General features: G+C 36.1%; 5 protein-coding genes, 1 non-coding gene and 3 pseudogenes across 8 annotated transcripts; 3 read left to right on the top strand and 6 right to left on the bottom strand.

The window, feature by feature from the left end:
- Positions 1-26,628: 26,628 nt before the first annotated feature.
- Positions 26,629-26,701, top strand: TRNAA-AGC (transfer RNA alanine (anticodon AGC)). Its single transcript has one exon. It is a non-coding gene; the product is annotated as a tRNA-Ala (tRNA).
- A 5,506-nt stretch (positions 26,702-32,207) lies between these two features.
- On the bottom strand, positions 32,208-33,549 carry LOC143554090 (mavicyanin-like). Its single transcript, XM_077043946.1, has 2 exons — positions 33,352-33,549; positions 32,208-32,672 (listed from the first exon to the last, which is right to left on the bottom strand). Exons 1-2 carry the CDS (start codon positions 33,524-33,526, stop codon positions 32,254-32,256), a joined length of 594 nt encoding a protein of 197 aa, XP_076900061.1. The 5' UTR covers positions 33,527-33,549; the 3' UTR covers positions 32,208-32,253.
- Positions 33,550-34,436: 887 nt separating this feature from the next.
- LOC143554112 (uncharacterized) lies at positions 34,437-36,878 on the bottom strand. The gene is made up of 4 exons (XM_077043966.1): positions 36,640-36,878; positions 36,141-36,456; positions 35,156-35,677; positions 34,437-34,541 (listed from the first exon to the last, which is right to left on the bottom strand). Exons 1-4 carry the CDS (start codon positions 36,876-36,878, stop codon positions 34,437-34,439), a joined length of 1,182 nt encoding a protein of 393 aa, XP_076900081.1.
- Positions 36,879-39,386: 2,508 nt separating this feature from the next.
- LOC143554089 (peroxisome biogenesis protein 22-like) lies at positions 39,387-41,933 on the bottom strand. The gene is made up of 8 exons (XM_077043945.1): positions 41,838-41,933; positions 41,451-41,633; positions 41,319-41,366; positions 40,449-40,505; positions 40,267-40,368; positions 40,121-40,186; positions 39,876-39,977; positions 39,387-39,640 (listed from the first exon to the last, which is right to left on the bottom strand). Exons 1-8 carry the CDS (start codon positions 41,931-41,933, stop codon positions 39,542-39,544), a joined length of 753 nt encoding a protein of 250 aa, XP_076900060.1. The 3' UTR covers positions 39,387-39,541.
- A 2,471-nt stretch (positions 41,934-44,404) lies between these two features.
- LOC143554098 (APO protein 1, chloroplastic-like) lies at positions 44,405-47,796 on the top strand. 2 transcript variants are annotated; one of them, XM_077043954.1, is made up of 3 exons: positions 44,405-44,524; positions 45,111-45,472; positions 46,879-47,796. In XM_077043954.1, exons 1-3 carry the CDS (start codon positions 44,417-44,419, stop codon positions 47,702-47,704), a joined length of 1,296 nt encoding a protein of 431 aa, XP_076900069.1. In that variant the 5' UTR covers positions 44,405-44,416; the 3' UTR covers positions 47,705-47,796. The 2 variants fall into 2 exon arrangements, with proteins under 2 accessions (XP_076900069.1, XP_076900068.1); XM_077043953.1 differs by having other exon boundaries at positions 45,105-45,472.
- Positions 47,795-48,729, bottom strand: LOC143554099 (cyclin-U1-1-like). The gene is made up of 2 exons (XM_077043955.1): positions 48,316-48,729; positions 47,795-48,104 (listed from the first exon to the last, which is right to left on the bottom strand). Exons 1-2 carry the CDS (start codon positions 48,699-48,701, stop codon positions 47,819-47,821), a joined length of 672 nt encoding a protein of 223 aa, XP_076900070.1. The 5' UTR covers positions 48,702-48,729; the 3' UTR covers positions 47,795-47,818.
- A 17,975-nt stretch (positions 48,730-66,704) lies between these two features.
- On the top strand, positions 66,705-68,208 carry LOC143554088 (pentatricopeptide repeat-containing protein At1g77170, mitochondrial-like; annotated as a pseudogene).
- Positions 68,209-68,734: 526 nt separating this feature from the next.
- Positions 68,735-69,082, bottom strand: LOC143554111 (WD-40 repeat-containing protein MSI2 pseudogene; annotated as a pseudogene).
- Positions 69,083-69,775: 693 nt separating this feature from the next.
- LOC143554087 (peroxidase 3-like) lies at positions 69,776-71,805 on the bottom strand (annotated as a pseudogene). Its single transcript, XR_013138935.1, has 4 exons — positions 71,564-71,805; positions 70,618-70,816; positions 70,379-70,541; positions 69,776-70,222 (listed from the first exon to the last, which is right to left on the bottom strand). The product of XR_013138935.1 is annotated as a peroxidase 3-like (transcript).
- Between the last annotated feature and the right edge of the window lie 284 nt (positions 71,806-72,089).

Here is a 72,089-nt window from a genome sequence, read left to right as displayed (position 1 = left end):
TTCCAATAAGAGGCCAACACCCGTGCTTGCACCACCTTCATCTTGGTTGCATTGCCCGGGACAAACTTGTGGATGCCTAGCCCGATATTACACACTTACTTAAATCTTGCCAAATCATTAACACGACGTAACAACATGTAAACAAATCATCCATCGTCTCGGCTTCATACCAACAAAAGCATCATACATTTGGCCCATTCAAGATTTTACGAGTAATTAGTGCATCTGTTTACCATTTGATAATAGCCGATATTTATAATAAAAACTAAAATTAATTAAAACAAAGTTAAAAAAGTTAAATGTTTATATTAATAGTTTATAGCCAATTAAATTATCTTTTGTGACCATTTTGGTAAATTAATTTATTAGCACTCCTATTTATATCCGGGAGGCATGCACTTCTCACCCTCTATATACTCATGGAACCAAATTTCCATCTCACCGGAAAATATGAAGCCGGTGACGCCAATTCTCCACTTCCTCAAGCTTCCGACGACACTTATCGCTTACCGGCGCCCCGATCAATCGAACAAGCGTCCACGAGGCGTCTAAAACAAAAGCATTCACCAACACCACCACTACTACCTCTGTTCCCATCACCGGCGGATACGATCAGCGACAAGACGCAGTCCTTAAAAAGCTGCTTCCAATGGATAATAATAATAATAACATTAAAAGAATGAACATAGCAACCATCTACGAAGAAGCTTACAACTACATCCAGTTTCTGAAAGCACAAGTCACTGTTCTGCAATCCATGCCTGTTTCATGCTCTTCTGGCTCCAATTTTGGATATGAAAACCATGGGTTTGGTGGGTTGAACAGAGACCAGCTGTTGGCGGTTCTGGTTAACTCTCCGGTGGCTCACGCGGTTCTGTATTCCAAAGGATGTTGTGTTTACTCGGTCGAACAGTTTGAGGAAATTGCAAAGAAGCGGAGTTTGTTCTTCTCCGATATGTGTAACAGTTTTCCGGCACCGGTGGCACGGCGTTATTAATAGAGGGTAAGAAATAGATTAGATAGGGGTATTTTGGTCCTTCTTAGTATGCAGTGCACAAAGAAGAAGATGATGCAGCTTTAATTTTCTAATAATTGCTACTGTTAATTAGACTTTTGTGTAATTCCGATTATATCAATATTACAATTGCAACTTGTGATGCAATGATGGATATATTTTTACATAGAGAAAATTACACTGTTTTAAAAACGTAATTACGTACATTTCGTAATTAGTTATTATTAATTAATATACAAGACGGGTATCCACGCGAAGTAGCGGGAAATACATACATTGGTAATCATATAAAAAGTGTATGGGTGTTCGTTGTTCGATTTGAAACCGTAAATCCGGTCATTGGTTTGATTTAACGGTTGATTTTTTTTATTAACTTTTGGCCGGCCGTTTTCAATTTTCAAAGGTTCGGTTTCGGTTTTTGACAACAAAAAATCGTTACTAACGGCTTGGCTGACGGTTTAATTTAAAAATCATCCAAACTAGACCGCGAACGCCCCTATGTAAAATGTTATTTTTTAACTGAATAAAACTATTACAATACTACTCAAATTAAAGAGAAATATATGCTCGTTTTTATGGTGTAATTTTTTAAAAAAATATATTAGCATATGAAAAGGTTATTAATGTTTAAAAATCACGAGGAAAGTTCGATTAAAAATGAAAATAAATATCACATGTTAGTGAAAGACAAAGGATGATAGTTATAACTATTTTTGAAATTCTAACATACCTTTCACTCCATCCATGAACAAAGCAATCAGACATTCACATTATCTACTTGTGAATGCCAGCATAATCAATTCTACAAGAAAAGTCATATTTAAATCAACGAACCTTAGACATATGTATGACAAAATCATATAAAATACACACGCATACAGAGTAACATACATGGATTAGTATTTGTTATTTTGGTGTTTGAAAGATATGTGCACGAATAGTTGTACACTTTTAGGTCTTAATGACATTGCCATGTGTTAAAGTGACTTGATGTTAATGACCTATATTAGATGATAAGCCAATGTACAAATTAGGAAATGTTGCATTTTTGGATCTTATGAATAAACCCTACATTACATATCCATATTTTACAGATAAATTAATTACATTATATTTTATGAAACTTATATGAAAATTTAATATCAATTCAACGAATCAGCAACTAAATTCTAATTTACACTAGAATCATATCCAGATATTAACCTCAAGTTAGTGACCAGGGCATATGTCAGCAAACAGTTCCGCCATTAAAGAAAAAAAAAACGACTAGAGTTGGGCTTACTCGAGCCAGAATCATGAACCCAGTAACCGTTGGTGAAACTATTGTTTTCATGGGTTATGGTGTACATTGGTATTCAGTTGAGGATTAACGATGATTTTCTTAATTATTTTTATTTTTTGGATTTTCATTTAATTTCATCAATGATTTGTCTGTAATTACCGGCAGGGCGTCCTGCCCGTAAGTGATCAGCTGCTGCTGAAACTATTTTTCTTACGGTAGATGATAGCGGGGTGGTCATGGTGGTGGAGGTTGCGACAATAGTAAAAGAGACAGTGATGGAGACGGTGAATTTGAGAGACTTGATGGGGACGGGAAGCTCCTAAACACGAAACGTCCATCTATATATAGAGAGATCAAAACAAACTAATGTCTAATGACTAGTAGTTGATAACAAAATAAATAATATATCAATCATAACTACATACTTTGTTAAGAGAGAAAAACAAATAAGATAATCTTGGTGCAAAATACCATAAAAATTAGAACATTTGATCATTACAATAACATTTGTAAGGTTTGTATCACAAAAGCATTAAATAAAGGGAGCACGTCTACTGTCTCGATGAGCCAAAACAGTAAGCGGACAACCTGCTTGTACGTTTGTAAGTTTGTGACTACCACAAAATGTTAACGTAGCTGTCTGTACGTTGTACCAAGCCGACAATCTCCCGCCGCCTGTGCTAACTATACTCAGTGATCTCCAACCGTCCGATCTCAATCCGACGGATAATATTATTAAAGAAAGTTGCCAATATGTTAAAGGTCTGTTCTTGTTAACCTGAGAGGGTAAAAAGACAAAGAAGATCAAAGTGGCAGTTGCCCGTTGTCGGTTCTTCCACGTGTACATCCCCTGTCGTGTCGTGACGGACAAGTTTTGTAATTGGGTATCCATTTAAGCGTAAATACAAACTAGTCCTCACCTCTTATTTATATTTTTGGAAAAGAGTAATGTATATAAGCGATAGAAAATGGAGCAATATGGATGGCTGATCATCGTTAAATACGTACCTACATTAATAATTTGCATCTGTTATTTATGCCTATAATCGTACATAGTGTATTAGTGTTTATGATAAATCGCTAGCTTTAATCAAACTCTTTAAAGTGAAGCAAGTCAACTAGTTTGATTGGCTTAAGATCCAAAAGGTTTTTTTTAATGGTTTGACGGTAAAGCGGTTTGTTCTGGTCGAAAACTTAAAACCAAACGTTTACCTTGTATTACTTTTACTTTTTCTTATATTTTAATATTTAGATGTATATGTATTAGAGCATTCTCGTCCCATCCTCTATCTCCAAACAAAAAATTATACTAAAACTCACTTTATTTTCTCTTTCCATTTCAATTAAATAATACTTTTTATACCTTTTATCATTACCTTTTCTCTTTCCTTCACTCACAACCACTTTCAAAATATATTAAAAAATTATAAGGGATAAACAGTAACTTTTCAAATATACAGAAAAATCACTACTTTTTCTAAAATATAAAAACTCTTCACTCACAACACCCTGAATCACTCTTTAAATTATAAAAACACTCATCACATAATTTAAGGGGTTGGATGAGAATGCTCTTATAATCATAAGCTATCTTTAGAATTACTTATAATCATAAGCTATCTTTAGAATTACTGTTTTTCAATAGTAGATTGTTGTTAGTCCCTATCATAGTTTACCATGCAAAGGATGGGATGTTTGAAAGTGGGCGCAACATTGGATAGAAAATTTTAGTTTTAGAAGTGGGAATATGATATGAAAGGAAATGTATAGGAGATGCTAAAATAGGAAGAATTTGAAAAGAGGTTCCATGTCACAAATGGTAGGTGGAAAACATAAATTAGTTTTCCATTTTTTTCTGTTATTGATTATAAAAGTTCTACCTAGTAGTGTTTGATAAAAAAAATAAGTATGGATATTATTAGCTGGTTATAATTTATACTAAATAGTTTAAAACATAAGAGATTCTATTTTAGCTGAGATCACAATCATGAATAATGGGGTATTTTCAAATTGGAACTGTGAAATAATGGTGCTAACGATCCCCTATATTTTAACTAAACGCATTCGCTCCTTCAAGTTTCACGTTAATATGATTTTAGCATTTTTTTTTTTACTCTTTGTCATATTATTAGTTTAAAAATGTTTTTTTTCCTTCCTTTTTAAAGAAAGTTTTTTTATAAATATTACAAAAATGTTTCTTAATTATTTTAAAACAACCAAAAACGTTTTTTTTTCTTCTTTAAATTGCTTTTTTCTTTTAATTTCTTTATAAATGTTTTTTTAATAATTAACTATAGAGATAGTTATCATTAAAAAAATCGGATTAGTTTTTAATAAATAAAAAAAAGATTAAATTGACTTGATCAACAGGTTTGGTTTTTATTTTTAGGTGTCATTAATCTCATGGATATGAATCTAACGAAAAAAATCAAACTGTTTTGATTTTTGTGTGTGGGGAAGAGGCATATGATAAGAAAAAATATACAATATTTTTTATCATTTTTTAAAGGCATTACACCATTATTCCTTAATTGTATTTTATAAAAAATATTGAAGAAACTAACTAGAGAAATATAATTAAATGATTTTTCAAGTTTTTAGAGAAAGTATTTTAAAATTTTTATATTAGCTGTTTGTATTTAGTTCTAAAAGCATTTTTATTATTTTGAATAAAAATAAAACTTTAGTTTTTTATTTACTATTTTAAAAGAATCTATAAAATGAAAAAAAAAATGTTAGATGAGATTAATATGTAAAATAAAATTGTTAAAAGAATTGAAAGTATTTAGGGGGGGGGTTGATAATAGAGCAGGACGATACGTTTAACCTAACTCTTATTGTAAACATGTATGAATTATACTGAGTTCGAGTGACTAAAGTTTATTTTGCTGTTTGGTCAAGCTAGTTTTTAATTAATTTTACTGTTTGGTTAAATAATCAAGTTGGGTTATGCTCTAGTCTCTAGGTAATTTTCGAATAATATTTTTACCGTTTGGTTAAATTAGTTTTTAATATTCCTACTTGTTTTGTTGCATATTTAAGTTTTGGTGGATTATTTATCTATCATTTTGTTTCAAATAAAAAAACAGATTAAAAATTAATCAATAAGCTTAAGTCGAGTCTATTCGTTTTTGAAAAGAGAAGTAGTATTAAAATTGGTTCACCTGCTATATTAACTTTTTAGATTAGATACGATCGGTGGTGGCGGGTAATGGCGGTAGTGGAGGGACGACAATGTTGTCGACGTTGGACATAGCAATTTTCAACGATAGTGGCAGCGAGGGTAATTGTGAAGCAAGTAGTGTTGTTGGAGTTTTGTTGGCAATGATACAATGGCGGTGGAGATGTCGGTGATCGATATTGTCAAAATTACATTAGAAAAAGTGATTCGTGAGCGACCTAGACAACAAAAATAGCTTTAATCAAATTAAGTTTTACTTAGTTTGCGCCCAAACTTTACATCTTAAACTTGAGTTCGATTGTGCTCTTAAGCCTAGAGCATATTGTTTATATATATACAATAAATATTGTTTAGTAGTTTAGTAATATAAATAAATATTTTATGTATTAGTATATAATACAGGATTGAAAAAATTTCTGAGAAATAAATTTTGTAATGCTTAATTTTCCTTAATGGCTTAATTTTTTTTAATCAGTTAAGGTACATTCTTTTGTGTGTTTTTTTCTTCTTTTGGCTGCGTTATACTTGTTAAAGGTTAATGACTTATGAGACAAATATTAGGTGTTGAGGGGGTAACATGAAAGTTAATATTGAGGTTGAGGTATAGAAAACGTGAATCGGATTCCGTACAAAAAGTACAATGACACCTGTGCCCCTGTCATCAGTCGTTTGTTTTTGCTTTGTTAATATTTAAAACATGGATATCACCTGAGACGTTATTCTTTTAAAAGTGATCACACATCCTAGGAAAGTTTAATTTACGACACCGATTTTTAACTCCTATTTGATGTTTGATATATATATAGAACCTGGTTCTTAATAATTAACTATTTAATATATTCAAATAGTAATAAAATATTTATATCAAACAATTCATGATATCATCAAACTCTACAATCTACATTATTAAGCTACACACCTTATAAATTAAAACTCTCAGAACATACTTAATTTAATTTGAACCATATCGGTTAACAACGTGAAAGTGAAACGATGAGAGTGAAAATTAAACATACTAGACGTGTTACTTCATCATTCAAACAATGAGACACCACCTACTTCTACGTCATTCTCATATAAAGGTTCAATTATGAAAGAAAATACAACCATAGGAGAATGATCGGTGCCTTTAACCCTAAACTTTGAGTGATATGATTTGCACTATTTTGGCATTTCGCCTCCTGAGTTTAAAAAAAATGAATCTTTATTTGGTTTGGTTATATAATATTTGATGATGAACGAAGTCATTATGTTTGGGGTGTGCTTTGTAATATATATTGAACTAGAACTAAAATATTTAACGTTTTAAAAATCCATATGACAAGAATCTTGTAATATCATTTTTCTGAATTTCTAAGACTAGTTACATCTTATACAGTTATATGTCTAAAATGTATGACAATTAGTAGTGAAGCTCTTTAGAATTTCATCTAATTTTTCTTTACACCATGTTTATAAATAACGATTGAAATCCCAAAAGTATATTCTTTTTGCGACAAAAGAGTGATATAGATTTTATTGAAAAGAGTAAAAAAAAGTTAATTAGGTCAATTTCGTATGACATTTTATTATTAGTTTTATTGGCAGCGTCTGAATCATCACCCAACATCATCACCAACCATAATGAACAGGCAAATAGGCTCTGTCGAAATCATCACATGGCTCCCAAGTTTTATCCCCACTGCTACATCATTGCTAGCGTTACAACCTATTAAAAGAGCATTTTCAACTTCATGAGTGATAGGATTCAACTAGCGATTGGACCTTATACATGGCTTCCACTTAGTTTTTTTCATACCAAAGTTTTATCATATAACTAAGTAAAACTATACAACGGGATAACCTTGTTGTAACCACATATACATACATATTTTTCCGAAAGAAAAAATGTCATTCTTAAAAGGAAAACAGATACATTTGATCACTACAAACAATAAATGTACTAATGTACCATAAAGGCACCATTTAAGAGAGCGTGGCCAGCCGACAACTCCCGCCGCATGTGCTAACTACACCCAGTCATCTCCCACCGTCCGATCTCAATCCAACGGATATTACATAAACTTGGCAAGAAGACAAAAAGGATATGACTGGCAAGGGTAACAGACTCCAGCAACCTCATTCGCCGCAATACATGATTCGAAGAAGATACCGGCCCGGTTCTGCCACGTGTACGTTCTGTTGTAACATGTTTTATTTTTGGGTAGCCATTTAGGCGTAAATACATACTAGTCCCCTAACTTATAATTTTGAAAGAGTTTACTTCAACTCACTATGAAACGAACATTGAAGTAGAATTGATGGTTTAATCTAATAAGGATTAACTAATGTTGCCACACCACTGGATTTGTTTACAAGGTTTGTATTTGCACAGAGAATCAAGGATGCTACATTATAAAAAAGGTTGTGGCAATTTTTTAGATTAAAATTTACAATCTTTGAATCAACTTTTGAAGGGTTAACATTAACAAAAGAATGTGTATAAACCAGTGTTTTAAAAACCGGTTCAAACCGGCTGGTTGAACAGGTTAAACCGAATTTCGCACAATAGACTAGTATTTTGAGCGTTGTATTTTTGGCCGTTTGCTTGAACAATGCACCGGCGATTTTTTCTAAAATACCGATTTTTACCGGCAAACCGGTTTTAAGTCCGAGAAATTTTGATATTTGTAGTCCATATTTTATCAAAATTACTTTTTACCCAACAATTAACATTCAAACATGTAAACTTTATGACTAATTTTTAAAATTGAGTGTTTTTGTATTATTTTTTTAATAGGGTAAACTATTCAACCGGTTGAACCTCTCAATATAAACCGGTTCAACCGGTTGTACCATTTTTTAATCCAATTCAATACGGGTAAAAAACCGGTTTTTAATACATTGGTATAAACCTTAAATTCTTGAGAATGCGCACATGATTCGAAGAAGATACCACCTTTAAATGTAGATTTAACATATGAACTACATACCAAGAATTAACTTAATTTTCAATATCAATTACTTATTGATAAGCCTTATGACTATGTGTTGTGGTCGTTTAAGTCGGTGCCACCCATAGCCTAAGGACTTCTTTTGATTAGCCTACGTCTCTCTGATCTCAGTGCCCTTGACGCCCCCACGTAACGGTGTTTAACGCCCCCAAAAAGTGATAACATGGTCATTGATAACGTATTCTTAGGCAACTACTACATATGCTCTAAAAACGAATATAAAAGTGGGTTTAATAAAGACAAAATTACAAATTTTGTCCTTTAAAAAAAGCCAAATTACGGTTCGAGTCCTTTTTTTAGTTTCCTTGCAGACGGTATCCTTTAAACATTATTTTCCTACACATTATGTCCTTTACGCTAACTGGGTTAGAAAAACTCAGTTAAATACCCTCACGTGAGAAGCATGTGAGGGCATATTGGTCTTTTCATGTATACCTGCAAATTTATAACATCTTCCCCCACCTTTCTCTCTTCTTTCTCTCTACGCCACCACCACACCATCACCATACCACAACCACTTTGGTCACCATACCCCCACCCACCTCATTGCAGATTCCCTACCATTCCATTCAACCCACCAATCATCATCACTCCCAAATCCCCACAGCCACTATCAACCACCCATCTCCCACCACCACCCTCCACCACCTCCTCTCCGACTCACAAACCACCGCCACACTTTCCGTTCACAAACGCAAACGATCCACATCACCCGAACCCGACCCATCCTCTTCCAAAACCAGTAACAACCACTGCCTACGGCACCATCACATAATTTTTTCAACAGCCACGTAAAGCTCTAAAGTCTTTTTTTTTCTGTCCACCAAAATACCAATGTGTGCCAATTTGATTCCCTGCAGCGACCTCCACCAATTTTTTTTGCGGTTTCCAATTCACCTAACCCACCCATACCCAAAACCCCCAATCGGATCCGGCCACCACCACCATCGGAATCTTTCGCCTCTACTTCCACCACCACCGGATCCGGCCACCTCCAACCCATCCACCACCACTGATTTGTCCCAGATCCAGCAAAGAGAAAAAACGTCCCAGATCTAGCGAACAAGGATGGTTGATTGGTGCGGTTAATTAGGATTGCAGCGGCTTTATAACAATCATGTCGTCTTCCTCGCGGGAGAAGATGATCGGAGATCCATCCACCACCACTGATTTGTCCCAGATCCAGCAAAGAGAAAAAACGTCCCAGATCTAGCGAACAAGGATGGTTGTTGTTAATTAGGGTTTCGATTGGTGCGGTTAATTAGGATTGCAGCGGCTTTATAACAATCATGTCGTCTTCCTCGCGGGAGAAGATGACCGGAGATGGTGCCGGATTTAAGAAGAAAGTGAGTTGGTTTTTGGTGGCTAAGTAGTGGAGGTGTTGGTGTGGAGTCAGGTAGGGAGAGGAGTAGTGTAACACCCCGACCAAAGGCGGATTATACATCGGGGCGCCACATATTGTTTCATTACTCGTGACACTATTGGGTGTCAATATTTAATAAATACATTCATTCGCGCACGCGCAGGGTAAACACAGATAACATAAATCATCATAAATCAATATATTATAAATCATAATATTTGGACAACAATAACTTGTCTTGATACATTTTAATCTAGGTCCAAAATAAAGAAAACTTCCTATGTGTCCACAAGCTCCAAAACAGCTACTGCAAACCTGAACATGTGTTAAAATAAACGTCAAACACTTGCGTGTTGGTGAGAAATCAAGTTTAATACAATACATAGATAACAATAAATCTGCGCGCAACATGTGTATGTTTGGTTTTCAACAAGGGTGTAATCTGATCGGGACCAACTCTAAGATTCATAAGACTGCCAGTGCTCACAATTGAGCTCACAAACAAGACAAACTGTGCATGTGCAAACAAAAGAGAAAATCATAAACGATAGTTCTCCCGTGTTCATCTAATGGTACCATGAAAACTGCGGAATAGACCGACAAGACGGTTAATGATCCACACATACAAATAAACAGCCAAGTCTACGTCCTCAACACATGGGATACTGCGCGACTAAAGTTCATAAACAGTTTAAGACTCTAAGTTTGTATGAACACATGAACATCCCAAAACATTAAAAGCAAAAAGGGATTAGGTACGAGATTACTCACTTGATAAACGATGCGGTGTAAGATAAAGCAAGAACCAACTTTAAACAAGCACAAGTTAACCTATAAATAGGATTATTGTTTTAATGATTTGTTTTAAGTCTTGATTATAAGTTAGCATAATTAATAAGTAAATTATTATATATAATATATATATATTACCGGAAAAGCAGGGCAGAGCAGGGAGGAAGACGGAGGCAGAGAGGAAGACGGCAGAGAGAGCAAGGAGCAAGAGAACAGGAGAGATTAAGTGTTTTGTGTGTGTAGTGTTATGAAAATATTATTATTATTTATAGAGAAACCCTAGGGAACACAATCCCTAGAAAAGGGGAAAAGATCTTTAACAGGATCAAGCAAAAGATATCAAAAAGCATAAGAATCCAAAAGCAAAAGATATGGAAAGATATGGCAGCTGCAGAGGCAAGATAAAGCTGTCAGGGAACAGTAAAAAAGGCATGGGCGGTTCAGATAAAGGTACTGGTCAAGCATGGCAAAAGCAGATCTCAAAAGATAATGTCAGTCACTTTTTCTGCCAACCAATGGGGTTGGTGCGCATGCTGCGCCAAAAGTGGCTTTTCAGACATAAAGCAGATTAGGTCAACAGCTCAAAAGATAAGACAACACAAAAGCAAACGGCTAGATTAAACAGAAGAAAACTCAAAGGGTTTAGCGCGAGAAGGCTGACACAAAAGGTCAAGAGAGCGCGAGCGCGAAGGCAGACAGAACCAACCTTAATGCGTCGCGGAAAGAACTACCTTTCTAAGCGCGCCGCGGGAAGAATCACATTTCTTAGCGCGCCGCGGGAGGAACTAAAATTCCTAGCGCGCCGCGGGAAGAACTATAATTCTTCGCGCGTCGAGGGATGAACTACGATTCTTAGCGCGCTGCGAGAAGAACTACAAATCCTTAGCGCGTCGCGGGAAGAACTACCGTTCTTAGCGCGTTGCGAGAAGAATTACAATTCTTAGCGCGCTGCGAGAAGAGTTCGTCTCGCGAATCGCTGAAACAAGTGGTCTTCACGCAGGATTCCTTGTAAGGGATCTGGCGCGTGGAGCTGCGCAGACAACCTTAGGCGGGAAGGAACAAAGGACAAGCAAAGAGTTAGAAGAAAAAGAGGGAAACAAGGCTTAAGGGCGGGACGGCGACAAGAGGGAAAAGAAGGCGGAAAGAGAGAAGGAGAGGGACGGGACGGCGGAAGGAAAAAGAGAGAAAGAGGCGGGAAGGAAAATATATATTATTATTAAAAATAAAATACAAGTATAAATAAATATTAAATCATAAAAGAAAGTGATCGGATAAGAGAAACGGGTACCTGGGTCGGGTCGGATCAGGGCAGATGTTACAGTCTCCCCTACTTTAAGAAATTTCGTCCCGAAATTTATCTCGAAGTAGGTTGTGCAGAGAACAGGTGCGGGTACTTGATCTTCATTTGATCTTCCCTTTCCCATGTAAACTCGGCTCCGCGCTTGGACTCCCAGCGAACTTTCACGATAGGGATACGACTGCGCTTGGTTTGCTTTACCTCGCGATCCATAATCTCAACAGGCTTCTCAACGAAATGCATAGTTTCATCAACTTGAACTTCATCAAGTGGAATGTGAAGGTTCTCGTCAGCTAAACACTTCTTAAGATTGGATACATGGAACGTTGGATGCACATTACTGAGCGCGGGCGGCAGGTCAAGTCTGTAGGCAACTTTTCCCACACGCGCGAGAATCTTGAATGGACCAACATAACGAGGAGCAAGCTTACCTTTCTTCCCAAAGCGGACAACACCCTTCCAAGGCGACACTTTGAGGAGAACAAGATCACCAACTTGAAATTCGAGAGGCTTCCGCCTACGATCTGCGTAACTCTTCTGTCGGCTTCGGGCAGTCAGCAGATGATCACGGATCTTGGCGATTTTATCGGTTGTCTCTTGAACCAGTTCGGGTCCTGTGATTTGAGTTTCACCCACTTCGCTCCAACAAATCGGGGAGCGGCACTTACAACCGTAAAGTGCTTCAAATGGGGCCATACCAATACTGGAATGATAGTTGTTATTATAAGAGAACTCGATCAAAGGCAGGTGCGAATCCCAATTACCTCCAAAATCAAGAACACAAGATCGGAGCATATCCTCAAGAGTTTGAATAGTTCGCTCAGACTGACCGTCAGTCTGAGGATGATATGCCGTACTCATGTCCAAGCGAGTTCCTAGCGCAGATTGGAGAGATTTCCAAAAGCGAGATATAAAACGGCCATCGCGATCGGATATGATGCTCAAAGGAGTGCCATGGCGGCAGACAATTTCCTTGACATAAAGCTGCGCGAGTTGCTCAACACGGTAGTTTTCACGAATGGGCAGAAAGTGAGCAGACTTAGTCAAACGATCCACTATTACCCAAATGCTATCATGTTTGCTTGCTGTCAAAGGTAACTTGGTAATAAAGTCCATCGCTACACATTCCCATTTCCACGTAGGAATTTCAGGTTGTTCGAGCAAACCAGATGGGCGTTGGTGTTCAGCTTTTACTTTAGAACAAGTCAGACATTTAGCTACGAACACAGCAATATCCTTTTTCATACCGGGCCACCAATAAGTAATGCGCAAATCCTTGTACATCTTATCAGTGCCAGGATGAATAGAATACCGAGATTTGTGCGCTTCACTCAGGATATCGGCGCGAAGATTCTCATCAAAGGGAATCCAGATGCGATTAAGATAGCAGAGAATTCCACTCAGATTAGGGACAAAGTGCGCTTCCGCGCCACACGCTAACTCGGCGCGAAGGTTACCATTACTGATGGATGCGCGCTGCGCGTCACGAATACGCGATTCAAGGTTGCTTTGAATCGGCGCGAAGTGAAGCTGGGTGCGCGGCAAGATACAGTTAAGCTGGCAGGGTTTTCGGCTAAGCGCATCGGCTACCACATTAGCCTTACCAGGATGATACCGGATCTCACAATCGTAATCGCTGATGAGTTCGTTCCATCGGCGTTGCCTCATGTTAAGTTCCTTTTGATCAAAGATATGCTGAAGGCTTTTATGGTCAGTGTAGAGAATACACTTAGTACCATAAAGGTAGTGTCTCCAGATCTTCAAGGCAAAAACAACTGCACCAAGTTCGAGGTCGTGAGTTGTATAATTCTTTTCATGAACCTTAAGTTGCCTTGATGCGTAAGCGATAACCTTGCCTCGTTGCATAAGAACACAACCGAGACCTTGGTTGGATGCATCGCAATACACGACAAAATCATCATTACCCTCAGGTAGCGCAAGGACAGGAGCTTCACACAACAGACGCTTGAGCGTTAGAAAGGCTTCTTCTTGCTTCGAGCCCCAAATATACGGTTTACCTTTGTGCGTTAGAGCTGTTAAAGGCAAAGCGATCTTTGAGAAGTTCGAAATAAATCGCCGGTAGTAACCAGCTAAGCCCAGAAAGGAACGGATCTCAGAAGGAGTGGATGGCGTAATCCAGTTCTTGATTGCTTCAATCTTGGATGGGTCGACATGAATACCCATCTTGTTTACAACATGACCAAGAAACTGTACTTCATCCGACCAAAATTCACACTTGGAAAGCTTAGCATAGAGTTGCTCGGTTCGAAGCTTTTGCAACACCAACCGAAGATGTTGCTCATGCTCGGCCTTGGTCTTAGAATACACCAGAACATCATCGATAAACACAATCACGAATTTATCCAAGAAAGGCCTACACACCCGATTCATTAGATCCATGAAAACGACGGGTGCGTTGGTTAAACCGAAGGACATGACCAAGAATTCAAAATGGCCATAACGAGTTCGAAAAGCAGTCTTCGGAACATCTTCATCGCGGATGCGCAACTGGTGATAGCCAAAGCGGAGATCAATCTTCGAGAAACAAGAGGCACCTTGGAGTTGATCAAAGAGGTCGTCAATACGCGGTAAGGGATACCGGTTCTTAATGGTGAGTTTGTTCAACTCGCGGTAATCGATACACATGCGAAACGATCCATCTTTCTTTTTAACGAACAACACCGGAGCACCCCAGGGCGAAGAGCTAGGGCGAATGAATCCTTTAGCAGTCAACTCTTGAAGTTGGCTGGCCAATTCTTGCATCTCAGCGGGTGCAAGACGGTAAGGAGATTTAGCTACGGGGGAAGCACCAGGGACAAGATCAATACGGAACTCGACTTCACGAGCGGGAGGGATACCAGGAAGATCATTAGGAAAAACTTCAGGGAAATCACGCACAACAGGGATATCGCGAAGCTTCTCCTCTTCAGCAGGTTTAACCACATGGGCTAAGAATGCAATACACTTCTTCCGCATAAGCCTTTGGGCTTCGGCGCAAGACATAAGCTTAAGACCGCGGGAGGGTTTTTCGCCGTAGATATGAAGATCACCATTTTCTCGAGGTATGCGAATCATCTTCTTGGCGCAAATAACTTCGGCGCGATTATGCGTAAGCCAGTCCATACCAATGATAACATCAAAGCTTCCAAGAGGCATGGGGATGAGGTCGATTAGAAAATCGTTTTTGTTAAGGTTAAGCGTGCAATCTTTAATCACTGAGTTTAATAAAATAGTTTCACCGTTAGCCAATTCAACTGAAAAATCTTCTTTTAAATCGTTGCGCGGTCGCGCAAGCTTCTGCTCGAAGGCGCGAGAGATAAAACTTCGATCGGCGCCAGTATCAAAAAGTACAGAAGCATAAAATCCGTTAAGCAAAAATGTACCATTAACTACGTCATTATTCGCTTGCGCTTGGTGCGCGGTTATGTTAAAAGCTCGTCCACGCGTGACCTGGTTTGAAATCTGGTTCACCGGATTCGCTTGTGTGATTTGCACTTGTAGCCTTGGGCACGCGTTCCGGAAATGACTGGGATCACCGCAGTTAAAGCACGATCTGGGTCGTGGGTTTTTGTAGGTTGGTTGTGGGTTCTGCGGGTAGACTGGTGGTGTTGGCGCAATTGGATTGGCGAGAAGGACTCTACAGTTTTCAGCAGTGTGACCAGTACGACCACATCGGTTACAAAGTCGACACGAGGTTTGGGTTGGGTGGTGAAATCTACAGGTTGGGCAAAAGGGATGGTTTCCTGTGTAAGGTTTCTTAGTTGGCGGGGCAGGGAGTGCTGGATTGGTTAAGGCATAGTTGTGGGCTACAGGAGGTGTTGGGTAGGCTGACAGAGGGTTAGGCGCGTAAACTGGAGGTTGATAAATGGGTTGCTGGACAATGGGCGGGTTGGTAAGCGCATAGGCTTTGCGCCTGCGCTTGAGGTTGTTACGGTTTGAGGGTTCTGGCTTGGTTTCTGTTGGTTCAGGGGCAGTCTTGGTGAGTTTGGTCTTCTCAGTTCCCCGCAGGAACAGGGTTCCTGCTCTGACATGGTTGTCGCTGAGCACAGCGGCCAACTCGATGGCGTCAGAGAGGGTAACTGGGTTTCTGGCCCATACAGAATCTTGAATTTCCATGGGGAGACCCCCAAGGAATTTCTCGATTGCTCGGCGTGAAGGGGTAACAAGGTGAGGGACCAGTAAGCTTAGCTCGTGGAAGCGCGTCGCGTACTCGCGCGCTTCACCACTGTACTGCTTAAGGTTCCAAAATTCCTCCTCCAGGCGCTTAACTTCATTGGGAGGGCAGAATTCTCGCGTAAGAATTTCCTTGAATTCCTCCCATGTCATGCTAGAAGCAGCCTCTGCGCCATGCGCATGAGCTACTCCATTCCACCATGTAAGCGCTCTGGATTCCAGGACACTGGAAGCATATAGGGTTCGTCTGTCTGAGGGGCATTGGGTATGGAGGAAAGCGTTTTCTATTTTCTCAAGCCACTGGAGCATCACGGTGGCTCCTTCAAGACCTGTGAACTTTGGAGGGTTACCCGCATTAAAGGACTTAATGTTGTAACCAGAGGTGTTGGTATTGTTTTGGCTCAAAGCTTGGGCTATTGCGGCGGCCATTTCCTGGGAACGTTGTTGTCTACGCATGCGCGAGGCTTCTCTTCTCTGAAATCGGCGAGATAGCGGAGGCATTCTATAAAAGTTTTAATTTTAGTTAATATCTTGGTTTTAGCGCAAAGTTTTAATCTTATAAAGCTTGGTTTCGCAGAGTTAGATACTATCAAAAGTTAAAGTAAAATAAATGACCCTAAATGCAGACTTAATAAAGGTAACAAATTCGAATCAAGAATCGACAATTCATGTATCACCATGACTTTCCGAATTCCCAATTTAAAATATACGAGCAAACGAGTATTGGAGATTGACGATTCATGTATCACCATGACTTTTCAATCTTCAATATAAAATACACAAGAAAATGAGTATTGGAGGTTGACAATTCATGCATCACCATGACTTTTCAAGTCTCTAACCTCAGAACATAATCGTAAATGGAAATTGAAAATCAACTATTCATGTATCACCATGACTTTTCGGATTTTCAAACCCAACAAACGAATATGTAAGAAAATCAATAAAAATCGAAATTCAACAAAAATCGAAATATCGCGAAATAAAACATAAAATCATATACTGCGCAAGCGCGAGCATATTCATAAATAACGAGTAATTAACAATAAGCGCGCAAACATGAGATTTCTCTCATGCGCGAGAAGGGACTCTTAGGTATTCTAGGCCGTTACGTCTAACCACCTATCCTAAAGTCAACGAGCTCTGATACCAATCTGTAACACCCCGAACAAAGGCGGATTATACATCGGGGAGCCACATATTGTTTCATTACTCGTGACACTATTGGGTGTCAATATTTAATAAATACATTCATTCGCGCACGCGCAGGGTAAACACAGATAACATAAATCATCATAAATCAATATATTATAAATCATAATATTCGGACAACAATAACTTGTCTTGATACATTTTAATCTAGGTCCAAAATAAAGAAAACTTCCTATGTGTCCACAAGCTCCAAAACAGCTACTGCAAACCTGAACATGTGTTAAAATAAACGTCAAACACTTGCGTGTTGGTGAGAAATCAAGTTTAATACAATACATAGATAACAATAAATCTGCGCGCAACATGTGTATGTCTGGTTTTCAACAAGGGTGTAATCTGATCGGGACCAACTCTAAGATTCATAAGACTGCCAGTGCTCACAATTGAGCTCACAAACAAGACAAACTGTGCATGTGCAAACAAAAGAGAAAATCATAAACGATAGTTCTCCCGTGTTCATCTAATGGTACCATGAAAACTGCGGAATAGACCGACAAGACGGTTAATGATCCACACATACAAATAAACAGCCAAGTCTACGTCCTCAACACATGGGATACTGCGCGACTAAAGTTCATAAACAGTTTAAGACTCTAAGTTTGTATGAACACATGAACATCCCAAAACATTAAAAGCAAAAAGGGATTAGGTACGAGATTACTCACTTGATAAACGATGCGGTGTAAGATAAAGCAAGAACCAACTTTAAACAAGCACAAGTTAACCTATAAATAGGATTATTGTTTTAATGATTTGTTTTAAGTCTTGATTATAAGTTAGCATAATTAATAAGTAAATTATTATATATAATATATATATATTACCGGAAAAGCAGGGCAGAGCAGGGAGGAAGACGGAGGCAGAGAGGAAGACGGCAGAGAGAGCAAGGAGCAAGAGAACAGGAGAGATTAAGTGTTTTGTGTGTGTAGTGTTATGAAAATATTATTATTATTTATAGAGAAACCCTAGGGAACACAATCCCTAGAAAAGGGGAAAAGATCTTTAACAGGATCAAGCAAGAGATATCAAAAAGCATAAGAATCCAAAAGCAAAAGATATGGAAAGATATGGCAGCTGCAGAGGCAAGATAAAGCTGTCAGGGAACAGTAAAAAAGGCATGGGCGGTTCAGATAAAGGTACTGGTCAAGCATGGCAAAAGCAGATCTCAAAAGATAATGTCAGTCACTTTTTCTGCCAACCAATGGGGTTGGTGCGCATGCTGCGCCAAAAGTGGCTTTTCAGACATAAAGCAGATTAGGTCAACAGCTCAAAAGATAAGACAACACAAAAGCAAACGGCTAGATTAAACAGAAGAAAACTCAAAGGGTTTAGCGCGAGAAGGCTGACACAAAAGGTCAAGAGAGCGCGAGCGCGAAGGCAGACAGAACCAACCTTAACGCGTCGCGGAAAGAACTACCTTTCTAAGCGCGTCGCAGGAAGAATCACATTTCTTAGCGCGCCGCGGGAGGAACTAAAATTCCTAGCGCGCCGCGGGAAGAACTATAATTCTTCGCGCGTCGAGGGATGAACTACGATTCTTAGCGCGCTGCGAGATGAACTACAAATCCTTAGCGCGTCGCGGGAAGAACTACCGTTCTTAGCGCGCTGCGAGAAGAATTACAATTCTTAGCGCGCTGCGAGAAGAGTTCGTCTCGCGAATCGCTGAAACAAGTGGTCTTCACGCAGGATTCCTTGTAAGGGATCTGGCGCGTGGAGCTGCGCAGACAACCTTAGGCGGGAAGGAACAAAGGACAAGCAAAGAGTTAGAAGAAAAAGAGGGAAACAAGGCTTAAGGGCGGGACGGCGACAAGAGGGAAAAGAAGGCGGAAAGAGAGAAGGAGAGGGACGGGACGGCGGAAGGAAAAAGAGAGAAAGAGGCGGGAAGGAAAATATATATTATTATTAAAAATAAAATACAAGTATAAATAAATATTAAATCATAAAAGAAAGTGATCGGATAAGAGAAACGGGTACCTGGGTCGGGTCGGATCAGGGCAGATGTTACAAGCAGAGAGAGAGAGAGAGAATACGGGAAGAGAGAGAGAGAGTATCACTTTATATATATTATTATTATTTATTTTTACAATAATATATTTGAAAAAGACCAATATGCCCTCACATGCTTCTCACGTGAGGGTATTTAACTGAGTTTTTCTAACCCAGTTAGCGTAAAGGACATAATGTGTAGGAAAATAATGTTTAAAGGATACCGCCTGCAAGAAAACTAAAAAAAGGACACGAACCGTAATTTGGCTTTTTTTAAAGGATAAAATTTGTAATTCTGTCTTTAATAAATGATAAAATCATACCACATGTGGAGGGCAAAAAGACTATCATACCCTCTGGGTAATTCAGTAATTTACACGCGCTCCTATTAATATTCTCCCTGTCACATAACCATGCACTTCACTGTATCATCAACCATGGAGCGAGGCTTCCAGTCTCTGCTTCTCACCGGAAAATATGGCGTCGGCGACGGAGATTTCTCACCGTTTCAAACTCCCGACGACATATTTCTCAGTCCGGAAACACGTCCTTACACACCAACTTACAACCACAAATCCGTCCTTCCGTCGCTCAACTATCCGTCACACGAAAGCAGATTCCGGTCCGATGAACGGAACGATAAGCTCAAGAGGCAGAAACACGAACACTCAACGCCGTCGTTCAGCTTCAACCCGTTACCGGAGCTCCGATCACTCGAAGAACTGAAACAGAAGTTTTCGTCTCCGGCGCCACCGCAACCGCCGCCGGAGAAGCTGCCATACGCAGAGGTGGCGTACCGACGACGCCAGACGCTGAGCGAGAAGACTCGGTCGTTGCAGAAGCTGCTTCCGGTGGATAGGAAGATGGATATAGCGACGGTGTACGAAGAGAGTTATAATTACATTCAGTTTCTCAAGGCACAGATCCGTGCTCTTGAATCCATGCCGGTTGAGTGTAGTACCTCTGGCTCCAATTTCAGAACTGGAAACCCTAGGTGTAATAATAATAATGGTGGATTGGGGGAATTGAACAGGCAGCAGCTGCTGGAGGTGCTGGTTAACTCTCAGGCGACTCAGTCGGTTATGTATTCCAAAGGACTCTGTGTTTACTCAATCGAACAGTTGATGCTCCTCACCTCCGATCATTAGGTCATTTTCACTCTTTTTCATTAATTCATTTCTTCAGTTTTTTATTAGAGGAATTTATAATCTTGTTTTATTTATTTGTTACAGTCTTACAGATGGGTTTAGCAGCTTTCCGGTGATAGGATAGATGAGATTAGGGGTAGTTTGGTCCGATTGGTTATCATCCGTTAGTTCATTACTATTAAGCTTATGTGTAATTCTGAAACTCAAACTGGTGGAAGTAAATGATATACCGTTTCTATTGCATTTCTCTTGAGTAGTTTATTTATTTTCTGTTGTTCGAAAAATAAAAAATAAAAAATTATTTACTGTATATTTTACTATATCAAGATAAACATCATACTAATATTATAGTAATGTTGATTATTTAATTATTATAACCGTAACACCTGAATATCATTCTGCTTTGTAAAGGAGACTTTTGAATAGTAACTAAAATTTTGAATATTTACTACCGAGAGTTGAATTAAATAAAAATGTTGGGGCTTCATACAACAAGAGTGAAAGGTGAAAGAGGTTAGGGTGGTGAAAATGGAGCCACCATTCTCTCATTTTTATTCGGTACCTAGATGGATTGAATGGTGTTCTCATTCTACCCGTCACAAAATCCAACATCCATCACGAATATCCTTCCCGTTGCTCATAGGCCCCACTGTAGCTTCATCTTTTTTGATACCACATAAGGTGGGACATTGTTCCCACCAGTATCGGTGCGCCACCACCCTTCTCCCGCACTGCATTGCAACCACCATAAGAGGTAATGTATTGAAGGCGGTTGTCTTGGAGTTTGAATTAATTCTTGGCTAATACAAATATACTCTTTTCATGTAGCATTGGCATAAATTTGTAAATCTTAGTGCAAAAGGTCGTGGCAAATGTATATGGCTTTAAACTAAAAGGTTGTGGGTTATAATAGTCTAACTTGAGAAATGAAATAAAAAATAATATTAGGCGTTAAAAAAAGTCAAAATAGTGCCTTTATTATCGGTACATTAGTACATATCCACAGCCTAAAATCAGTACTTCTATGCATACACCCTTATATGGCTCGTATAATTTCTTACACAACTATCAAACGGTTCAAAACAACTAGTTTTTAGCAACGTTTTACTGAGTCGTATAACGTTTACAAACCTTCTTTAACAATTCATATAGCTACTCGCGTAGAACCTAATTTAATTATTGTGCGTGCTTGTATAACATTCCTCCAAAATCACACAGTTGAGTAAGACGTCAATGATATATGGATGGTACAATAATAATAGTGTGCACATAGATTGGCCCAAAATTTTTGGGTCTAAAGTTTGCATACTTTGGTTTTGCAACCACAATTAACATAGTTTCATAGAGCAAAAGGATGGTTGTTGGTAAATCCAGTCTTCATTTCATTATCGTATTTTGATTATTTGAAGTGGAGCTGGTGAAATCAAACTTTGTAGATTTTAAGACACGATTGGACTTGATCAATGTTTGTCCAATTGCATTAATGATTTTTTTTTAATTATCAAAATACGATAATGAAATGAAGAAACAACAAATCATAATGGCTGTGTGAATAGGCTATCTAGCCGGAGTTTTACCGGATATAATAAGATATCTCTCAAGTGAGGAACTCTTGACCTGTAAAACCGGCTATCATTAGTCTCGTCATAGGAAAGGGGCTTTCTCTGTGATCAACCTTCGACAGAGGCGGATCTACCGCTTAACCACAAGAGTCGGCGTACCCTGTGATAAAAAAATAATTAGTGTTAAATATACGAAATAATGTTAGCCGACCCTGTAAAATTTTGACATCGACCCCTATGAATACTGAGAAAAGAAGGAGAAAGAAGAACGATGAAGAAAATCTATTGTCGGTTGAGTTACAGAAGGAGGCGGGAAGTAGTTTTGGATTTTTGGGAAGATAAGATAATATTAATATTTTTTGGATTTTTGGGAAGATAAGATAATATTAATATTATATTAGTTATACATGACCTACCAACTCACAAGTAAATACATATTTTAGTTGGTTTTTTATTTGTTATCTTATTATTTTATCTTTGTATTATATATATATATATAATACATATATATATATATATGTATTATATATATATATATATATATAATGAAAACCCACTTGAGTTGTGAAAACTCTAGAACCCATTCTCAACCATATGTTTTTAATTAATGTTTAAATCTAGTGGTTCACAATTAAAGTGAATAAAAAATGTAAATATAAATATAATTTTTTCTATATCCTGAAAACATATATAAAAATTAGTAAAAAAATATTAAAAAATAGCAAAACATTTTTTTTTTATGTTTCGATGTTTTGTATTAAATGTTATAACATATATTACATATAACAAAAAAAAACGATGTTACATAGGGTTTTTCACAACTCAAATATGTTTTTATTTTAACCTTACCCTATATATATATAGAAGGGTTTAAATAACAATAAATAGTTTTATAAGAATAGTAAGAACTAATAAATTAATGACACATGACATAGTTCTTAATTTAAAATAAAGGGCATTTAGGTAAATCTTTATATCCATTATATTATCAAATTAACCGGTTAATTCCTACAATTACGGGATTTCAACTTGATTCTTGTTTCCAACTAATCAAAAACATCAATTGTTCAGTAACTGTTTCCTCCATTGCAACCTTTTCTTCCTTTTTAACATGATTCTGATAAATAAATAAAAAAACTATGAAAACTGAATATCAATGAATTACTATCGATTATGTTTATTATTTATTAATGTCGAGTGTTTTACAATATTCATGAATTCCCTTCACAGACCATTCAGTCATTTATTATTAATTTTTTTCATTCGTACATATCATAACTTTTTAGTTTATGCAAAATACCATACATAGTTTTATTTATTATGTCTCTAATGAATCAATTAGTTAAATCATTTAATTATAGTGTTAGTTTTAGAACTGAATATTGTTCTTAAACATTTAAAAATGACGGGTCATTTTTGTTGACAAACTGAATGTACAAAATCACCCCTAACAAACTAAATGGGAAGGGCAATCTTAAGACACAATATGGTATTTTTGTAACTTCTAATCTCAACCATTAGATGTGTTAATCTAGTGGTTGAGATTTATTTTTACTATTCCTAGAAAACAATATATTCTTACTATAACTCACCCCTATATATATAGAGAGAGAGAGGATAGTTCTATTAAGAACCATTAAAAACCACTACATAATTGAAAACTATGAAAACTAATATCTAACCATTGATCACATTTAATCAAGGGCTTATAACAATAGTGGCATGATTGTAATTATTGTAAGATAAGAACAAAAAAAGCTATTAACCTTCCACAATTTTCGTTTCACCCTCCTCTCTCTAAAATCTTTCCGTTTCCTTTTCTTTTTTTTTCCCAATCTCCTAATCCACTTTTGTTTTCTAACAATAATTAAAAAGAAGTTGTTTTAACACATGCAAATTTGTTGCCTGTAGGTAACGTAAGGTTAGAAACAACAAAATTTAAAGATTTAAAATAAAATACTACTTTTATGTTTACATTTACGTAAGCATCTACAATTTCTACATGAAATACATGTAACATTAAAATTGATGCAAATGAAATGGTACAAAGAAATGGTACGCATATGTACTAGCGGGTGGTACGTATGTGTACAGTACTAGTGTCAACGGTATTACGTATGTGTACCAGCAGAGGTACGTATGTGTACAACGGTGGTACATATATGCACCAACAATGTTTGTGGTGTTCATTGTGTTTGTCGCATTGGTCATTGTTCAAAACGAGATGTAGTTAAATGAGTAAGGCTGTATAATTCTTTCTGATACATATATGTAACTTTTTAATGTGGATTAGAAACTACGCTTGAATTAGAACACACACATCACTATCAAGAAATAAGATTATTGATAATATGAACTAGATAGTTAAACAAACAATTAGCAAGTAAAAACTTCCATTAACGTAAACTAGAGCGAATGAATTATTTATTAAACCTAACTTTTTTCATGTGTTACAATTAAATAAAAATAATAAATCCAAAAATAATATACTTGTGGTCCAGCCACCCAAAAGCAAATGGCTGAAAGCATAACCAAAATCTTAAATCGGAATTTATAGAAAGCGTAAATGATCAAAAGTAATTATGAATTAGCAAGATTTAAAGTGGAATCAACAGATTTAATATTAAAATAGCGAACTTCAGGGAAAGAAAGTTGGAAAAAAAAATTAACATACGATTAAATTCCACAAATAATGGAATACACAATTACATAAACACCCTTATAGAAATATTAAAAATAAGAAAAAGAAAAACTTGTGATTTGTCCAAATTAGTTTTTATAGTTCTTACAAAACTAAGAGGTTTTCATTTGAACCATCGTGTATATATATATATATACGTATATATATAGGCAAAGTATAGAATGAAAATCGGATGGACAAATTCGGTACTGGTATCGAACCGGTACCGTCGGTACCGAAGCGGTACCAAAGTTTTGATTTTCGTGATCAGTACGCTACCGGTATTTCCCGAATTTCACCTCCAATACCGGTACCGAACCGGATATTTCGGTACCTGTACCGTTACCAAGATTTTGTGATTTTCGGGATTGGTATTTTCGGTACTGGTTTAAGTGTATTCATATTTTTATTGCGTTCGGAAATCGGTACGCTTTGCACACAACACACCGGCTCTAGGCCTTGTTGCCTCAATACGCCTCGCAATGACATAAATTTGTTTGTTATTTGTAATTTAATTTTGTTTTAGCTTTTTAGTTGACCGCCCCGCCCTGACTTGACATGAAGGTACCAAAAAAATTAATAATTAGTGATAGACAACCGACCGTTAGGATTTCCAACCCCTGTGAGAAAATTTTCTGGATCCGCCACTGACTTTTGACGTGAGACTCGGTAAAGCGATTAGAGAGTATCAATGATAGTGAAGTGCTCCATGTATAGATATCGTACCTTGATCAGAGACCTTCTATTTGTAGTTGGTGTGGGTAAACCGTAAATGACGCTCTCATTGAGTGGAGACCATTCTGTTGAGAGTAAATGTATTTGATGGTGAGATTTGTATTTGATTGGTTCAATATCTATCACACGAATTGGGCTGTAGATCTGATGACATGTGGGACGATTTTTGAATTGCATTCTAATTGATGATGCTATGGCACATGGATATGATCTTCGGCGGGATTTAAACTAACGAGTTTAACCGTATTTTGACCCATGTCTTTTAAGGAAAAGTTCAAATTTGGAGTAAAAAGAAATCGATTATTTTTTAATAATGAATAAAAAATAGTTTCAACTAATTAAAGTGTGTTAGATAATTTAGTTGTGCCATGGAATCATTCCAAACAATTAAATACAGTATATTTTTCTTTTTAAATATATGTAAGCGGTATTAAAATTCATAAACTGTTGTTATTATAACATCTTACCTTCAACTATTGCTGCTTTTCTGCTAAACTATGTTTAAATAAGAATAATATACATTGCGACCTCAATTTGACACAACGGTGATGATCAAGTTAGGAAGAAAGAAATTCTATTGATTTTTAGAGACGAGACGATTGATCTCACTTATATCCAGCCACTGTTCTTTCTCCACTCCAGTGGATCCATTCAACTTGTTGGGCTTCTTAATCGGGCTTGCTATAATGGGCCTACTAGTATGTTTTCTAACATTAAGTTACGTCAAGTCAAAATAGAAGTTCAATGAAACGAACAACCGTTTATTCTTTTAACCTGTTTTAAGAAAAATAAATACACATCTGACTACTTCGTTTATGCTGCTAAAAGCCTAAAGGAATTTTTAAAAACTATCAAAAGCTGAAACAAATTATCGTCACTTAGCATGTTCTTTTACCAAGTATGATAAAAACAAATTTCTATGCATTTAGATAGCTTCATAACTTTAACTTATAAAATCCTTCCAACATTTAGATAACTTAACACACACACACACAAAAAAGTAAAGAGTTCAACAACTTCTTTATTATTATTATTATTATTATTATTATCCATTTCAAAGATTACATAATATAAGTCAATTTGGTATAACTAAATTATGACTTTGTTTATGAAATCATCAACTACAGCGTAGAAGAATATAAAACAATTAACTAAAACTATATGTTTCCAATAATTAAAATAAAAAATTACTGAATCATAGTTGTCAATGGGGATGTAGCTCAGATGGTAGAGCGCTCGCTTAGCATGCGAGAGGTACGGGGATCGATACCCCGCATCTCCATAATATTTTTAATTTTTGAAGTCCAATTATTCTGTAACCGGAAAATTAAATTATTTTTGATAATAAAATTCAAAGTATGCTGGAAGTAGAATAAGTTCAAACACTTGATTTTCATTTTTAATATAAATTCAAAGCATCATAACTGTTTGATAAATTGTCCGATCAACCTTTTTAGACTAATTTGTTCTATGATGGTATGGTATCTAGTGTGAATTTCCAACATGAAAATACAAAATTCTAACTTAACATAATTAACATGACATTTGTGGGTTTAGGTATAGTGTATTGGGTTTATGTCATATCTGAGTCAAGCCCATGAACACGTTACACTAAAAGGGTAGTTTTCGGGACAATGTGGCAGGTTCGTGTGCTAACCCGATAATCCGATATCAATTTTAAAACATAAGTATTGTATCATAACTTTAAATAATTTGTATAAATTTAAAACATAGCCCCTAGATTAAGGGAAGTCCCTAAGGCGTGATGTAAGGAACTTAGCAAGTCAGTGATTGGCAACAATGGCAATTAGAAATTAGATTACCATAGCTGAAAGCCTTCGAAGTTTGCTTTTGATTTGGCTTGAATTCTTGGTTCAGCAGCTGGAAATGATTATCAACAACAAAAATGATCAGCACTAACTTTGATGAGTAGTTACTAAGTTGCACGTCAGCCTTTTAATTCGACAATTGACACATCTTGGGTCAAGTTTTGATTCTCATCAACTCTCTTCTCTCGGCTATCTTCCTTTCTTTGAATTGGTAGATCTAATCTAATCTAAGAATTAATATTATGGCTTCATTCATATTATTTAATATATATAAAGGAGAAGTTTGGTTGCGCCAAGCCGTCATTGGGCCGTTTGGCGGCACCTTACTTGTCCATAGTATTTGTCGTTTTTTTTACGTTTCAATACTGTAACGAACATAACGGAAGTCGACCGAACGGAAAAAAAATTTGTTTTTTTTTGTTTGTCTTAATTCCGATATCGTAACGGAAACCAACCAAATTCGCATAAACTTACAGCCTCAACGTTCGGGAGTGATAACACTCTGACTTACCAACCCCCGAGTTTACCGACCGACACCACCCTATTTGTCGACTCAATTTTTATATTTCTCCTTTTTTAGCTCCGGTATTATAACGAACATTGCCGAAACAGACGAAATCGTGTCCAATTACCGTCTCAACGCCCGGGACTGACAACGCATGGGTTTTACCATCGCTCGGGTTTAATGACCAAACAAACGTCATTTTAAATAACTTATTTTTATATATGTTCATTTAACGATTATCTTTTTTGGGCCTAACGCTAATGTTTGACAAATGGTGTCTATGCCATAACAAGGATAAACGATATTAACTGAATTCAGGTCGACTCACCAGCGTAATGCTCGGGCTTTACCAATGCTCGGTTTTACAAACACCCGGGTTCCAACGTTGAAGTTTTACCAATTGTTCCGGCACAGCGCGCCAGATGAAAATCTAGTTATCATATATATACGGTGACAATGGTTTGGGTTTAATCGTGGGCCCAAACCAAAAACCCAAACCTAGAGATAGGCTTTGACCCGGAGTCTCGGCCCATGGAGGCAAACCGGCGATGCCTCCGCCAACCTTAAATTGGCTTCACGTGCCTGCCACTGCCAGATCACCACCATTTTACACTTTCCTTCACAATTTCTATACCCAAACCACCACGTTTTAAAATCTTATTCCTTGTGCATTACAACCTGTACAATATTTAAAACTTATCAAAGTCAGCTCTGTACTAATAATATTCATCAAACTATCAGCCATGTGTAATAACAAACAAACGGAAACCCACCATTTTCACTTCTTCCGAGCTTCTACAAATTAAGTTCTTAGAGAGTAAATAATAATAATGTGTTACGTGGGTAAAGCAACGAAGATCTTCATCTTCATCGTTGCCGTCATCATCACCACCGGCCTCGTCGTCGGATTCGGCATTCTCGGCCGGAATATTAACCATAAATCCACTAAATGCTCCGGCGACGGCGAATACTGCTCGCTTTCCAATCACTCTCCTCCTCCGCCGTTACAGTTTCCGTTCCCCTCCTTTCCTGATCCTAACGCCTCTCCGCCGCCTGCTTCTCCTGTTCCGGTTACGGTAGTTGCTCCTCCGCCGCATGCAGTTCAGGTGTCTCCAGGTCCGATGAGTTCATAACTTTAACATTTACTGATTGGTATTTGTTTATTTGAATTAGTTTTAGAGATCTTATTATTATATATATTGATAATTGATGTTGATAAATGAAATTTAATGATTCGGCATTGAAATGTGAAAAGATGCATTACTTAGGAATCATCACCGTTTCTCCTACCTGACGAATACTTGAATTCTGTGGAAAAATAATAAAATAACAGAAAATAAAAAACCGTTAGTGGTGGACGATTTAAGCATGGGTTTATGGTTAAACACAAGTCGTTTATGTCAAAACTTTTAAATTGTAAGAAACAATATTTTAGAAGGTTGAGCTATTCGAGTTGGTTTGGTAAGCTATGTGTTCATTTTATTGGTTTTAAAACGAAACCAAATCAAAACAAAACAAAACAAAACTGATAAAAACTGAACGGCCATTCAAATACGCTTTTCGATTCGAAAAAATTTGAATTTGGTTTAAGTTGGATGAAATAAATTCTTCTTTAACTTTGTCATTTTGCTTTATTAAATTACCGTGTTAGCTTAATTTTATTTAGTTCAAGTCAAATGACTAACAAATAACGATAAAAATAAAATAAACAATATAAATAAATAAGTCATTTGGTTTGTTAGGTAAGAAACAAAAACGTCTTTGATTCGGAGTTTGGTTCGGTGAACTATCTAACTAAATTCAGTTTAGTTTTTTGTTTAAAAGTATTAAAACACCCTAGCGAGACTAGCAAGATGATACAAGTGGTTTTAATTTTATTTTATTAAACAGTTTTATTCTAAATTATTATTTTTAATGATAAAAGGAGATCATAAATAAAAAATGTAGTTTAAAAAGCTAATACCAAATGGTTTTGATGATTTGTATTTCATAGAAAAGGGAATCTAGTTTGTTGCGGGAAGGGTCACAAATGGACTTACCCAATAATCAAATCAAGGCTAAAGAAATAGTTACCTACTTTTGCGAAAAAAAAAAAATATAATGTTTATTAACATCAACAAGTGTAGCAAAATTTACATGAAAATTTAGGGATGACAATGAAACCCGAACCCGATAGGAAAACCCGAAACCCGACATAAATGGGGCGGGTAATACCCGACCTGTTAGGATTTGAGACGAGTTTGGGATTAGTTTTGAAACTTTTTACGGGTTTGGGATTTCTAATATACCCGATTACCCGATAACATAGACCCATTTACCCGATTATATACCCGATATGGTTTATTATATTACACACACACACACACACACTATATTCCAAATATATTTTTTTGTCAAAACTTGTTTATGCCAATTATTTGAGATATTTTACCTTTATGGTAACCATCTTTATAAACGATTAGTTATATGTCAAAACCCCTATAGAAACCCAATGGGTTTTGAGCCGGTATACCCGATAGAAAACCAGAAACCCGATGGGAAAACCCGAAACCTGACGAGTAATTACCCGATTAAAACCCGACGGGTTTGGGATGGGCTTTTATAACCGGGTATGGGTTTGGAATATCTAAACCCGACCCATTGCCATCCCTACATGAAATCACTCATAAGTTCAATGGTAGTCTTAAGAGTAACGTGAGTGTTGAGAATTTTAAATGATCAAAGTGGTGAATTTCTAGTTAAAAACATGTCGTTTTAACTTTGTTGCGGAAATTTGAACAAAATATATAGATCAAGTCATGTCAAATTCGGTCTTTGTCATGTTTGGTAGAAGATCCACATTCTATGAATTGGTTCATATATATTTGTTGTAAGTGAATAACGACATTAACTACTTTAACACAAAAGAACAAAAGATTAAAGAATCAAATACATGAATTGAACATATAAATTGATCATTAATATAATGACTATTATTTGATTAAGCTCTTACAATTACTGATTATGAACCAAAAAAAATGAAATTACAATTGACTTAAAACTATCTCTAAAATTCTTTCATCACCTTAAAAAGAATAAGAGAATACGGATGTAGTGTGTTCCTTCATAAAATCAAGTGACAAGTCTGAGATTGGAAGGAATGATGATCAAGTGAAAGTTTGTATACATCATCTTAGGGTGTTCGAAGGCAACATAGATTAGTGACTCTACAGAGTATGTCGTATTTCTATACGCGAGGCAGATTAAAACTTGAATAGGTCAATGCTTATTATGGTTAGTCAACCTACTTCTTCGCTAACTCCCTCTCATAATGACGGATTAACTCAAATTAGCAGGGGCACTAACTTCTCTCCATAACTATGGACTTTAATAGGCTCAACCAAATGTGACCTCTCTCTACATAGTCCATAGAGACACCTTATTTACTAATAGTGAGAGAATCCATACCATCACTCATCCATGTTCTCTTATGGTGGCCCAACTAGATTTGAGTGTTGAAGTGTTCATGGGGCTTCGAGCCGGTGAACCTTCTAACGGGTTTTCAATGATTGTAGAAATGAAGAACGATTACACAACCATCGAGTTGGACTAAAATCTGAAGAGTCTCGCCTTATTCACCTGAACTCCAAGTGACGGAAATTTGTTCTTACTAGAAAATTGAACTTGCATGTCACCTAACAAAATCAAAATTAACACATTGTCACACTGGATTTTATAAACCCTTTTATTGATTATCAATTCTTTCATTCAGTATTTAAATTTGATTTTACAGTTTTCAAAGATTAATGCGCTGAAGCGAATACTTTTTAAAAGGGTTTACAATATAAAGTTACAATAATGTAGTTATTTCACCCAACTATAAATTCCAAAATTATATTTATTGTGTTGGTACGTTTTTGTCATTATTTTTTGTCGTCTCAAATTAATAATTATTTTTATAATAATTAATATCGGGCCAAATGTCACTATATAGTACTTACCATTGATTTTGATAAACATTTGGAAGGGTCAAAATATGTGTAATCCTCTTCCAATGAATGAGTGTGTCAAATAACAATTTATCATGTATAATTAACAACTATGAAAAAGAATTATTTACGTCAAGATAAAAGGCAAACAGGCAACAAGACGTGCCAGTAGGCCTTTTTAAATTTCAAAACTGTTTGATTTATAAATGGTACCTTTTTTGTTTCCATATGATAAAAAAGCTATAGAACTATGGTTTTTCACATAGATTATCCATTTGGGTTCTCAATTTGAAGTGTGTTGCTGAATTTGTTGCCTAAAATTGAAGCATTTTTTGAATTTTTAGAAATATTGTTCATAACTAAGTTAATGTTAATGTAGTACTTGTATTAAAAAAAAAAACAAAAATAGTTGGTTTATTTTGAGAGTCATGAAAATAAATTTGAAACATACAACTAATGTTGATACAAGAAAAAAAAACAGCAAATTGCATCAAACCAAACACACACAAAATACTAATAACAAGACATCGGTTTACATCATCATAAGGAACCCAATTCCCACCATAGAAACAACACTCATCTTCACTGTTGCGGCCGACGACGGCTTTGCAGGCGTAGAAGCTGCTGGTGGCGTTTTTGTACCGGATGATGGCGGAGATGGGGTAGACTCCGGTGGTGCTGGTGAACCAGATGACGGAGGAGTGGCGGTCGTTGGCGGTGAACCGGATGACGGTGGTGATCCGGAACTTGCTGCTACTGTCTTGACCTCAACTTTCATTCCTTGACCACAATGGCCAGGAGTGCCACAAATGAAATACCGGCTTCCGACATCGGTTAGTTTGATGGTGGTTGGGCTAGGACTGTTAGTTGAAATCGGATTACTTAATGAGCAAGAATCATAATCGTCCTTGGACACTTCTAGCACGTCGTGGTTAAATGAGTATGTGAAAACTGAAAAAATAAAAAGAGTTTACATTGTTTAGATGGTGTGTGATAAACAGATAAAGGATCAAGTAATATTCATTGGTAGGGTTGTGCATGCAACTAAAATACAGAATCGTAACTGGATCGAATAAGCTAGCAACGCAACTATAACAAAAAACCTTTAAACCGATTTTTGGTTTGATTTAGGTTTTGTTGTTAGACGAAAACCCAACTGAATCAAAAATTAAAAAAAAAATGATTTTAAGTAATTTTTAAACAATTAATAGATGTATGATGGTGTAGCCTAAAAATTTTAGGTCCAAATGTGAAATAATCAATCAATCATTAATTAAAAAAAAAGTTTTAAGACCAAGCTAATTATTTTGGACCAAATTCCACCCCCCCCCCCTCCCAAAAAAAAGTTTTCTAGCGAAAATGATAAAATCGAAAAATAGAAGCCAGCCTATTGTGAAAATTGAAAGCAGAAAAAATCGAAACTAGGCAGTTTTTTGTTGGTTTAAGCCCAAATCCGAGCCAAACAAACCTATGAAGCCGAACTCATATATATTTCTTAAAATAAACCTAGGCTTTATAAAACAATCTGACAAATTTATGTGACTAGTCAGCAGACCGACTTGACTCCCTTACTTCCACCTAGAGTAAATCTACAATTATCAATTAAGGGAAAATAAAACAAATAAGTTACCTAAATTATCGCCTACCGTAAATGTTTCGGATGAAACCCATGTTTGGAGGTCAGTTGACGTGTCCCATCCCCCAGACCCTCCAACCTGATGATCCGCGCCTAGCGCCAATTCAAAAAGCATCGTTGTAGCAACGATGCTTAGTAGAATTATTGTCATCATCATTGAACGAGCCATCAATGTGTTCTGTTGGTCGAAAGTTGAGTATCGTGTTAAGGAAAGCTTAGTATTTATATATGAGGTTATATGTTCAATTATTACATGAACATGCATTGATTCCAAAGCTGTCGTGATCACCAATTTGACTTTGGAAATGATTTGGTAGATGAAAGATGGTGTTGACTCATCATGTACAGAGTAGTAGTTGTTCTATTTATATTATATGTATTAGTTTTGTTATAGGTAAATTTAACTGATTTAATATTCGGGTGTGTGTCATAGATGACAAACATTTTCACTGACATGTAAGTCTGTAAGTGATGACTAAACGCGTCAGTAATTCTCCAATGAAAGTATGTGGAATTACATATTATAACTTATATATTATATATCTTACATTTTATAATGCAAACATGAAAACCCATTCAAAAGCACGTATGATCATCGTGGGTGGATGTTCATTGTTTTAAGGTTTTAACATAAGACATGCTGATCTGATTGGCGTGCATCCAATTATGATTGTGATACTTAAACTTATCTTGTTGATTTATTGGTTCTCTAGTTTATCATATTTAAATCATATAATACATTATATTTAGTACCTTTTATTGCAAGCAATTAAATATTTTTTTATTGGGTAAAAAAGAAAAAAACAGCATTTCCTTTCGTGAACTAATAATGCGTGTAATCATATTTAAAAACAACCAAAATCCATGATGAATTTCCAGGAAAGAATGAAAATCAAAATCAAATGAAAAAAATAGTCCATAAACTTACCCATCTATATATCAATTATCAAGATAAACATAAACATAAACGGAAAAGGAGAAGTAACAAGTGTGACATCTTGCGGTTGTGTGACATTTACAAAATGTGTTATTTACGTACACAAGAGTCAAGACACAATATGCAGATTTTTAAATGGATGCTACCGAATCACTTCATCTTCATGACACTCCCTTATGCCGATTTCCAGCTTTTCACGTCGTGATGATGGTAGTACATCACAACACTGTCGTCTTGGCGTCAGCAACTGTTTACAAGAAAAAACATATAGTTACATTTTTAGAAATTCTTGTATATATAATACTCAACTATTTTGTGCAATTTTACAAACGTATATATATTAGCAAGGGTGTTTAAGGTTCGGTTCAGCTAGATTCAATGAAAATTTCAGTTCGAACTCTTAATTATGGTTTAAGATATAACAAACTAAACCACTCGTGTTACGTTGGTTGGATCAACGATTTATTAACATGCCTATTTATAAATTGAAGCACTTAATTAATGTTAAACTTTAAGCAGGTGAATCAAGAACACGAACACAAGATTTGTAGAACTTCTACGACTCTTTTATTAAGAAAACGACAAACGAGAAAAACTTAATAATTAACTAACACATTGAACCAATGGTCTAATAAACCCACGGTTGCTAATCCTATGCTAACTCAAATACAGAATTTGAATCCAAAACAAATAGGATTAAATAAAATAAGACTAACGTATCTTATAATAATAAACTAATTATTATATTAAATATTCTCCGAGATATTAGGAGCCTTCAATCTGATTTGGTGTTGGACACGTTTAACACTTAAATCTATAATGAACAATAACTCAATAAGCAAGCTTGTGTTACCTACTTACCTGTTTCATGCCTAGGTTCATTTTTTGGGCATGCACTTTGATCATTTCAATTTCCCTTGGAGACCCAACATTAGATGCACAATTCCCCTTTGTCATTGCTTTATAAATGCTTATGGTCTCATCTCCATCAAGTACTGTTGTGTTCATATGAAACACTACTGGTCTTCTACAAGGATCTTCATCATGTTCCCTCGTGTCAAAACTAAACACGTTACCTTTTCTCCATGGCCTAAATGTTGTCGGGACACGAAGCACGTCTGGCAAGAACACATGTTTTCCAAACACCTCAACCGCGTATCCCCATGAGATTGAAATTGTCCATTGAAACCAACGGTCGTAGCAAACTGTTTGTTGTAAGATCCGGTGAGGATCTAGTTCGGCAGCTTTGTATAAATGGCGGATCGCGTCTCGATTTGTCATGTTAGGGAAAATTGGGTCTAAGTAGTCGGTATGGTGAAGAGTTACTGATGGTGCCATTGGATGAGCCGCCAATAGGCCGAACGGATCCCCTGCTAGATCCATCTGAAACAAGAATTTTGTCACTAAGCCGATTCAAGAGTTATTGGACTTTTAATTGGGCCAATGTAGTTCGTCCTTTATTTTTAGTAGTTTTTCACGCTCGAGTTCGGCTCTTCCTTGATTAATTTATTATTTATTAAATAATTAATTAATCTTTAATTGCTTTATACAAATTTTATTGTAAGTTTAATATATAAACTAATATATAAGATTTAGCTTTTTTTATTATATTCTTATACAAAATAATAGTTATTATAAAACGTATAATAAGCTCATGAGTCGCCTCGAGCTTGATAGTTAAGCGCATACCCGTTTATTAAACAAGCTTACTGTTAGGCTCGAGTCTGGCTCAATTCTAGCTCATTTCAAGTTTTCGACGAGTCAGCCTCGAATTGAAGAACATTGTTTCAAGCATCGAAGAACGTAGCTCGAGCAAAGGGTAAAGCAAGGTGTTAGAAACTGTTACCTGATGAAAACCAGCTTCTCTAGTAATCCCAACTCCAAGTTCAGCCAAACACGACCAAATCCTTTCATCACCTCCATACAAATGCGGATATCTTTCCAAACACGAATCCAGCACCTTCGCCAACGTTTTAGCTAGCGGATAACTGATCGCGAATCCAGCTCCACCAAACGCCATTGAAAACGAGAGCAATTTGTTCTGATCAAAGCTCTCCGAGTTTGTCCCAATAAAATACGGCAGTTCATGATCATATTTCGACAACGTCTTCACCAAATTCTCCACGAAAAATAACGTATCATCGTCTCCAAACACAAACCATCTAAACATATATATAGACATTATAGTAACAAAATTATCAATCACTAAAGATTTTAAACTTATACATCTTTATACATACTTTTTTTTACTTTATGAGACTCGAACCTCGTTTGAATGATTAAAAGACATTCTCTCCATCACTAGGCATTTTAAACATAAATTAATAATGTACTCATTAACTCACCTGACATTTGTATGATTTAATGCTACCGTTTCTGATACGACCCGGGCGACTCGAATGGCTGATCGGGGACCACCGCGCCATGTGTAACGAAACCGCGAAGTGTCACCAGAGATACAAACCGGCGGGAGAAGTGAATCATCAGAAGGGACGGCGGTATTATTATTATTATTATTACTACTACTATTCAATGGAACATCAAGAAATACACAACCGCGCATTTGATCCGGCTTCCACCACATTGTAACGTATTCTTTTCTTTCGGGCCATGACTTGGCGTTGGACGAGATCCCGAACACAATGTGGTTGATGGAGGTTGGATACGAGAACTGAGTGCGGGTTTGGAACAAGAGTTGGGTGTTTGGAAGAAGGAAAAATGATGAGAAGAAGAGGTAAATGATCAAACCAAGAGATGAAGATATGAAAATGAGGTTTACAAGTTTAGAATTTAATTGGGTTTTAGGAAATGAATGAGAAATGTTCATGGTGCCAAGATTTAGATGCTGACAAAATGGAGTTAAGTGTTGATTTAGGGTGTCAAGTTATGGAGTGTAAGTGAAGAGTTTGAGAACATGCTTTGAAGTACATTTGAAGGTATAGAAGAATAGTTAACCGAAGTCAAAGGTTGTGAGTTGACGGGAAACTTCGAGAATTCACTAATACCCTGCCAACCAACGAAATCAGGTAAATAACAATGTGTTAGATATGTGATATGTAAGAGGTTATGATGTTTTTAGCTTTTGATTTAAACAATTTGATTGAATCTATAAAAACATAGCTATATGAGAGAGAAATAAACTATGTAAAAGTAGGTAATTAATCAAACACATCTAAACAGTAAAAGTAGGTAATTAATCAAACACATCTAAACAGCGGGTCATGCATAGTAATGTTATGACTCCAAGATCAGCAAATACAGTTTTTAAAAGATTGGGTTTTGCGATTCAAAAAGGGGTAGCGGCGCAGCTTGTTGCCCGCTTGCCTTCTGTTTCGATGTAATCCAATAAACAATTTATAATTAAACGGTATATCTAAACATGGATATTGTCATTTTTGTGGTTTTAGACTTAAAAATCATCGTTGAAGCGTTATGAGGCTTAAAAATCATTATTTTTATTGATACTTGTTACTGGACTGAAGATTTTTCTTCTAATTTGAGCTTAAAAGCTTTTGGCAATCTCCATTTGCATTTTCATATTATCTTCTCACCAGCTAACGGTCTATTGTTTCTATATATATCCCCATTTATGTTGTGATGTGTTGCGTTACAAGTAAATGAATAAGTTTGCTGGGGTATCACTACACATGAAATAATTAAATTAAGAGTAATATTCATGGTTATACGATTATGAACATGCTTTAATTCCATATCACCTAAAATCCATCTAAAAATCTAACTTTTAGGTTAAAGGGGGCACCTTTGTGTACCCCAACCCACAATCCTCTTCTCAAGATTCAATCGATATTGAATCAGTCGAACACACTTCTAGTACTTGTTCCACTTAGGTCGTGTAGTTTGGGAACACCACCCCTTATGATTCGGGTAGTGAAATTGCCTTAGTGAGTGTTTGCCAAAGAACAATCATTGCTTTGTGTGAAAAACTTAATTTTAATATTGTCTCTATCTTGCTTATAAATGGATCAACTGCATGCATATTTATAAACTTGGATAACATCACATGTTTTGAACATACACAATCGGACATTTGAAAAGTGTCTCATTTATTAACTATTTAATTTTTTGTTTATTTAACCTGTTTAATAAACCGGGTTATAAGTTATAACGTATAACCTAATGCCATGATATAGAAAGTCAACATCATTGGAGACCGTTGACTAAATATAAATAAACAGAAAAGTTCTTTAGAATGCATTAAACTATTCTCATTCCGGTACCTTTAACGTAGCAATTACTTATTTACTAGACTTTTAAGTTTTTATAAAAATGCTAATGCATTTATTTAATTCCCGTTTAAGAAGACACTAGTATGTTATTTTTATCAAATTTAGTGATCCTGTTACTTTTATCATATTAATAAAAGAAACATTTATAAAATAACTTCTTTTGTTTGATTATTTTTTTAAAAAATACTTTTGTTTAACATAATTTTGAGTTCCGTTATGTTAAACAAATTTTGAGACTACACCGAGACAAAAAAAAAGGTGCATTACTACCAAGATCCTTTTGTCAATTTCTCAATACCTGGGACGACACCGAGACCAAAACAAGTTAAGAATGTCAGAGTCCCCCTATTTTAAGTCGCCGTTGGCATATAACCCTAGTCGATGAAAATTGTCAACACAGGTTTATATCTCTTTGTGAAACCATAGATCCAAGCGTCTACATTGACCATGTTCCTGCAATGTGAAACACTAGGTGCATGTTCATGTTTAAGGTAGACACATCACTATGTTAACTTCTTTACTACATCACAACGTTCTTAGTGCCGGCCAGATGACGTAGACAACAAATGCAGAGATAAGAATCTATGAAATACATAATAAGGGGAAGGCAGTTGCGTCCACCCCTAGCGAAGAAGTCGTCCAAGTCTAGGCATTAGCTTTTCTTCTTCCCAATGTTCATTAGCTTTTTCTTTGTTTAACAAATCTCAAAAAATACAAAGTAAAAATTAAAAGATGAACATGAGTAGTTTTAAAACATCATCTAATAGTTTTTTGGAATCCGGAAACATCAAAATATCTGAGAAATACATTCATTTGATCAAGTTATGTACCATGTTATTTTTCTCTGTTTAACAAAAAAAACTACCTAAGACATTACAGGCTAGACACGAGAATGAAGAACCGGTTTAAGTTACATAAATCTCTTGAGACCAGATTCATCATATCATATAAGCTCATTATACAAGACAAGAGACTGCTGTTGTGTTGACCTTTTAAGAAGTCAAACTGTGAAAAACTGTTCTAATGATGAAGAACTGTGAACATTTGAAGAAATTCTTTCCGCTTTTGTTGAAATGTGAAGCTGGTGTCTGATAAACCTCTGTAATAAAAAAAAAACAAAAAAAACAAGATAAATATCAGCATGTATTAGTAGCATTATGTATACATGTACACGTGTGTGTATTTTTAGAGAATACAAGTGTGGCCTTTTTATTGAAACAACAAAATTGTAGTCTCATACAGTTATTAGATGCAGATGTTGCGGCCTTTTTATCTCCAAAATAAATATAGTCTCATACAGTTATTAACAATATTTATTAGTTAATTATAAATACCGCCAACTGAGAAGTGATTTCCGGATTTGAGTCTATATGCCAATCTGGTTCCAACTGCCTAACAAACGATGTTCTCCCATTCTCTGTACTACAAAATAGTACCTACAATTACATAATAAAAAAAAATTATTAGCAAAGTATTCGTGGGTCCCATAAGTTTACTGGTAACAGGTTAGAGTTCTAACTATCACCACCCAAACAAACTTTCTCTCTCTATTCTCTAATAAGTAATTATCTATTATTACCTTGTCCTTAACCAAGCCACCAGACGCAAAAATCCCGGCATTTTCCAAAGCCGTTAAAACCCTCGTCTACAGAAACATAATTTCCAAAATTTTTAAAAAAGTTGTTTTATAAGATTCTATAAATGGAAGTATGAGATCATGCATACTTGGCTTTCATCATCAAGAACTCTCTCCATGAGATAAAGGTCACAATATTTTGTCATCTCCAATACAACTTCCAATACAGAAGACTTCACAGTTGCTTGATTCTGCCAGATATGATGAAAATTAGAAATAAGATAATTTTATTCAGATATTAACATATGCAGAAAATATAAATTGTCACAACCTGAAGCTCTTCGGGAGTGTTTTCCTCCAATATAACACCAAGCAACCGACAAGTTACCTGCACAAGATTCATTAAATTATGAAAAACATAATGTTTTGTAATCTTAAGAATCTTTAAGTAAATTACTTACAAGCTTGAACGAAAATTATTAATTTAACCTTTTTACCACACTCCCTCTTTTCATACAAAAAATTGCGACATTTGGCTTGGTAAGTAGTTCAATGAAAATGTTTAAACATTAAGTAAATGTCCAAAATGCCCATGATGACAAAATTATAAAAATTCCAAAACATGACCGAAGTTACTAAACGTAAGTAAGAAAACTTGCTAGTAAACGAACCAAACGTTCAGTGAACAACTCATGCACCATTTTGCGAGAAGTTCGTTTTGTTTAATAAGCGAACAAACATGAGCAAAAAATTCAGTTCATTTAGTTAAAGGAGCGAACATTATCGCATGCCACATTCGTTAACTTATATCCGTGAACATTCGTTTAAGTCTGTTCATTTAAAATCGTTTATGTTCGCTAGTTTGCATTTGTTTTAAGTCCGTTTGTTCATATATTCATTAAATTTTTGGTCCATTACAACCGGGTCTAATATTAATAAATTTTTAGCTCAGTTATGTTTCATTCGTGAACCCCTCGTTTAGTTGTTTATACTGTTAACGAACAAACATAAATGGACATGAGCATCTTCATTTTCCTAACGGACAAACACTAATAAGAAAACCCGTTCATTAGTTGTTCGTGTTCGACCGTTTGTTCGGTTAAGGTTAAACAGACAAACAAACATGGTCCGTTTGTGCTCGTTCGGTTCGTTTACAAGCCTAAACTTGCAAAAGAATAAAGTAGTAATTTAAAAATCACACCTTTCTTCCATCACTTAATTTCTGCCTGACCATGTGTCCCAAAGCAAGCTGCAGCAATAAAAATAAAAACAGCATATTAGCATACGAAAACAAAACGAAAAATCAAATTTAGTTTATTAAATTTGAATTTACATTTGCAGGTTGTAAGAACCCATCATTTGGTGTTACATCTTGAGCAGAAGGTAACAAATTTTCATTGGGTTGAATAGTGAATCCAGAAGTGCCAGGTTGACTTTTAGGTTGACTTCTTAATGCTCTCCATGTATAAATGACTGCAACAGCAAATCCTGCTATAGCCCAAACAGATCCAAAATCCTGAAACCAGATTTTGATTTGCAATGAGATTATGGGTTTTAATAATTTGGCATAATAAATTAATAATATATTTAATTTCAGTTTATAAGCAAGGCTTGATAAAACCTAATTGAATACACCCAAATGAGATATTCTAAAAATTCTATCTTTATTCTAAAAACAACTAAATTAAACCGTAATTGAGTAAAATTAGAAGATTGGAACCTGGGTAACGAAGAGTTTAGAAATCTTGGTGGAAAGATAAGCCCCAATTCGCTTAATAAGCTGTAGCAAATTGATGGTTTTTGAGTGATCAGCCATGGCCAACCAACTACTTGAAGCCAAAATAAATGTTAAGCTGTCAAGGGTTTCATAGGTATATGACGAAGAATTGTGATGGATAATGTGATAGAAAGTGCACGAAGAAAATAAATAGAATAGAAATTTGAACAAAAACAGGAACTATGTTTTATACTTTTCAGATACCAACCACTTTGGTGAAGCAACAACTTTAACCCTTTAATAAAAACTAAAAAGGGAATTTTTTTAAAGCAGCCTATTTTGACTAAGGTCAACCAAAATTTCAAAACTAGCCTAAAATTTTTGTTGGATCCGACGGAAAAATGGTTCCTAATCCGACAGATTAGTGTCCATATCAGGACACGTCACGAAGCATACTATTCTGTCGGAACCAATGGTTTACGGTTTTGTCTGACAGATTAATGAAATAAACCGACGTAGTAATAAACAACCAGATTTGGCGGTTCATTTCATGCTTCCGTCAGATTCGACTGTTTAATTTGTCCGACGAACCCTAGATTTTTCAATTTGAGGGGTTTTTGATTTTGAGTTCTATAGCATTATGACTGTGTTCTCCTCAAAAAAACTAAGCGATTTACATTATTGATTTGCTTGATTTTGTGGATAAATAAGAAAGATGGAGATTGGTTATGGAGGTTTAGGGTTTGAGATGTAGAAGATGAAGAATTGCGTCGAACCCACTAAAATTCCGTCGGATCCATTAATACGTTGACACGTGGCACGATTTAAAGGTCCAAAAATTCCGTCTGATGGTGTTGAAATTCTGTCGGATCCGACGGAAAAAATAGGCTATTTTGAGGAAAATTTCCAGGCTATCTTCGGAAAATTTTAGTCAATTATGCTATTTTGAAAAATTTACCTTAATAAAAACAACTTTGATTTTAGTTTAGGTTTAATTAAGCAACTCGTACCTCACACCTAAAGATTCTGGGTTTGAGTCGCATTCATTATTGACATTCGTTGTGTTCCCGAGTTTACTTAACAAATGATTGTAAAAGAAAAAAAAAATTCCATTCCTTTCCTTTTCTTTCCCTTTCCCTTTCCCTTTCCCTTTCTTATCTTCATTTTCTTATCCTTTCTTTTCCATCCAATTCCTTGAATGAAACAATTTACCCATCCCTTTCTTTTCTTTCTTTTATCCCCTTTAATGAAACACTGAAATACACCATTGTCTTTCCCTAAAAAAATAAAAACTAGGGGGTGTTTGGCATTGCTTTTTTAACCTAGCTTATAGTATTTTTTGCTTTTTTTTTACAAAATAAGTTTAATTTGCCTTTTGGTTTAGCTTTTTAAGCTTATGCTTATAAGCTAATTTGAAGAAGCTTATCTAAATATGGTTTTTTAGCTTATATGAAGAAGTTTAATTGTGTAAGTGTGTAAGTTACTCATTTGTCCTTAAATGGTGGTGTAACACCCTAGGCAAATCCCACATTAGCCGTGGACAAGAGATCATTGATTCATAAGTAAATGTCCTGCCTCTTAAATCACCAACGCGTTTTGGGCTTAACGGTAGTGGACGAGAGGAGAGCTCCACAATTAAGTGTGCTCATGTGAGAGTAGTAGCAGGATGGGTGACCTCCTGGGAAGTCTTCACATGGGCAACCAAAAACAAATCCGTGAACTCTTCGTGGGTAAAACGGACAATATTGGTGATGCGAGGGGCCGGATGTTGCAGGTGGTGTATCAATAATTATTGAAGCAACTTATTACTGTAACAAATTAAAAAATAATAAATTTAACAACTTATTATCAACTTGTAAAATATAAGATAATTCAAACTCTTATCAAATAATAAAAAATAAACTCTAAACTATTTTAAAATATAAAAATATAAATAAAAGCCTGGCCAAACACAACCCTTTCTTTCTCACTCTCCCTTTCCATTCCTTTGTTGAACTCTGTAACACAGCGTAAAGCTTGCACCTCCGCTAAACACTAGCTCAACCTGGAAAAATAAAATCCCATATACCGCCGGCGTATTCGTTATTCTGGCGACTCTTTCTCAAACTTTGATTTCCGTTGGAGTAAGTCCTGAATCCTTGTAATTTCTAACTTTGCTGTTACTGATTCGACTTAATATCATATATTATTTGGTTTCATTTAACCTGCTGTCTATATATCCTGGTTACTATAGCTGAACTAATTCAATTAGAAGCTTTTTTATAACAAGATAAAGTCAATATTATTATAATGATATATGATTGTTTATTAGAAGCTGAACCTGAAATACCCTAGTCATTATATATATATATATATATATATATATATATGCTGCAAATGCCCATTTTCTTTTCTAGGGTTTTATTTCGCTTATTATTAAATAAATAGCAGCTATTAGAATGAGTATAGTTACAATAATAAATCATATCCTTTTAAATATGATGCAATAGCTGCTCACAGATTGTTGACATTTACTTTTACATACCATGTATGAGTTCTGAGTTCCTTTCTTTTTCTATATACAACGAAGATTCGTGATAAAAATGGAGCATGTTCTAAGCTTAGGCGGTCCATCCGCAACAATTCTGGGATCATTTTCCACACGCACCAATGATAGAATTTCTTCCCTCTTCTTTGATAGATGTCACCAGGTACTCACTGTTGTTTTTCTAATTCGCCTTCATTTTTCAGTTAACTTTTGAATATTGGTGTCGACATCAGTTGACCATGATGATTAAGCCTTGTCCATCTTTGTATGTTATATGAGGCAATAAATATTTGTGAATTATATTTATATGCGTATAACAGTTTTTCGTGAATTAAAATTCTAAAAATAATTAAGTATCCTTCTTAAGTAGGGCTGTAGACGAACCAAACATTCAGGACACCATTAGGCTGGAAGTTCGTTTATGTTCATTCGTTTAATAAATGAACAGACATGAACAAGGAGTTCCATTCGGTTAATTGAATGAACAAACATGAATAGAGGTTGTGTTTGTGAACATTCGGTGATGTGTTCGTTAATGTTCTCTCATTTAATTTGATCATCATAGGTTCTTTATATTTTTTAACTTTTAGGTTATTATGCCAAGTTTTTTTTAGATAATTATATCAAGGACTTAAATTATATTCAATTTTGATGATTATGTTTAATGGTCAATGCTGATTTTTATTATTCACATTAATGTATGCTCGTTTTGTTTGTTTATGAACTTAACACATGTTGTTTAGTTGCAGTACACACAAGAACGACATACGCCACAAGCATCAAAAACCTCCATTTTTGCTTGTCAGGCACCTGCTAGCAACAGGCGTTACAGAAACAAAAGGTTAACCCGCCCGCAAAATACGGATCTCCCTCCCATATTACCTAAGAATAAGAAGAAACCGTATCCAATGCCTCTAAAGAAGATATTGGATGCTTCAAGAGCCGACAAAAAGCTTGCAGAAATGGGAATCGAGAAGCGACTCGAGCCTCCAAAAAACGGGCTACTTGTTCCTGAACTCATTCCTGTTGCTTATGAAGTTCTTGATGCTTGGAAAATATTGATCAAAGGACTTTCACAACTTCTTCATGTCATCCCGGTTTATGCTTGCAGGTATTATAATAAACAATATTAATATTATCTTGATTTTTGTGTTCAACAGTTAGAAAAATATGCATAGGCTGTTTTAACTATTTAATTTTCGATTTGAGGCTTCAAATTAAATAGCACATAACTTCTATCTTGATTCTTTTATATTTTGAAAAAAGTTTCGTCAAAACACATTAATTTTATTGCTTGAGAACTATGTATACAAGATTACTCCAATTGCAAAACTGATCTGTGGTTTTCGAGAAGTTATGATTAGTCTCCAAGTATAAGAGGTTAGACCAGTGCTTCCTGTGATTTGAACTTTGTCATGGAATTGGTCCTTAATTTGGATGGAAGTTTAAAAGGTTTGTTTGTTATGTTCAAAATGACCATTTTACCCTTTTAAAAGGACCAAATTTGTAGACCTATAAACAATCCGAATGAGCACGAACAGGGGCATGTTTGTGCTCGTTCATTTAACTTGAACCGAACAAACTTTTTTGTTCATTAAGAATATAACCATTTTCGCGCGCGCACATGTAATTTAACGAACATAAATGGACAAAAACTAGCCCCTTTATGTTCGTGTGTTCATGTTTATTAAATAAAACAAACTTTTTGCCGAACAGTTCACAAACAATTCAAACCACATTGAGAACTGGTGTAGTTTTTCATACTTAGGTATCAAATTCATTACGTTTGTCAAACTACATGACCATAAGTGTTAATTCCTCTTCTACATAAGATTCACAAAGGCTCTTTGTGTTTGGTGTAACCTAATTATCTTTTTGTAAGATTTCATTTTTATATGTGTGTATATTAATATTTTTTTGCTAAATATTTATTTGTGTCACGTTTTTTTGCTAACCAGTCGAATTATCTAATATATATAATTTGAAAGTTTGGCGACGCTAGCATCTTATTGATCCAAGTGACGGTCCGATATTGGACAAAGTTTTTTTTTTTTTTGTATTTTTATTTTGTTTCGTAGTTCCAGTATCGTAACGAGCATAATTGAAACAAATTAAATTTGTGTCGACTTACCACCACAAATCCCGAGACCAACAACGCTCAGGTTTTACCGACTCACCACCGCAACGCTCAGGTTTTACCGACCCTTTTGTTTTAATTCTGATATCTTAAGTTGGTATTGACTGAATTTGTGTCAACTCATCGTCGTAATGCTCGGGTTTTTACCAACGCCCGCGTTTCAATGCTGGGGTTTTGCCAACTGCCCCAGTGCAACGCGCCGGATAGAAAGTCTAGTTGTTTATTATATATTGCATAATAACCCGACCCATTTTCACCCACCAAAGTTGTCATATTTTCACTTGAACCCATCTGGCACGTTACTTGACCCATTTCCATCAGCTCTAAATTTCGATTTCAATTTTTCTTTCACTTACAACTTGTTCTTAATTCTTATGCAGCGAGTGCTCAGAGGTTCACGTGGGGCAAACGGGCCACGACATTCAAAACTGTCATGGTCCAAACGGTGCAGACCGTAGAAGCTTCCACTTATGGGTAAAAGGGTCAATTGACGATGTACTTCTCCCTATCGAGTCATACCATCAATATGACCCGTTTGGCACCCGTATCAAACACGAAACACGGTTCAACTATGACCGAATCCCAGCTATTGTAGAGCTTTGCATTCAAGCCGGTGTTGAATTACCACAATACCCTTCACGGAGACGAACCCAACCAATCCGAATGTTAGGAAAGAAAATAATAGATCGAGGTGGAATCCTGGTCCCATCGGCGCCGACATGTTCTGGTGAGGTTTTGGAACTGGACACGCACCGGGCCCGTGAACGGTTCCCGGCCCCAGTTGACTCAGACGTGGTCAGCATCGCGCAGTCAACATTGAGCGCATATGAGAAAGTGAGATGGGGTGTGACCAAGCTTATGAGGAAGTACACGGTGAAGGCGTGTGGGTACTGCCCCGAGGTCCACGTGGGCCCATGGGGCCACGATGCTAAGCTTTGTGGAGAGTTTAAACACCAATGGAGAGACGGGAAGCACGGGTGGCAAGATGCCACGGTGGAGGAGGTTTTCCCGCCAAATTACGTGTGGCATGTTCAGGATCCGAATGGGCCACCATTAAAAAGTTCGCTTAAACGGTTTTACGGGAAGGCCCCGATCGTGGTTGAAATTTGTGTTCAAGCCGGGGCTCCTGTTCCTCACAAGTATATACCGATGATGAGGCTCGATATTGTTGTCCCCGATGGTGACGAGTCTCGGTTAGTTGCTTAATAAGTTATTTAAATACATGGAAAATATTTTCAACAAAAGAATACATTAAAATTCCATGGATATAGTCACATTTTTTGTTGTATTTTCAACGTTACAATATATAAACATAAGTTTTCAGGCAAGTACACCATTGGAGAGAGATGAAGAAAAACTTTCCATGTCTTCTACTGAAATTTCCGCAATGTCTTCGATGGTGTTTGTACGGGTCATGCTTTCGTTATTTGACTTTGTACCGTTCCACATTATCATTTCCCGCTCTAGATACAAACAATAGCTCTCAAAAACCCGAGAGGTAACTGTAAGATCAAAATCTAACATGAAAAGGAACTCTACTTCAAGACGGTTTAACTCGGCATTCGTTACTCCCCCAACCCGAGCATAAAACGCATTGTTGTAATGCCTGTTTGAAATAAAAGAGTCAGATAACATTAAAATCGAAAGGAGATATGAGAAAAAAGAAAGAATTACATAAATGGTCCATGCGGTATATTTAGACTCTAGATTTTATATAAAATGACCAAAACTGAATTCTGAACATACCGCATGGACCATTTGTGTATGTATTCTTAATAAAAAAAGTAATAAAATCCATGTGAGAGAGGAAGATATACTCATCATCTAGAATCTTGGCAGCCAACATAATACTTGTAACAAGAAGTCTATGAACACTAAGTGACACCACCAATGAACCCGGGTGTCTGTGAACCAACCGGTCTATATAAATATATCCGACCACGAAGCACGCAGGGCTACAATTGGTATACTTGTATATCCGGTCTAGATACTTGGGTATGGTGATTGCTGGCGGTCTAATGCCGTGAAACACCTCCAAGCTCTTGCCCAGCCACCCACGGCTGCCACTTAAACTCAACATCTCGTTGCGGTCCACCAGTCTTTCCATAACTAAAGATAAGATTGACAGGACTCGTGGGGTGGTGGCATCCGGCTCGGTCTTCTCCGGGAGCGGGTTCTGGTCGGCATCTGCGATGGCTAACATTTAGGATGCATTTGTGGGGTTGAGAAGCTAGATGGATGAGGATTTATGGGTTGGGATATTGTCTCTGTGCATGTTGGACTGTTAGTTATCTGGCTCTTAACCGCATATTACATATACACCCCCCTGAACTATATCAATGTTAAATCTTTGTGCTTAATGTTTTTCTATTTTTATTTTTTTCGCTTGGAATTCATTATGTTATAGATAAAATGAGTTATTTTGGGTCTATTTAAATTTAACAACCCATAAAGATTAGTACTTTTGTAATGCTTGCTAACTTAAAATGCGTTTAAATGGACGAGCAACGCTACCATCCATTGATTTTCATCAACTACCGTCGCTTCCGATGTTCACGCTTCGGCTTTGTTAGTTTTGACAGAAATTCGGGGCCGAATCGGTATATACACTTTTTGAAAAATCTAAACTGGACCGGCTTGACGATCAAAGTCACCCCCATTGCCGACCCCGACGCCTCTATTGCCGCCAACACTTGTCACGAATAGCTGCTTAAATATAATTATAGTTGGTGAACCCATTTTGATACTTTTTTTTTCTAAAAACGAAATATTGAGTTCAATCTAATCTTAGTCTAAACTTGTTTTGACCCGAACTAAAATACCACTTTTGTAAATTTTTATGCCTTGACACGAACCTGTGACACCCCCCCCCCTCTTCCACGTCTACCTGTTATGTTTTAAAGTATTCAACATAACGCTCCGGTTTAAGAGATCAAATTATTCTAATTCCTTCAACAAGCTTTAATTTCTTTTTAAAAAAACCTTTACGAATCAACGTAACCTTAACAGTGCAATGGCTCTAAAGATTTAGTAAGGTCGTATACTCGTATACGAAAGAGTGTAGGGGTTTAAGTGGTATGTTGTCCATAATATTAAGATTAGGTTTTGACACGTGGCGGCTGGGTATGGGCTAAGTAATTGTGGCGCATATTAATCCGAGGTCACCGAAAGGAATAATATTAATTGTGGAACATTAATGGGATGAGCTGGACTTTGGATTTTGGGTGATAACGAGTAGACCTAGATTTAACTCCAGTTTGGGTGGGTTTGAACTAGTTGCTTGTTACTTGTTCATCTTTTTTCAATGTTTACTAAAACTAGTAATGTTTTAATATAAATTTTTAATAGATTTTAAAAGGTATAATAAACTATAAAACGTATATAACGAGTTGAACATAGTTACTAAATAAATTAATAAATGAGAATTGCTCCAAATACACACTCAAAATTATAGATAAGAACCTCTTTGTTGTTTTGAGTATGCAACACGCCATATACGACCATGTATTCATATGTCTATGAACGTGATTAAATTTTAACATGAATAAGAAAGATGGAATAATTCTCATTGTTTTAGATTATCTCCAAGATGTGTACCTATACAAAGTTACAAACTGCTTCAGGGGTCACTACACCATCCCCATGGATGGGTCGGGGCGGAATATAAAATCAGTGCAACATCTTTTTCTTCTTCATTTTATGTATTTGGATTCCCTTTAGCAAATATTAGGATACCCTGGGTCCAAAAAGTTTTTTGGGATACCCTTGAAGTTGTCATAATTCAATGGGCGTTATCTATTACACTTGCTTTTTACTAAAAAAAAAATGTGATGATAATATGAAGGAAAATGGCCCTTAAGGAACACTAACCATTACGCATGTCTTAACAAACAAAGCTATAACTGTAACACCCCAACCCGGAACAGGCTAACGTGTTACTATTACAGATATCAAATCAACGCCACAATCCAAAATACAACAAAAATTAATACAACCTACGTCATATTATTAAACAAAATGAATTAACTTTTAGAAGCTTGAACTTCATTTTTATCTCTCATCACTAAATTCCCCGAATCCCGGATTACCTGAAAACAAAATAAGAAAAACAAAACAAGAAAACACGGCTGAGCCAAAAATTGCCCAGTAACGGAAAGAACAATAGTATAGGTAAGGACAGACGTAAGAGAATAAATATACGAACTTCAATTCAAACTCGAAACCAACCCTTTTTACCGAAACATATACTTAACAAAATTCGGATGTATGATCCGACACTTGGCCAGAACATGGTCAAACGCATGCGGAAATATATCAGAACAAAAACACCCAGAGCCAGAAACATATAACTTGTAACATATAATGTGTGACGTGTAACATATAACGTGTAACATTTAACTGAACTATAATTAAATGCGAAACATAATCCGATACACGATCGGGACGTAATCTGAATATACTCAAATTTAATCAAATACATATACACATATCAAAACGGACCAGAAATATAGCGAAACAAAATATAATTACTAAAATACACGACGATGATGTAAAAATAAATAGGTCGTGTAATACGGAAGCACCCAGAGCCTAAACAGAGGGGTACACAGCTAGCTAGTCCATGCACCAAGGAGACGGTGTGGGTGGCGTGCACACATTGTTCCATCTCAAACAGAAGTCAGGAGTCAGGAGTCAGGAGTCGGAGCTAAGATCGATCTATACGCCTCTAAGTGGCCAAGGTACTACATGAGTACTTTCAGAGACGCCGTGAACTTTGATTACGCACTGTCACGATAAGTGCCATGTCAGGAGTCAGGAGTCAGGAGTCGGAGCTAAGATCGATCTATACGCCTCCAAGTGGCCCTAATACTTCAAAAGTACTAGTTAGAGACGCCGTGAACTTTGATTACGCACTGTCACGATAAGTGCCTTCCCGTTGACGCCCCAACGACAAGTCAGAAAATGCTCGGGTAACAGAGTACTAAAACTAAAAACATATAACTAAAATATATCATATAAAATAACTGAACTAAAAATATAACCGACGCGTAACGAAAATCCGTACTACAAAGTAACGGAATAGATTCAATACTATTAGTAAACGAGAACAAAAACCGCACTATGAAGTAACGGAATATAAATAATACTATGAGTGAAAGAAACCAGAAACCGTACTACGAAGTAACAAGAAATAGAATCCGTACCACTACGAGAACGGTGAAAACAATATAAAGCTAAAAGAAGAAAAACACGGAATCCGTACTTGATCCGATGAACAAGGACACACTAAGTATAAACAGTCCCGGTCCTTAGCTCGTACGCGAACCTATAATATTATGGTAGTTTAATTTATAGTTGTGATGCTCACGTTTATTCTATCATTTTCGGTATTTGCAAATAAGTTCCATATATGTGTGTGTGTAGATCACCATTAATAATTAAATAATAATTATTGTTGAATTGAACTTTCATATTCATCGTAACCTTTCAGAGTTATTTTCATATTTAATTATCAAACCATATTATATTATACTCTTTAATATTATCTAATAAAATAATTTGTAAAAGGATAAAACTATTTTGAGACCCTTAAATCAGATTCTGTTTCTAAACGTTTAGTTTTATAAAATAAGAAGGTGAGGAAAGACCAGTAGGTCACCTTTATTGATCACAGATTTAAGTGTTTATCAATTTAACCCTTAATTAACAATCACTTCTTGACTTGAATCAACATAATGGTTTTCGGTTTTAAGGATCATAACAAAGATAGTTTTAATATCCGAATAAAATTGTTACTAACGGAACATGCAATGACGAGTACAAAATATATAATCTATTGCATGGTACAAAAACAAATATAAAACATACCAAATAAATAAACCGAACTCAAACTGAAAAGTCCGCGTTACAAAGTGACGGATGCCGAATATAAAATGGAATATAATTTATACTACGAGTAAACAAAAACAGAAACCGTACTCTAAAGTAACGAAATATAATTAATACTAAGAGGAAACAAAAACAGAAACCGTACTACGAAGTAACAAGAAATAGAATCCGTACCTTTGTAGTCGATAAGCAAGCAAGTAAATATCGAGCCGCCTTAAATCGTACTAACACCTGATAACTATATCGAATTTCTTAACAAAGACACCACTGAATGAACACCGGAACTTATCTCTAACTGGCGAACTCACGATGTCAGTGGCGTATGAGTGCAACGGCAGCCGCTGGCGTCCGATTCACGACAGCGCTTTAAGTAATAAAAGGAACACGGTAGCAATAGGTGGTGGTATCGTTTACGGAGGTAGAGAGAACGATAATAAGCTGGTCCGTTACCGAGTCCGAATTGACGGCAAAGAAGCGGCGAAATTGAAGTTCTCTGGGACAGGTGAAAGGTAGCGGTGGTGAATCTCAATTGGGTTTCGAATAGTGGTGAAACAACAATATGATAGCAGATAGGTTAATTTCTTGTGTTTATTCTCGTTGGCTTAAGGGTTATATAAGCCTAATAACATATTGTTATCCCAATAGTTTGCGACAGATAAGGTTGGAAAAATTTGAAGGCTTATTTGATAAAAAAAATAATCTTTCATTGAACCGGAAAATCATGGATTAATTTAGCTTTCACGTTGTAATTTATTTATTCCATAACTAAATATGCTATTCTATCGTATTTAATTATTATTTGCTACTATACATCTCTAGCAATTTAGATTTCAAATTCTAATAGCCTAAAAAAAATATTAGATATGAATCGGAATACAAAATCACAACATAAATGTTGATATTATTATTATTATATAGTTTAAACAACATTTATATTAAAATTATGGTTATTCGTTTATTATCTAATACAAAAGTTTGGGTTATTATAATTATACTCCCCTAAAAAAAAAAATTTCGTCCTCGAAATTGTAAGACGGTAACACATACTTTCGGATATCACGGAAACGAAACAAACTTAAAACTTCCATAAATTCAGACATGACAATTGCAAAGTCTTGGAAACAAATATTAGGACATATAAAACAGAATTCATATGAAATCAAAACCATCCAAACTGAAATAGCTGACTCGTTGCCATGATGATATTGAACGAAACTATGGGTAACCTAAAACTTGTATCGGATAATACTAGTTCTTATAAACGGAAATCAAAAATTTCATTTGAACACAGAATTACATATAACATAGTGGATAACTAATAACTAAAATAAATAAATTTTGATGAGCTAAAGCCTATGACTAAATTGTGTAACTAATAACCAAAACGAAAGACAGATAACTGAAACATGTGACTTATAAGTGGAAATAAAAAGTGATAACTAATGGAATACTAAAAAAAAGATCAAGACTTAAAACGTAAATTTTCAAAAACATATTTTGAATATTAACATGCATTTCTACACTGATATAAATATATAATAAAAGACACGTAACACTAGCAGATAATAGCGAAAACTTAAGACAATGTCGTATCTAAATATTAGAGGAACATTAAGCTGCAAAATGGATTTTAGTAGCACACATACATACCTGTAAATTCATGGTTACGTTCGCGACCATAATCATCAATTTACCTTACGAGTGTGTCCTAACGGTCCTTCCATTACACATCTTAAAGACTAAACTTATATAAAAAAAATGACGTGTTGATATACTAAAAAAAATGATGTCAAAATCTTGACATAAATGATACGAAACACGACCCAAATATGCTAAACTTCAAACATACCAAACATAAGAGTCTTCTAACATGACAGATAAACAGAGTGTGAAACTTAACAAAATCCAAATTCGCACGAAATCAAACCCAAATAAACTGAAATACGGGGTACTAAAACGAAAACAAATACGGATAATTAAAACGGTTCATGGCTTCAATTTCCCCAGAACTAATCTTTTTGCGCAGGTCTAGCGTTTTCTCCATTATTAGCTCTAGGGTCCCGCTGAGGGCAGTCTCTGATCATGTGTCCTGCATCTCCGCATCTAAAACAACGACCTTCAGCTCGACGACAAGCACCTCCATGACGTTTCCCACACGTGCCACACAGAGGAGTATTTCGGTTTTGTTGATTAAGTGGTTGAGCTCTGGTGGGGTTATGATGTTGTTGCATATTATTCTGTGCGGTCCTATGATTCTGATTTTGATTTCCCCCATTTCGTGGCTGATTGTTGAAATTCCCATCAGTACGCTGTCTACGGTCTCGGGGTACAAGGGACTGTTCGGTTCCAACCTGAGAAGAAGATTGACCCTGATTATTTTCTCTTGGCCGCTTACGACTTTCATCAAAAGACTTCTGGCGGTGTTTCTTATCATTATCAAGGTTCTTAACCGCATTAACTATCTCATTTATGTCATTAAAACGGAGGTTCAAGATAAACTTCCTATCTCGGTCACAAATGGCCCACTTGAAATGGTTGGTCTGTTGTTCTTGCGTGCCTACGGTTGGGCCAAGAAAACTAACCAATCGACTGAAACGATTTTTAAACTCAACGATGGGCTCATCATTAGCCTGAATAATTGAAGAATATTCTCTCAAATATTCACTGCGATCAGCATCAGTGAAATACTGTTGGTAAAACAAAGTACGGAATTCATTCCAAGGATGTGTAGCAGCATAATTGTCTCCACCACGTGCAGCTTTCAGTGTCTTCCACCATCTGTGAGCGTCATCTTCGAGCTTGTAAGTAGCTAACCGAACCTTAAACACATCTTCAACACCCAGCACTTCAAACAGTTTCTCGAAGTGCGCGATCCAGTTTTCAGCTTCTACTGGAGAACTAGCAGTACTAAAGGATTTTGGCTTTTGCTTTTGAAAACGCTCAAGCCAGACATGAATACCAACAGGGGGATTGTTGCCTCCAGCGTTGTTGCCACCGGCATTGTTCCCACCGGCATTGTTGCCACCGGCATTATTTTGCTGCAACTGTTGTATGATGTTAGGGACTATTTCCGCAATAGCTGCATTGACGGCGTTAGTAACAAGGGTCGCAAGAGGAGGGTCGTTTCCAGCATCATTCTCGTTTTGGCGATTCACACGTCTTCTAGGAGGCATCTGGAAGTAAGGTAGCGTATGAGCTGAAAGATAAAGATTTACGGAATACGCGGAGAACGAAAAGAGGAATCCTAACCCGACGTCTACCCATTAACTCACATGATTAATTATTTATTGTATAAGTTTTCTACAGGAAAGAGCCTGAGCTCTGATACCATAACTGTAACACCCCAACCCGGAACAGGCTAACGTGTTACTATTACAGATATCAAATCAACGCCACAATCCAAAATACAACAAAAATTAATGCAACCTACGTCATATTATTAAACAAAATGAATTAACTTTTAGAAGCTTGAACTTCATTTTTATCTCTCATCACTAAATTCCCCGAATCCCGGATTACCTGAAAACAAAATAAGAAAAACAAAACAAGAAAACACGGCTGAGCCAAAAATTGCCCAGTAACGGAAAGAACAATAGTATAGGTAAGGACAGACGTAAGAGAATAAATATACGAACTTCAATTCAAACTCGAAACCAACCCTTTTTACCGAAACATATACTTAACAAAATTCGGATGTATGATCCGACACTTGGCCAGAACATGGTCAAACGCATGCGGAAATATATCAGAACAAAAACACCCAGAGCCAGAAACATATAACTTGTAACATATAATGTGTGACGTGTAACATATAACGTGTAACATTTAACTGAACTATAATTAAATGCGAAACATAATCCGATACACGATCGGGACGTAATCTGAATATACTCAAATTTAATCAAATACATATACACATATCAAAACGGACTAGAAATATAGCGAAACAAAATATAATTACTAAAATACACGACGATGATGTAAAAATAAATAGGTCGTGTAATACGGAAGCACCCAGAGCCTAAACAGAGGGGTACACAGCTAGCTAGTCCATGCACCAAGGAGACGGTGTGGGTGGCGTGCACACATTGTTCCATCTCAAACAGAAGTCAGGAGTCAGGAGTCAGGAGTCGGAGCTAAGATCGATCTATACGCCTCTAAGTGGCCAAGGTACTACATGAGTACTTTCAGAGACGCCGTGAACTTTGATTACGCACTGTCACGATAAGTGCCATGTCAGGAGTCAGGAGTCGGAGCTAAGATCGATCTATACGCCTCCAAGTGGCCCTAATACTTCAAAAGTACTAGTTAGAGACGCCGTGAACTTTGATTACGCACTGTCACGATAAGTGCCTTCCCGTTGACGCCCCAACGACAAGTCAGAAAATGCTCGGGTAACAGAGTACTAAAACTAAAAACATATAACTAAAATATATCATATAAAATAACTGAACTAAAAATATAACCGACGCGTAACGAAAATCCGTACTACAAAGTAACGGAATAGATTCAATACTATTAGTAAACGAGAACAAAAACCGCACTATGAAGTAACGGAATATAAATAATACTATGAGTGAAAGAAACCAGAAACCGTACTACGAAGTAACAAGAAATAGAATCCGTACCACTACGAGAACGGTGAAAACAATATAAAGCTAAAAGAAGAAAAACACGGAATCCGTACTTGATCCGATGAACAAGGACACACTAAGTATAAACAGTCCCGGTCCTTAGCTCGTACGCGAACCTATAATATTATGGTAGTTTAATTTATAGTTGTGATGCTCACGTTTATTCTATCATTTTCGGTATTTGCAAATAAGTTCCATATATGTGTGTGTGTAGATCACCATTAATAATTAAATAATAATTATTGTTGAATTGAACTTTCATATTCATCGTAACCTTTCAGAGTTATTTTCATATTTAATTATCAAACCATATTATATTATACTCTTTAATATTATCTAATAAAATAATTTGTAAAAGGATAAAACTATTTTGAGACCCTTAAATCAGATTCTGTTTCTAAACGTTTAGTTTTATAAAATAAGAAGGTGAGGAAAGACCAGTAGGTCACCTTTATTGATCACAGATTTAAGTGTTTATCAATTTAACCCTTAATTAACAATCACTTCTTGACTTGAATCAACATAATGGTTTTCGGTTTTAAGGATCATAACAAAGATAGTTTTAATATCCGAATAAAATTGTTACTAACGGAACATGCAATGACGAGTACAAAATATATAATCTATTGCATGGTACAAAAACAAATATAAAACATACCAAATAAATAAACCGAACTCAAACTGAAAAGTCCGCGTTACAAAGTGACGGATGCCGAATATAAAATGGAATATAATTTATACTACGAGTAAACAAAAACAGAAACCGTACTCTAAAGTAACGAAATATAATTAATACTAAGAGGAAACAAAAACAGAAACCGTACTACGAAGTAACAAGAAATAGAATCCGTACCTTTGTAGTCGATAAGCAAGCAAGTAAATATCGAGCCGCCTTAAATCGTACTAACACCTGATAACTATATCGAATTTCTTAACAAAGACACCACTGAATGAACACCGGAACTTATCTCTAACTGGCGAACTCACGATGTCAGTGGCGTATGAGTGCAACGGCAGCCGCTGGCGTCCGATTCACGACAGCGCTTTAAGTAATAAAAGGAACACGGTAGCAATAGGTGGTGGTATCGTTTACGGAGGTAGAGAGAACGATAATAAGCTGGTCCGTTACCGAGTCCGAATTGACGGCAAAGAAGCGGCGAAATTGAAGTTCTCTGGGACAGGTGAAAGGTAGCGGTGGTGAATCTCAATTGGGTTTCGAATAGTGGTGAAACAACAATATGATAGCAGATAGGTTAATTTCTTGTGTTTATTCTCGTTGGCTTAAGGGTTATATAAGCCTAATAACATATTGTTATCCCAATAGTTTGCGACAGATAAGGTTGGAAAAATTTGAAGGCTTATTTGATAAAAAAAATAATCTTTCATTGAACCGGAAAATCATGGATTAATTTAGCTTTCACGTTGTAATTTATTTATTCCATAACTAAATATGCTATTCTATCGTATTTAATTATTATTTGCTACTATACATCTCTAGCAATTTAGATTTCAAATTCTAATAGCCTAAAAAAAATATTAGATATGAATCGGAATACAAAATCACAACATAAATGTTGATATTATTATTATTATATAGTTTAAACAACATTTATATTAAAATTATGGTTATTCGTTTATTATCTAATACAAAAGTTTGGGTTATTATAATTATACTCCCCTAAAAAAAAAAATTTCGTCCTCGAAATTGTAAGACGGTAACACATACTTTCGGATATCACGGAAACGAAACAAACTTAAAACTTCCATAAATTCAGACATGACAATTGCAAAGTCTTGGAAACAAATATTAGGACATATAAAACAGAATTCATATGAAATCAAAACCATCCAAACTGAAATAGCTGACTCGTTGCCATGATGATATTGAACGAAACTATGGGTAACCTAAAACTTGTATCGGATAATACTAGTTCTTATAAACGGAAATCAAAAATTTCATTTGAACACAGAATTACATATAACATAGTGGATAACTAATAACTAAAATAAATAAATTTTGATGAGCTAAAGCCTATGACTAAATTGTGTAACTAATAACCAAAACGAAAGACAGATAACTGAAACATGTGACTTATAAGTGGAAATAAAAAGTGATAACTAATGGAATACTAAAAAAAAGATCAAGACTTAAAACGTAAATTTTCAAAAACATATTTTGAATATTAACATGCATTTCTACACTGATATAAATATATAATAAAAGACACGTAACACTAGCAGATAATAGCGAAAACTTAAGACAATGTCGTATCTAAATATTAGAGGAACATTAAGCTGCAAAATGGATTTTAGTAGCACACATACATACCTGTAAATTCATGGTTACGTTCGCGACCATAATCATCAATTTACCTTACGAGTGTGTCCTAACGGTCCTTCCATTACACATCTTAAAGACTAAACTTATATAAAAAAAAATGACGTGTTGATATACTAAAAAAAATGATGTCAAAATCTTGACATAAATGATACGAAACACGACCCAAATATGCTAAACTTCAAACATACCAAACATAAGAGTCTTCTAACATGACAGATAAACAGAGTGTGAAACTTAACAAAATCCAAATTCGCACGAAATCAAACCCAAATAAACTGAAATACGGGGTACTAAAACGAAAACAAATACGGATAATTAAAACGGTTCATGGCTTCAATTTCCCCAGAACTAATCTTTTTGCGCAAGTCTAGCGTTTTCTCCATTATTAGCTCTAGGGTCCCGCTGAGGGCAGTCTCTGATCATGTGTCCTGCATCTCCGCATCTAAAACAACGACCTTCAGCTCGACGACAAGCACCTCCATGACGTTTCCCACACGTGCCACACAGAGGAGTATTTCGGTTTTGTTGATTAAGTGGTTGAGCTCTGGTGGGGTTATGATGTTGTTGCATATTATTCTGTGCGGTCCTATGATTCTGATTTTGATTTCCCCCATTTCGTGGCTGATTGTTGAAATTCCCATCAGTACGCTGTCTACGGTCTCGGGGTACAAGGGACTGTTCGGTTCCAACCTGAGAAGAAGATTGACCCTGATTATTTTCTCTTGGCCGCTTACGACTTTCATCAAAAGACTTCTGGCGGTGTTTCTTATCATTATCAAGGTTCTTAACCGCATTAACTATCTCATTTATGTCATTAAAACGGAGGTTCAAGATAAACTTCCTATCTCGGTCACAAATGGCCCACTTGAAATGGTTGGTCTGTTGTTCTTGCGTGCCTACGGTTGGGCCAAGAAAACTAACCAATCGACTGAAACGATTTTTAAACTCAACGATGGGCTCATCATTAGCCTGAATAATTGAAGAATATTCTCTCAAATATTCACTGCGATCAGCATCAGTGAAATACTGTTGGTAAAACAAAGTACGGAATTCATTCCAAGGATGTGTAGCAGCATAATTGTCTCCACCACGTGCAGCTTTCAGTGTCTTCCACCATCTGTGAGCGTCATCTTCGAGCTTGTAAGTAGCTAACCGAACCTTAAACACATCTTCAACACCCAGCACTTCAAACAGTTTCTCGAAGTGCGCGATCCAGTTTTCAGCTTCTACTGGAGAACTAGCAGTACTAAAGGATTTTGGCTTTTGCTTTTGAAAACGCTCAAGCCAGACATGAATACCAACAGGGGGATTGTTGCCTCCAGCGTTGTTGCCACCGGCATTGTTCCCACCGGCATTGTTGCCACCGGCATTATTTTGCTGCAACTGTTGTATGATGTTAGGGACTATTTCCGCAATAGCTGCATTGACGGCGTTAGTAACAAGGGTCGCAAGAGGAGGGTCGTTTCCAGCATCATTCTCGTTTTGGCGATTCACACGTCTTCTAGGAGGCATCTGGAAGTAAGGTAGCGTATGAGCTGAAAGATAAAGATTTACGGAATACGCGGAGAACGAAAAGAGGAATCCTAACCCGACGTCTACCCATTAACTCACATGATTAATTATTTATTGTATAAGTTTTCTACAGGAAAGAGCCTGAGCTCTGATACCATAACTGTAACACCCCAACCCGGAACAGGCTAACGTGTTACTATTACAGATATCAAATCAACGCCACAATCCAAAATACAACAAAAATTAATGCAACCTACGTCATATTATTAAACAAAATGAATTAACTTTTAGAAGCTTGAACTTCATTTTTATCTCTCATCACTAAATTCCCCGAATCCCGGATTACCTGAAAACAAAATAAGAAAAACAAAACAAGAAAACACGGCTGAGCCAAAAATTGCCCAGTAACGGAAAGAACAATAGTATAGGTAAGGACAGACGTAAGAGAATAAATATACGAACTTCAATTCAAACTCGAAACCAACCCTTTTTACCGAAACATATACTTAACAAAATTCGGATGTATGATCCGACACTTGGCCAGAACATGGTCAAACGCATGCGGAAATATATCAGAACAAAAACACCCAGAGCCAGAAACATATAACTTGTAACATATAATGTGTGACGTGTAACATATAACGTGTAACATTTAACTGAACTATAATTAAATGCGAAACATAATCCGATACACGATCGGGACGTAATCTGAATATACTCAAATTTAATCAAATACATATACACATATCAAAACGGACCAGAAATATAGCGAAACAAAATATAATTACTAAAATACACGACGATGATGTAAAAATAAATAGGTCGTGTAATACGGAAGCACCCAGAGCCTAAACAGAGGGGTACACAGCTAGCTAGTCCATGCACCAAGGAGACGGTGTGGGTGGCGTGCACACATTGTTCCATCTCAAACAGAAGTCAGGAGTCAGGAGTCAGGAGTCGGAGCTAAGATCGATCTATACGCCTCTAAGTGGCCAAGGTACTACATGAGTACTTTCAGAGACGCCGTGAACTTTGATTACGCACTGTCACGATAAGTGCCATGTCAGGAGTCAGGAGTCAGGAGTCGGAGCTAAGATCGATCTATACGCCTCCAAGTGGCCCTAATACTTCAAAAGTACTAGTTAGAGACGCCGTGAACTTTGATTACGCACTGTCACGATAAGTGCCTTCCCGTTGACGCCCCAACGACAAGTCAGAAAATGCTCGGGTAACAGAGTACTAAAACTAAAAACATATAACTAAAATATATCATATAAAATAACTGAACTAAAAATATAACCGACGCGTAACGAAAATCCGTACTACAAAGTAACGGAATAGATTCAATACTATTAGTAAACGAGAACAAAAACCGCACTATGAAGTAACGGAATATAAATAATACTATGAGTGAAAGAAACCAGAAACCGTACTACGAAGTAACAAGAAATAGAATCCGTACCACTACGAGAACGGTGAAAACAATATAAAGCTAAAAGAAGAAAAACACGGAATCCGTACTTGATCCGATGAACAAGGACACACTAAGTATAAACAGTCCCGGTCCTTAGCTCGTACGCGAACCTATAATATTATGGTAGTTTAATTTATAGTTGTGATGCTCACGTTTATTCTATCATTTTCGGTATTTGCAAATAAGTTCCATATATGTGTGTGTGTAGATCACCATTAATAATTAAATAATAATTATTGTTGAATTGAACTTTCATATTCATCGTAACCTTTCAGAGTTATTTTCATATTTAATTATCAAACCATATTATATTATACTCTTTAATATTATCTAATAAAATAATTTGTAAAAGGATAAAACTATTTTGAGACCCTTAAATCAGATTCTGTTTCTAAACGTTTAGTTTTATAAAATAAGAAGGTGAGGAAAGACCAGTAGGTCACCTTTATTGATCACAGATTTAAGTGTTTATCAATTTAACCCTTAATTAACAATCACTTCTTGACTTGAATCAACATAATGGTTTTCGGTTTTAAGGATCATAACAAAGATAGTTTTAATATCCGAATAAAATTGTTACTAACGGAACATGCAATGACGAGTACAAAATATATAATCTATTGCATGGTACAAAAACAAATATAAAACATACCAAATAAATAAACCGAACTCAAACTGAAAAGTCCGCGTTACAAAGTGACGGATGCCGAATATAAAATGGAATATAATTTATACTACGAGTAAACAAAAACAGAAACCGTACTCTAAAGTAACGAAATATAATTAATACTAAGAGGAAACAAAAACAGAAACCGTACTACGAAGTAACAAGAAATAGAATCCGTACCTTTGTAGTCGATAAGCAAGCAAGTAAATATCGAGCCGCCTTAAATCGTACTAACACCTGATAACTATATCGAATTTCTTAACAAAGACACCACTGAATGAACACCGGAACTTATCTCTAACTGGCGAACTCACGATGTCAGTGGCGTATGAGTGCAACGGCAGCCGCTGGCGTCCGATTCACGACAGCGCTTTAAGTAATAAAAGGAACACGGTAGCAATAGGTGGTGGTATCGTTTACGGAGGTAGAGAGAACGATAATAAGCTGGTCCGTTACCGAGTCCGAATTGACGGCAAAGAAGCGGCGAAATTGAAGTTCTCTGGGACAGGTGAAAGGTAGCGGTGGTGAATCTCAATTGGGTTTCGAATAGTGGTGAAACAACAATATGATAGCAGATAGGTTAATTTCTTGTGTTTATTCTCGTTGGCTTAAGGGTTATATAAGCCTAATAACATATTGTTATCCCAATAGTTTGCGACAGATAAGGTTGGAAAAATTTGAAGGCTTATTTGATAAAAAAAATAATCTTTCATTGAACCGGAAAATCATGGATTAATTTAGCTTTCACGTTGTAATTTATTTATTCCATAACTAAATATGCTATTCTATCGTATTTAATTATTATTTGCTACTATACATCTCTAGCAATTTAGATTTCAAATTCTAATAGCCTAAAAAAAATATTAGATATGAATCGGAATACAAAATCACAACATAAATGTTGATATTATTATTATTATATAGTTTAAACAACATTTATATTAAAATTATGGTTATTCGTTTATTATCTAATACAAAAGTTTGGGTTATTATAATAACAATGGAAATGATTACACCATAATTTTTTTGAAAGGCTAAACTTTTATTAAACATGAAACCTGACTAACAAGAAACTAGTCAGAAACATTAAAACTCACAACAAATGAAACGACCCTAACCACGAAACCTAATAGACTTCGACTCAAAACCTAATAGACTTTGTAATTAATATATAGTAGATGCAATGTGTTATGGCTTGCGTTATATCCACACCAAATTAGTTATGTTATGTTTCATTGTGCAGGTCCATAATTATGTTAGTATATGTCAGCGAGTGTCATGTTTTGTTTCATTGTCTCGTATAGCCCCTATGCAAGTCATATAGGGCGACACGATTCGTATAGCCCCTATATGACTTGTATAGGCAAATTTACAAAAAATCACTTAAAAATACAAAATATATGAAATAATAGTCGACGTGATTATAAAATAAAAACAAGTAATTTAAAAGTACATAGTTTGCCAATACTGATTAAACAACCAACGAACAATATGAGCGTTTCATGGTACCGACATTTCGAGAAACATGCGTTGAAATAAAAGTCGGTACCCCAAAACGCTCCTGTTGTTTGTAGCTTGTTTAATTAGTATGGAGTACAATATTTATTTTTAAATTACGTGTTTTTATTTAATAACCATGCCAACTGTTATTTTATATATTTTGTATTTTTAAGGGGATGTTTTGGATTCTTTATTTTACATTCTTATAATTTTTTTTTCATAAGTTAATAAGTTACAAATTGGTAACTTATTAACTTATCATCTCACAAAAACACATAATTCCAAACATCTTTTAACTTTTTCAAAAGTTAATAAGTCATAAGTTTCTTAAAAAAATTATGCCGATACGAGTCATATAAGGGATAAGTTGCTTAAAACAAGCAATCCCAAACACCCCATAAGTATAAAAAAAAATTATGCCGATACGAGTCATATAAGGGATAAGTTGCTTAAAACAAGCAATCCCAAACACCCAGTAAATTTTTTTTGCATATATGAGTCATATATGGGCTATACAAGCTAGGAAGTCTATACAAGTCGTATAAAGGTTACACGACTTGTATAGAAAAAGCTGTCATCATGTTTCCTCCATACATTTATCAGTCATGCAATATCTATGCGACTCAAGCTGTACAGGGCTATCTATAAAGACACCTTTTGGGTGATGTTTGAATCTTACTATACTATTAAAATAATACAAGTTTCCACATGACATTCAACTAGCATGTTTACATAGGCTTCCAACTCATCATTTTTCATTTATATAATTTTCATATGTTAATTTGAACATTAATTTTAAATATTAACTCCTAAGTTGAAAAAAGTTTCAAAATAAATTGTTATAATTATCATTTATTGAGTAATAAAAACAATTAATTGTTTTCATTTTTATTTTTGAAAATTTTTAGACTTTGTTATTTTATTATTTATTTTTTTTTTTGAATTTTGGGAAATTATTTATGAACGTTTGGACTGGATGTTTGGATTGAAATGGTGGTTTAAGTCACGAGGTTTGGATTATATTATTCCTTTATTAAGCGCGCGGTTTAATAAAAATTATAATTATATCTCATTGTTATATTCATATTTTTAGTATTTATTATGCTGTGTACTTAAATGTTTTGTAATTTCAATAAAAATAGTTTTTATAACACACAAATTATGTTACAACATCTACATGTTTACGCTTCGTAGTTTACAAAATATGACTTCAGTAGATGATTTAAGTGTTAAGTAATATGTTTTTTTTGTTTCATGGTATAAGTTAGAAATATGTGGATCACTTAGAATTGTGTTTTAAATTATTATTTTTCTCTATTTGTCTTTGTATGCTATGTTATTTTAATTAAAATAACAATGTGATGCCTCATAATAATAATAATGCTAAATTATCTGACATTTACAATTCGTTAAAATGTATATAACACACGTTTGTGTGTGTGTATGTGAAGTTTTATATATTTTCCGTACGTGTGTAATACGGGACGTAAACCGGTATAACACTATTTCAAATGGGATGTGATCCTCTTACACCACTCTCATATGCCCATACGGCTCGTATAGACCCATACGGTCGTATAGGTATAGACTACGCATTACTGACAAGGTGGACAGAAAAAACAACTTTTTCAACCTATACGACCGTATAGACCTATACGAGCCGTATAGGTGTTAAATGGCTCGTATTGCTATCTGATACACCATAAAACCTATACGGTCGTATAGAAAACTTTTGCAGAAATAAGTCAGCCTGCCTTTATCGCTGTCGAAAAACGACTATACGAGCCTGTACGATCCGTATAGTGCTACACGAGCCGTATGTTATGTACTTAATACATTAAAATGTAAGATATTAATGTATTTATATTTAAAATTGTGTCAAAAAAATTGTCTATACGACCGTATAACCCTATACGCCCCGTATAGATCTATACAGTCATATTAACATATTAATATTTAAAATTAAAAAATTGTATATACGACCGTATAGCCCTGTACAGGCCGTATAGGTCTATATGGTCGTATAGGGCTATACGATGCACTACAGACAATGAACGACAAGCTCCGACACAAACTGATATGATACAGGTGTTATACGATCGTATAGTCCTATACGAGACATATAAAAAAAATAATGATGTTTGAGGATCCAAAGTAGTTTGGGAGGATCCTAAGCCTTTCAAATATACTTGTTGACACATACAAATTTCGAAAGATCCCTTGATGGATTCCTCATGTCCTTCCTTAAAAACATGAAAACAAATCAAACTTTCATGTTTTCTAAAACTCCCGCGTTCCTTAATCCTTCACTCCACGAACCATTCACCAGCCTCCTCACCAAATTCTCACAAACCCACAATCTCAAATCCATCAAAACCCTTCACGCCCATATTCTTCGTACAGGACCCATCTTCATCTCATACCCACTTCAAACCAACCTCACATACTCATACACAACATGCTCTCAACAACCCACCATCCAAACCCTACAAACACTCTTCAATTCCTCCATTCTCACACACCCACTTGCCTTCAATTCAATCATATCTTCCTTTGTCAGAAATGGGTATTCGTTCATTGCCCTCAAAACCCTCTTGTTCATGCATGTTAAGGGTGTTCCGATAGATTGATACGCTTTATGCAGCTCGTTAACTGCTTCGTGTTCGATTAAAGATGTGGGTTTTGGAAAACAGGTTCATAGTTATGTCGTGAAATCTGGGTGGGGTTGTAGTGTGTTCTTAGGAAGTGCTTTGGTTGATTTTTACTCGAAATTGATGGTTGTTGGCGATGCACGCCAGGTGTTCGATGAAATTCCTGTGAAGAACACGGTTTGTGTAAACGCGCTTCTTTCGGGTTATACAGATGCTAAAATGTTTGTAGATGGTCTTGAGTTGTTTAAAACTATACCGGGTCTGAATTTGAGTTATGATAATTGGACATTTACGGTCGGGTTGAGTATATGCACCGGGCTATATGATGTTGGATCGGGTAGTCAAATACACGCGAAAGTAATCCGAACCATTCATGATCCGGGAACTGATGTGTTTCTCATGAGCTCGTTGATTGATTTGTATGGAAAATGTGGATTGGTAACCAAAGCTAAACATGCATTCAATATGGCAAGATTAACCGATGTGGTGTTGTGGACGTCAATGCTCGGCGTATACGGTAAAAACGGGTGTCATGAAGAAGTGATTCGTTTGTTTAAACAAATGTTAATAAAGAAAGTTAAACCAGACGGGGTGGCCTTTGTTACTGTTATTTCAGCTTGTGGGCACACGGGTTGGGTTGATCTTGGGGTCGAGTACTTTGAGTCCATGAGTCGGGATTTTGGGCTAGAAGCGGGCCCCGAGCACTATGGGTGTCTAGTGGACTTGTTTTGTAGGGCGGGTGAAGTTGAAAAGGCTTGGGATGTGGTTAATAATATGCCAAGTGAAGTGAGCGTGAGTGTTACGGTTTGGGGTGCGTTGTTGAACGCGTGTTGTGATAATGGGGATGCTGACTTGGGTAGGTTTGCGGCTCTAAGGGCGATCGAGTTGGATCCTATGAATACCGGGATTTATGTCTTGTTGTCGAATTTGTTGGCGAAATGTGGTTTGTGGGATGAAATTGAAGAGTTGAGGGAGGTGATGCAAGATAAAGTAATTAAGAAAGAAATTGGGTGTAGTTGGGTCGGGTTGACCCGATGATGACCGGTTTGTCTTGGAAATGGGTATGATTTGGAATCAAAATTGTAATTTCGTATCATTTATTCTAAAAAAAGAACAATAAAAACGAAAAGACAAAATGGCAAAAGACGTCCTTTACGTTTGATCCGATTTTTATTAGACGTCCTTTAATGAAAGAAATAGCAAAATACATACATCATGTTTCAAATTCCTATCATGTTATGTCCTTTAGCACTAACCCCGTAAACTTTTCTCGTTAAATTCAATCATGTGCAAGGCACATGAGGGTAGTTTTGTAATTTCAGCTATATATTTATTAACTAAAACTAAAAAGAATAAATATATATATATATATATAACCCACTTTCTTTTCTCTTTTCTCTCTCTCTCCCCCCCGCTGGCCGACACCATCATTTCCGGCAACCTTTTAACACCATCGCCCGAAACCCTCACTTCCATCACCAAGACATTATCCTCTTCTTCCCCCTCATCGAAGCCTAACTCTACCTCAATCGAAACCCTAGATTTATGCTAGAACAAATCAAACTCAACTACCATCGAAACCCTATTTTGAATCGATGGTAGCTAGGGATTCTCTGATTCTCCAAATTAGTTTCAAGCGCCGACGCAGGATTGACCGGCAAGTGTGTTTCCGCAACCAGAAGAAAATTAGTGCAGTCATCGGAGGTGTGGGTCCCAAGGATCAGTTTATGAACGGCGAACGAACCGTCGGAGTACAACGACGACGGTGATGGGAGCCACTGCACGGTGAGAGAAGGCCACTCGAGGGAGTGAGAGATGACGAGATCGTACAAGAAGGGAGTGTTCTTCGTCCAGACGCTGAATTCTTCTTCCACTTGGTAATCTTCGCCGCCGCCGGTGTCTTTTTCAGTCGCCATTTGGGTTGGGTGGTTTTCCCGCGCTTGGAATTAGGGTCTGGGAAATGGTGGGAGTGAGTGCGAAACCCTGTTTTGAATCGATGGTAGTTGAGTTTGATTTGTTCTAGCATAGATCTAGGGTTTCGATTGAGGTAGAGTTAGGCTTCGATGAGGGGGAAGAAGAGGATAATGTCTTGGTGATGGAAGTGGCGGTTTCAGGTGATGGTGTTAAAAGGTTGCCGGAAATGATGGTGTCGGCCAGCGGGGGGAGAGAGAGAGAAAAGAGAAAAGAAAGTGGGTTATATATATATATATATATATATTTATTCTTTTTAGTTTTAGTTTTAATAAATATATAGCTGAAATTACAAAACTACCCTCATGTGCCTTGCACATGATTGAATTTAACGAAAAAAGTTAACGGGGTTAGTGCTAAAGGACGTAACGTGATAGGAATTTGAAACATGATGTATACCTTTTGCTATTTTTTTCATTAAAAGACGTCTAATGAAAATCGGGTCAAACATAAAGGACGTCTTTTGCCATTTTGTCAAACGAAAACAATGCAATTTTCATTCTATTACTTTGGTTTTATTATACAAGCATCATTCTACTTTCACTCACAATCACATCTTTATTTGTGTTTCTTGTCACTTATCACAAGAAAAGATAGAAATAAATTAAAAAAAACACCCCATCAAATTTAAATACAAGTTAAACAAATCAAACATTATAGGACTGCACACTTAGCTGTTTACAACAGCACATTTCTTTCGGATTTCACCAGCGGTTCCCGTTTTCACATCGATCCGACCCATTTTCTCCATGGATAATGCAAACTCACTGAAGAAATTCTGAAGCGGTCCTTGCAGGAGTTGGTTTACTAATGCCAATGTGTTCGAGTTTCGAGTCAAAGCTGAGTCAGACTCGAACAATCCTCTACGTTTTAACAAAAAGTGTAGTAGCTAAGATCAAAAGTGTTACGACTCCCAGGATCCATCTCAACTATTGTTGTATTGTCGTTTTGTGTCCGACATTTTCTTGATTTTAGGTTGGCAGCATATTCACTATCTAGTGCCGGGTCTTGATCTCCCACACCCGTGAAATTGAATAGACGGTTTGAAAATGAGCTACAATGCGCGACTCCAATAGTATGAGCGCCTAAAATGGCAAAATTCAGATAAGTGGAGGTGACGGGTGACGATTTTAACTCATTTACTTATCAATAAGTTTATTTCTAACCGATCAAAGAGTAGCATCATAGAATTTAGTCAAACAAATGCATCAAACATCATCTTGTAGTGAAATGAAACTAACCCGAAAGCAAAACAAGATCCTTCACATCAAGACTTTTATTGGCAAAGCTTTGTATGAGGCTACTGGTGTTAAAGAATGGGGCTGGGATTTGGGCTAACGCCTCTGATGCAACCGATATCATTCCGTCTCTTCGGCCAGTTGGAACTCTCCAAAAAGGACCTCCCTTTATTGAAACCGAAGACGAGTCAGTATGTTAACGTTATGAGTTTGCTTCGTAACAATGAAGCTGGAATACTTACAATGGTAACGACGGAGTCTCTAGCGGCAAGAGCAATAATATCAGCACAAGAAACTATACCAGGGCATTCTTCTTCAAGCAAGTCTTTTATTCCATCAATGAAACCATACCCTCTTAACAGTTAAATTTGGGGGTGCCACTTTCTCTGTTTGATTCCCTGAGCTTGAAGTAACATTCAAAAGGATTGATGCATCACAACCCTATTCAAAACACCATGCATACATTATTAATTAGTCTTCGAATTAGGATAAACTCGTCTTTTTATGTGTAATGTGACCTCTGCCGACAAGTTCTAGTTCCACGATTAGACGATATTCGACATGTCAGAAGAAATCAAAATGTAACATTCAAAGCATTACAACCTTATTCAAAACACCATGCATATATTATTTTGAAAAGGCTAAATTGTTACTTTATGGGTATTGCGACCTTGAAAAGGGTAAAATTGTCATTTTATACGTATTGTAGCATTTGAAAAGTTCTAGTTCCGCGACTAAATGAACTTTTGACATGTTAGAATAAACCAAAGTATAGCATTCATACATCACAACCCTATTCAATATACCGTGCGATATTTAGTTATGAAAAGGTTTTAAGTCGATTGTCTTTTATGTGCATTGTGACCTCTGCCACCAAGTTCTAGTTCCACAGCTAGAGTTTGACATGTTACAAGATTCAAAAATGTAACATTCAAACATCACAAGCCTGTTCAAAAGATCATGCGATATTAGTTTTAAAAGGGTAAGCTCGTTCGTATGCATTTAGTGCCATGCGCTGACAAAACAAAACGTAAGGTTAAACAACCAAAACAAGAGATGCACACGGTCGAATGCTGCATTGTATATTGCAACACATTCATGCACGGATTCAGTTCATGGATGCATTGCTACAACATTCTAAAACCAAAATTAAAAAAGATAAAAGGTTGCACTAATTAACTAACTAACCCTGACAAAACAATCATGAAAATGCATTCTGATAAGAGCAGCCGCAAGCGATGGAGCATTCGGGATGTGCTTGTGAATATAATCTTGCACAATCTTTTCAGCTTTCGGGCATGAACTCCCATAAAACCCTAACTTCAGATCACCACGAACCGATCCAAAGATCACCAGAAACATGAAAAAGAAGTAAAACCCTTTCATTTTCCCACTTTTTCACTCAGATTCTGGGAACTAAGATCTTGAGTGTGGATAGAGTATGCAAGTAATGTCTGAATTTATAAAGCATGCAGCAGCCAAATAAAATATCAAGCTCATAATTGTTCAATAAAATAAGTGAGATTAGTTATAAGTTAAACGTCAGTCATGTGTTAATATAAGCAACAAGCCTCACCTAATACAGGCCATATGCATGTGTGACATCAAATTCTAACGCAGTCAATTATCCCTCTTGGATTAATTTTATTCATGGAAGATATGTTATATGGTTGAAAATATTATTATATAATTAATATGTGTTAAAAATCATTGT

This window comes from Bidens hawaiensis, unplaced genomic scaffold (assembly GCF_021521415.1).
Source record: "Bidens hawaiensis isolate Kalapana, Puna unplaced genomic scaffold, B.hawaiensis_p1.1 tig00017496_1, whole genome shotgun sequence".
NCBI lineage: Eukaryota > Viridiplantae > Streptophyta > Magnoliopsida > Asterales > Asteraceae > Bidens > Bidens hawaiensis.
This window is presented reverse-complemented; position numbering and strand designations above follow the sequence as displayed.

Excerpts from the sequence above, each read along its gene's own strand:
- LOC143554098 (XM_077043953.1), top strand. The coding sequence starts at position 44,417 with ATGGAGCATGTTCTAAGCTTAGGCGGTCCATCCGCAACAATTCTGGGA. Across the intron at positions 44,525-45,104 it reads TCTTTGATAGATGTCACCAG|TTGCAGTACACACAAGAACG; the intron begins GTACTCACTGTT and ends CATGTTGTTTAG. Across the intron at positions 45,473-46,878 it reads ATCCCGGTTTATGCTTGCAG|CGAGTGCTCAGAGGTTCACG; the intron begins GTATTATAATAA and ends ATTCTTATGCAG.
- LOC143554090 (XM_077043946.1), bottom strand. The coding sequence starts at position 33,526 with ATGGCTCGTTCAATGATGATGACAATAATTCTACTAAGCATCGTTGCT. Across the intron at positions 32,673-33,351 it reads TACGGTAGGCGATAATTTAG|TTTTCACATACTCATTTAAC; the intron begins GTAACTTATTTG and ends TTATTTTTTCAG.
- LOC143554089 (XM_077043945.1), bottom strand. The coding sequence starts at position 41,933 with ATGGCTGATCACTCAAAAACCATCAATTTGCTACAGCTTATTAAGCGA. Across the intron at positions 41,634-41,837 it reads CTAAACTCTTCGTTACCCAG|GATTTTGGATCTGTTTGGGC; the intron begins GTTCCAATCTTC and ends ATCTGGTTTCAG. Across the intron at positions 40,369-40,448 it reads ACACTCCCGAAGAGCTTCAG|AATCAAGCAACTGTGAAGTC; the intron begins GTTGTGACAATT and ends CATATCTGGCAG.
- LOC143554112 (XM_077043966.1), bottom strand. The coding sequence starts at position 36,878 with ATGTGGTGGAAGCCGGATCAAATGCGCGGTTGTGTATTTCTTGATGTT. Across the intron at positions 35,678-36,140 it reads GAGAAGCTGGTTTTCATCAG|ATGGATCTAGCAGGGGATCC; the intron begins GTAACAGTTTCT and ends TTCTTGTTTCAG. Across the intron at positions 34,542-35,155 it reads TGAACCTAGGCATGAAACAG|TTGCTGACGCCAAGACGACA; the intron begins GTAAGTAGGTAA and ends TCTTGTAAACAG.
- LOC143554099 (XM_077043955.1), bottom strand. The coding sequence starts at position 48,701 with ATGTTAGCCATCGCAGATGCCGACCAGAACCCGCTCCCGGAGAAGACC. Across the intron at positions 48,105-48,315 it reads GCCAAGATTCTAGATGATGA|GCATTACAACAATGCGTTTT; the intron begins GTATATCTTCCT and ends TATTTCAAACAG.